The sequence below is a fragment of the Xyrauchen texanus genome, chromosome 4 (genome assembly GCF_025860055.1).
Source record: "Xyrauchen texanus isolate HMW12.3.18 chromosome 4, RBS_HiC_50CHRs, whole genome shotgun sequence".
Classification (NCBI taxonomy): Eukaryota; Metazoa; Chordata; class Actinopteri; order Cypriniformes; family Catostomidae; genus Xyrauchen; species Xyrauchen texanus.
Window position 1 is genome coordinate 45,061,330 of NC_068279.1, and position 72,089 is coordinate 45,133,418.

The following is a 72,089-nucleotide window of genomic DNA, read 5'->3' on the forward strand; positions in this document are numbered from 1 at the left end:
CATTTTTTCAGAGTACATTGAAAAAAGCACATACACTATAAACTATTTCCAACCATATCCACCAACTATATCCATATCCATTTACATATTTTTATTTAAATACTTTAATAATTAAATTATTATTATATATAATATTTTATTATAAAGATGTTGTCCCTTAAGGAGATTCAAAGTAGTTTGCTTCTTTTGATAGACTATCTCACAACGTTTGGTACAGGATATATTGAAGAGATACAAGTAGCTTTCCCAACGCTGTTTGTGCAGGTTGTTTTTGAGTGGGAATGTGAGTGTTTGTAAGATGAAGATGTACTGTATTTGTGCACATAAATCTCCATGTCATTCTGACACAACATCTGTAATACCCTTTTTTTGTAGTGTTGTTGTAAGAGTGGACATAAATTAATACTTAAAAAGAGGTTATGTGTGCAGGTCATTAGGCTAGAGTTGAGAGAGAGAAAGGTTGCAGACCGGGAAAGGGTCCTCTGATTACTGTTAATGAGCCGCAAGTCTATTATAACACACACACACACACACACACACACACAACACACACACACACACACACACACACACACACACACACACAGAGAATATGCAGCAAGTCTGCATACGTTGCCAGGCCACCCCTGAACTTCCTTTGGGTCCACCCTCATTTCCTCATCCAGACCATGAGTGATGAGAGTTATATTGAGATCATGTTAAGTGTGTGTGTGTGTGTGTGTGTGTGTGTGTGTGTGTGTGTGTGTGTGTGTGTGTGTGTGTGTGTGTGTGTGTGTGTGTTGGGGGGGCTTGCTCTCTTCTGGTAATCATGTTTATGCTTCGTCGATCCTTTGATTTTGATCTGCATTTCGTTTTGGCATTCTGTGAGAAATGGTTTGAAAGTAGACTTTCTTTCTGTTTTTTTTGTTTTTTATTGCTTTTAATTTATAGGTGGGAGAGAAGAGGTGAAAATGTTCTTGAATTATTTCAAACCAGATTTGAAATCTCATTGCCCATAGTTGAATCTGTCAAGGCTTGGTCAAAGCTATGACAAGTAGATTTTTTAAAAACTCTATACTTTAAATAATAGGGTGGCACAGTGGTTAGCACAGTGCTTCACTGCGAGAAGGTCCCTAGTTTGAGTCCTGGCTCAACTTTCTCTATGGAGTTTGCATGTTTCCCCTGTATTTTTGTGGGTTTCCTCCAGGTGCTCCAGTTTCCCCCACAAGTCCAAAAACTCTAATTTGCCCCGTAGGTGTGAGTGAGAGTCCAGCCACTGGAGGTTGTGTCAGCACGGGCATCTGGCATAAAACCAGTGCCAAGTCAACTATACGGATCACGGATGGTCTGCTGCCAGAAGAAGAAGACTCTAATTTTAATAATAGGTACTTCTGATGGAATTAGGGTGAGAAAATAATTCTCTCAAAGTGGCAAGCTCCAATCTGATGTGTCAGGTGTCAGGGTGCACTTTTTCTTTTCTTTTTTCATGTGAGGCACTATCCACTGCCATTGTATTGAAAAGATGGCCCATAATATTAATTAAAACATCTTTTGTATTCTGGATAAGAAAGAAAGTCATACGGGTTTGGAACGTGGGCGAGGGTGAGTAAATGATGACATAATTTTCATTAATGGGTGAATTGTTCCTTTAACTCCATAGCAAAAGGGAAGGATTTATCATGCTGCAATGCTAACCCTGACAAAAACAAATGATCAAGATGGTGGATGTAGTAAATATGGAGGCTTCTATGGAGAAAAGAATGCCTTACAAATGTGAGTTGAATGCTTTACCATCACCCCACATTGTGTGGTTCACTGAAATATGTAAAAGCCATTTTTGGGCATTCATATCGAACTTGGACTCAAGTTTGCTAACATGCTAAAGTTAGCATCAACGCCAAACAAAAGATGTGTGTTTTAAGAATAATTTCTCTCAACTGAAAAACTGTGATTGCTTGTGTAGTACAAAAAAAATTCAGTGTTCCATTTTGAGAAAACACTATACTTTCACATTTCATACACTAGATCTATTACATCTAGGGTATAAAAGTAAACAATGTATAGTGCATCATTGAGACACAACATTAGTCTAAGTATAGCTAAAACAAAGACACCAGACATCCAGCCGTGGCACACAAACAGGCCCACATCAAGATCCCACATCATACAATTCTCAATGTACTCTCTGATGACAGGAATGTCTTGGATCTTAAGCAGTGACCCAGATATTTGCAGGCCTTTCATTGAGGCCTCACCCCTAACTAAGCAGCTGGGCCAACAGGCATCATTTCCCCTAACCCTTGTTCGACAGCCTGGCCAGAGAGCCGGGGCGTGTGGCAGGAGAGCCGGCCAGTGTTTTCGTACTGTAAGCTGTGGTCTCTAGGGTAGCAAGGCTCATTTGCTAGCTCAATGGAGGCTGTCTCCTGCCCTGTGCCTCACTACACTCTCATTGGATTGCAAAATGTTCATTTTCTTTGCGTAGTATCCCTCATAAGTAATAGAGAGATGGAGAAAGAAAGAGAAACATAGAGAATCAGAGGGAGAGTGATGGATAGAGGGGCAAAGCTTTAGAGACCCAGACACAAACACAGTTTAGCTCATTATATGTCTCTTTAAAGGCATATTATGTTTTTGGATAGTACTAACTAAAAATACCATGGTTCTGCCATAGTCCTCCCGATGAAATGAAAAGCATAGACAAGCTAAAGATAAGATTGAATTTCCATGCTGAGTTATGCTGGTTAGTAATGGTTTGGTGCTGGTCTAGCTGGTGGACAAGCATAGCCATATTGTTCACCTGTTAAATAAAAACAAAAAGCTAGTCAACCAGCATGGCCTCTCTGATGAATCTGGTAAATAGGGTTGCTGACTTTTAGCAACACGAATACGGAACGCTTAAGCATATTGTTCACTTCAATAAGTGACGTGAATGTTCCTCAAGTGTGTCACTGTCCAACTGGGTGGGGGGGGGGTGGTCTCCTTACAGAGTTGTGTCCCTTAAATATGGGACAATACGTGCAATAGGTGTAACAGGACATCCCAGCTAATACGGGACAACCCTACTGGTAGACCAAGAGAGGCTTGCTGGTTAAGCTAGTTAAGAAGCATGGTATGGACATGAGCATACCAGTATCCCATGCAGGGCACAAGCATCCAAAATACAACATATTACATTCAGTAAGAGTAATGTCTGTGCTGCAAAGTTCTCCATCATGTAGCAATCTGAGTTGGTAGTTGTTCTTTTGCTGTGTTCTGTCCGAGAAAAATCATCAAAATCACACTAATTTTGTCTCAGTTAATCCACTGTCCCCAAAAATCAATGCTGCTCATGCTGACCCGCTACCCTTCACGCCATCTGCTGCTCCTCCATTATAATTCCCTCTGTTAGTGCGGAACACTGAATGTCAGACTCTCTACAAAAAAGTCCTTACAGAAATTATTGTGGTAGTACCATGGTACACTGATATAAAGTTTATAGTGCTGAATGATTACATATACTGTATATACCATGGTTTTCACATGTCACTGAAAGGTAGTTGAAACTCCAAGACCAATGGTGGGTAAGTCACTAAAAAAGTTTTTAAATGTAATTATTAACCACTAATTACATCTTCTACAGTGTAATTAGATTACTGTATTAATTAATCTGTCTGACAATTAATTGCATTACTTATGACTAATTACTTTCTAAAACCCTTATCAACGTCAACCAGATGAAAAATGCAAGGATAGGCATGAAAATTTTCTATTAATTATTTTAAACAAATCAATTAAATTAACTATTCATGAACAGGCCAAAGAATGTAAGGGGGGCAGCGTGAAATTAGAAAACATATATTTTAACATTAGACATAAAATTTCGATTTCAAATTCACTTTTGTTTTAAATTGAATTGTTCTATAGTCTATAAAGTATTTAACACAATTACATCAGAAGTATCTGTAACTAAATTACTGAAAATTTAAGAGTAATGACTTAATTTACTTTATCAATTAAAAAGTAATTTAATTACCATAATTAATTACATGGTAATGCATTACACCCTACACTGTCCAAGACACAAGAATGCTTGGTGGTAGCAGCATCAAGGTCATGGGTTTGGTTCCCATGGAAAACACATACTGAAAAAAGTGTGTGACCTTCAATGGACTGTAAATCACTTTCAAATAGAACCTGCCAAATGAGTAAATGTAAATGCTGTTTCAAGGATACCATGTCAAAAATAAACATTTGGTATTTTGTTTGTTAGTGAGGAAATGCAATGTTGTTTATCAAACCATTTAGTGGGAAATGCTGCTTATGTCAACACATCCAGTTGTCTAGAATAACTAGACATTCTACAGTGACATGGTTAATTGAAAATCTTCACAGATACACTGTTATTCTTAGAAGAAGGACAGCAAACATTTTTAATGATAGTCTTGAAATCTTGCATGACCACGACATTTCTTTGTGGCCACCCATACTTTGGCTTTGGTGTGAGTAAGTAGCTGTGTTAGAGAAAAAGGGCAAGAGAGTTAAAAGAGATAGCCAGAGCAGGGGAAATAGCCTCCCCTCGATCCAATAGCCCCACTTTGAAACGCAAACTTCAAGCCGGGAGTGTTTACCTTGGCCAGGGCAGAGGCAGATCGATGATCTGCAAAGTGGGTTTGTTATTGCCTTGTTTGCCTTGGCAGCTCTTGAGAGCAGCCCACTGATTGCCACCCCAGATGTCTACAGTATGAACACACACACACATATAGATTAAAATACAGTATACACCCCACCCCACCACTTGTCTCAACAGCATCCCTTACTATTGTTCTAATACAACATCTTGGGCATCTTTTTTGAGTCTCTGAAGTTCTGCCTGCTGCGTGAAACAATGCTACCAGAGTCTACTAGTTCCCAATATTTATACGTCCTCTCATCCCTGTCTTCCAACCCTTGATCCTGTCGTTTGTCACAGAGCAAGGTTTATCCGTCACATTCCCAGACATTTACTTTCCTGTGGAATACATTTCCAGTAGTAATGAAACTCACCTGAACCAGCCAATCAAAGTCTTTGGGTTCTCTTGAAAAATTATAGGTTGGTGATGGAACCAAGGGGTCATGGTTTGGCTGGTTACTTTGGCAGTTGGCCCCTGCTGGTAGATGCCATAACTACACCATTATGCAGGCAAAAATTATCTTTCTGAATTGATGACCCTTCAAAATTAGCCATGTATTCTGATAAAATACTTATTTTATGCAAGCAAATTGAAAATTGTGCATTTTTCATTACATTGCAGTAGATGCTTTACCAGTGACTTTTCAGAGGGTTCTAAAAGGCAGAAAATGGACTTTATTTGAAATGGAGTATATTTTGTCCCTGTCTGGTGCTTTTAATATCACATTTCAGGATAGTCGCTATAGTCGCAAAGACTTGGAATTGTGCATGTTTTTATAGTGCCATTACCCAATCAGAGCTGTCAGGACATTTTCCCATGGCTCCACAATGATTAGTCATATGGCATTTATGGCTCAGGTTGCCCAAAAAGAAAGTTTCTGGAACAGTTTTTTTTTTTTTACAGCCATGAACAAAGATGCCAAGTCACATACTTCCAGGGCTGCGTGCATCAGCCGATAGACTGCCATTGAGATTAATGAGATTGTTAATGGATAGTTCTCTCAGGGTATTCTAGAACTCATTGTCTGAAACTAACCTCTACTGGAAGTAAGATTTCAAGGAGCAACCCATCCCAGTGCATGCAGTGGGAAAACTTCAGTAGGAAGCTCAGCTTTAACCTTGTAAAGACACAGAGAGAGCTTTTCTTTTAAGATCTTCATGACAACATCCTCATCTTGGGACTGGTATGAACTGTAATTTCCATTCCCTTAAAAAATTATGAGATATTGATTTAATGTTAAACTAGAATAGATATTAAAGAGAATAGACAGTAATGCTGGTGTTTGAAGATAAAACTGATCTGTGTGTATATATTGTTGTAATTTCTTCCCACTTATGGTGTCCTATCCTACTTTGCCAGACCTCCGGGGCTTTCAGACTTTGGTCTCCATAGAGTCCTGTGTTGGGGCCCTCTTTCTTTCTCGGTGTGTATGGCCAAATAAAAATAACCTCCTGACACTTTTATGGCAGGACACAGTTGTGTGGATTTATGCAGCTTGTTTTCGCACAGTTTAAAGTGAGATTGTCCAGAGCCAAAGGCTTATAGCCTCTGTCAGCACATATTAAATGTTTATGCTGTTTGTCTCACACACTTGTCTTTTTATTTGAAACCAATTGACTTTTAGCCTCTCTGCTAGTGTGTCCAATAAGCGCCCTATTGCAACATATGTTATAATGTAGCCTTCATGTTAAAATAAGACAGTTTCTTCCTCGTTTGTTAATTAATTAAGTTGAAGCTCTGTCATTAAATTTAGATGTGTTTCCCAGCATTACTGTACCAAAGCAAAGATTAAAGTCCTCTACACTCTGGCAGAATGGTGGTGACCAACATGTTGGTGCTGGAACAGCATGCCTTACAACAAATCAGATTTTAGGCATAGGGAATTGGGTCGGGTTGGTAATGCTTGGGGCTTGAGTTTGGGTCTTATATATAATCCTTTTCAACATTACATTTCTGTTTTCAGGGGCAGCTCATGGCCAGGGTTGATGTTTAGGATAGGGATAGGACTTTTCTTGTTGGCTTTTCTTTGAAAAGAATGTTCTTACAGAGCCAACAAAATAAGTGTGTGAGGAATTTCAGGTTTGGGTCAGGATCGGTCTGAAAAATGGATTGTTCCAGCCAGGCTGAGTCTTAAGGTCTAACTTACAGGCCAGGTTTAGGCCCAGGCTACTCTCTGTATGTATCGTCTATTAAATTAGTGGAGGCCAATAGCACTCTTTATTACTGTACATTCATTTTTGCTAGATTTTTTGCTGGCATAGCTTGAAGCATTTATTACAGTAATTGAGGTTAAGCAGTTTTATCAAAGGTTGCCATATGGCACGTGAACCTATAGCCTCACCTTTACAAGCACAGATCAAAAGCAGGATTGAGAGTTGAAAGAGCTGTGTGTTTGTATGCATTTAATGTTTATATCATACCGACTTTCAGAAGAGGTTGACCGCAAAGAGACAGATTTAAACCAGAGTCTTTAGAGCTCATAATAGACTTCATCAGAAGAATTTGGGTTTATTGTAGTTTTGGTAAACAGGAATAATTGGACAACTTTGATACCTTGAACAAGAAGCTGTCTATTTACCTAATGTCATTTTGTGTTATTTATTTAATCATTTTTTGGGGGGCCAAAAAAGGAAATATTAGTATTTAATTAGTTATTATTTAATTATTATTTAATCTGCTTTATATTTTTAATTTGAAAAATGCTGTGCTCCAGCCTGAAACACTGAAAAACACAGTGAGACTCTGTATAAATGAGAAAAAAAAGCAGCTCAGCCACATGCAAAAAAAGTATACTGTGTGAACGGCCTTTGAGAATGTGTCCTTTCCTAAAGAGAACCTAACAAGTGACTGATTTGGTATGTTCTTCCTAGGCCTTTGCGGAACAACTAGTGCTTTTCATCCATACTGCATGGGAGACTCAGCTCACAATCGATCTCAGTAGAGTCTGATGTTAGCATATTGCTAAGCTAATGGCTCAATAAGCATAAGTATACATTTAGATTACATTCACAAACATTTGGTAAAGTAATCAATATTTAATTCAATTAAAAACAATTATTGTATGTATGTAATAATTTTCTGTATTAAATGAAACATAGGTATATTTATAATCAAGATTTCTCCACCTTGGATTAAGGTTTTTCACTTAGCTCTACTCAAGGCATTCAGAAATTGCCTTCCCCGCTAAGTATCTCCGCAAAGTATCTATGAAATGCTGCCAAAATTTTGTATTTTAGGAGGCAACATAAAATGTATGCCTACTTTTTGGACTAGCCTTCACGAGCCATATGTTGCCTTAAATGTGATCTAGGTTAGAACTGTGGCATTGACGGTTGTGCATATGCTGAGGACATAAGAGCTCTTGGCTCATGCTGGCACATGTTCATGTCCAATCTGGGTCATGTTCTAATCGTGCTCCTTGTCGCTTACTCCTACTTTCCTTTCTACAGTGTACTTTCCTATAAATAAAGTCAAAATGCTGTCTAGATTAGCATCTCACCAGTTTAATTACAGTTTGAATTGACTTATAAAATGTGTCTTTTCTTTTTATTTGCGGATATTAGATATGAGATCCCAAGCAAGCCTGTTGGCCACCCTAAAATAAAGAACTAAGATTTTCCCTTACTCTCTTATTCACATTCACAGAGAAGCACTCACAGAGAAGCTGTTGACTCATCTGTGCCTGATGTGGATGTGTCTCATAAGGGGTTGTTCTGGATCTCTGCTGTGCTTTTTCTTTTCTGTTTGGATTAAGGTGAGAAGGCAGACTGCCCAGCCAAACAGAGTGCAAATTGATACCCAGGAGGCATATGACACCTCTTTTGTCACTTGAAGTATGCGTCCCAGTAGTGCACATACACACACTTTTTTCTCTGCTACATAAAATCTTCTTCGAGCCAAACCTCCTCTGCTACACTTTGACAGAGCATTTATTGGCATGTCAGGCAATAGTCTAGAGCAGATTTGACTATAGGCAGACTGGGGGCTTAATAGGGTGTGTAAGGAGGCATGCTGATGTTGAATGTCATGTTGCCATCAGGTGGTTCTGCAACCCCTATTAATCGTATCACTTTCTCCTGCAGAGCACATGCCATGACAACCGTCAACATGCTGATAACTAATGTGCTCTGACAAGGTCAGTGCGTGTCTGTGTAAACATGTAGAGAGTGGCAATGCAACTAGAAGGATTCATTTAGCTTCTACATATCTACATTCTTTCTCAGGGAACATACATAGGCTACTGATCAAATATATTCCCCTAAATGCACTGAGAGTTGCTTTCCAGCTGCCAAATAAATACAATGTAAAGGTATATACTATTGTGATCTGGTAGGGAGGTGAAGAGTATTATGAGATAACAAATAGTAAACAGTACATCTAAAATGGGCAATTGAATCATGATTGCCATCACTCGATGCTGTACCCTCTCTTTTGCCCTAACCTTGGTAATTCTTTGGCAATTGCTGTGTGACTGAATTGGTGTCAAGATTTTGAATGAAGAAAATTGCTCTCTTCCAAATGGCAGAGAAGTGCCTGGCTGTCTACTGTCCACATTGGCAGCTACCTTCTAAGGCAGTATCCAAACCAATATGGATCCTCAAAAATGACTAAGATAAAATGCCATACATAGGTTGCACCTCTGTCTGTGGTCACTCACGCATGCCATGCCAGTAGCACTACTCAAGTCAGGCGCGCAAAAGACTCAGCTAATGCTCACTTGTTATTCCATGCATCTGACATTAGCATGACGTTAAGCTAATGACTCAATACTCTAATAAGCACAACAAAAAAACGGAACATTTTTAGTTTTGGGTGAAATAGTCAATTTGATCTTGAAACTATATTTATTAATACTTTTCAGTAAATGCACTATGCTTGATTGGATCGTCAACATTCACTAAATAGCATAGCACAGACAACAAAACCTGTGAGATCCATAAAAACTAAACAGACAATTTTCTACTTTGAAGCACTGTGGATAATGTCAAACATCTCATAAGGCCAGACTGACCTGACATACTAAATAAACCAATGTGTGCCATTACTGTAGCAACACAAACTACTGATATAGTATATATTGACAGAAATGTTATAGATTCATATTAAAACTACTGTATATAAGAACAAGGAGAAACGAATCGGTTACTAACGTAACCTTGGTTCTCTCTAGATGAGGGAACGATTATTGCGTAAGCTAGCTTACGCTATGGGAAAGATTAATCTTTTCTGAGATATTGAAGCCAAAAAATTATCCTTAATTTTGTATCCATTGTCAACGCAGTGCGGCAGCTGCAGACCTTGAGCGGGCTAGCTAGCGAGCTCATAGGTTGCTCTGCGGCAACTGCTGCAGCCTATAGACGAGCTTGGGCGAACTCGCATCCAATGAGAGGCGTCCGCGCACTCACTGCATCAAAGCCCGCCAAAATGGGCGTGACTAGAGTGCATATAAGCGTAGTTCGTGAGGCTGGAACCCTGGTTTTCATTGAATGAAGCGAAAAATCGCTGCGTGGCGCGAAGCACGGCCGGTTACGCAATACTCGTTCCCTCATCTAGAGAGAACCGAGGTTACGTTAGTAACCGATTCGTTCTCTTCACGAGAGGTTCTCTCGTATTGCGTAAGCTAGCTTACGCTCACGGGAACCCTTTGTCAACGCCATGCGCGCCAAGCATCCACTGCATGAGCCCCAGGGAATTAAGGGGACCCGGGGAGCCCTTGTGAGTGGGGAATTAATATTTGGCCGGCAAGAGTGCGGGCCAGTGTGTGTGTAGTACATAAGCACATAGACAGAGCGGCGGTGCCGGTCTGTGTGGAATGTGTCCCATTAATGCAGCTCACCAGGGAGCTGTAGCGTGATTAAACCGCTAGCAGTTTAGCCTGCAGAGCGGGTACTTCCAGATTGTAAAATCTGACAAAGGTGGAGGGGAAGCCCAGCCCGCTGCCACACATATGTCGTGAATGGAAATCCCGCTGGACCATGCCCACGAGGAGGCCATGCCTCTAGTGGAGTGAGCCCTAATGCCTAGCGGGCATGGTAGGTCTTTGACGCATACGCGGCAGCAATAGCGTCCACTATACATCTGGACAGTGTCTGTTTGAGGCGCGACACCTTTGGTGCGCCCTCCAAACGAAACGAAAAGCTGCTCAGAGCGTCTGAAAGATCGCGGAGCACGCAGTATACAATCTCAGTGCTCTGACTGGGCAAAGGAGATTGGCGTTATGTTCGCTATCAGATGCTGGTAGCACCGACAAGGAAATGATCTGTGCTCTGAAAGGAGTACCGATCACCTTGGGGACATAGCCGTGTCTAGGCTTTAAAATGACCTTGGAGTCACTTGGTCCAAACTCAAGACATGCAGCGCTAACAGACAGCGCGTGAAGATCTCCCACCCGTTTAACTGATGATAGGGCAGTTAGAAAACGGTTTTAAGTGAGAGGTGTTTCACATCCACGGATTGAAGCGGTTCGAAGGGAGGGGCTTTCATAGCTTCGAGAACTATAGAAAGATCCCAGATAGGAACCGATGGAGGCGCGGAGGGTTCATCCTTCTAGCTCCCCTGAGGAAGCGGATGACCAGCTCGTTTTTACCCTGTGACTGGCCGTGCAGGGGTTCAGCGAACGCCGCGACGGCCGCCACGTACATTTTGAGCGTGGATGGGGATCTGCCCTTATCCAGCAGCTCTTGTAAAAACACGAGCAGCGGCGATACCCCACATGTCCGTGAGTCCAGGTCTCTGTCGGTGCACCATTTTGAAAACACAGACCATTTTGACGCATAGAGTCTTCTCGTGGAATGGGCTCTAGCGTGTATGATGGTGTTTATTTCTCTTTCTGGCAAAGCGACGGGTAGTCATTGATCACCCACGCGTGTAGGGCCCAGCGCTCTGGGTGGGGATGCCAGATCGTGCCTCGAGCTTGCGAGAGGAGATCTGCTCTCACTGGGATGGGCCACGGGGCTGTCAGTGACAGCTGCGTAAGCTCCGGGAACCATGTTTGATTCTCCCAGCGCGGGGCTATGAGGAGCACCGAGTGGCGCGTTTCCCTGATCCTCTGCATTACCTGTGGCAATAGCGAGATGGGAGGGAAGGCGTAAAGCGGGCGGTTGGGCCAGTCCTGGGCCAGTGCGTCCTCGCTTTTCGAGAAAAATATTGGGCAGTGAGAGTTCTCTTCTGACACAAAGAGGTCTATCTCTGCTCTGCCGAATATGCGCCATAACGTCTGGACTGTTTGAGCGTGCAGGGACCATTCCCCTGGGGGAATATTGTCTCTGGACAGTCTGTCTGGGCCGTCGTTCAGGTGGCCTGGCACGTGCGTCGCCCTCAGCGAGCGCAGGTGGCACTGGGACCAACTCAGAATGCGTTTCGTCAGATGGAAGAGGTTCCTGGATCTGACACCGCCCTGACGGTTTAGATAGGATACCACAGATCTGTTGTCCGAACGGACCAGTACGTGGTGACCCTGAATGACCGGGAGGAAGCGCACGATCACGTACTCGACCGCTATCATTTCCAGACAATTTATGTGAAGGAGCTTTTCCTGAACTGACCATAGGCCAAAAACCGGAGAGCCCTCGCAGACCGCGTCCCAACCCGTGTTGGACGCGTCTGTCGAAATGACTTTTCGGCGAGATACAGCTCCCATCGTCACTCCCCGCTGGTACCATTCAGCCCCTGTCCAGGGCTGCAGAGCTGAGATACAGGTCTGAGTCACTCTGATCGGCTGGCGGCCTGTGGCCCAAGCCTGGCGAGACGCGCGGGTGTTTAGCCAATGCTGAAGCAGGTGCATGTGCAGTAAACCCAGCTGAAGTACTGCTGCGGCTGAGGCCATGTAACCTAGCACTCTCTGAAATTTTTTCAGAGGCGTGAGGCTGTTCATCTGAAAGGACGCGGCTAGTCGCTGAACATGGCACGCGTGCTGTGTAGATAAGCGAGCCGTCATTGCCACTGAGTATAGTTCTATTCCAAGGAAGGAAATTGCCTGACTGGGCTGTAGTGAGCTCTTGGTCCAATTGACTGCAAGGCCCAAACTGTTCATATTATTGAGGAGAACTGTCCTTTGAAACAGGAGCTCCGTATGTGATTGTGCCAAAATCAGCCAATCGTCCAAATAGTTCAGAATTCGCAAACCCTGACTCCGCAGGGGTGCGAGCGCCACGTCCATGCACTTCGTGAAAGTACGGGGTGCTAAGGACAGGCCGAACGGAAGGACGGTGTATTGATAAACCTGGCCGTCGAAGGCGAATCTCAAGAATGGCCTGTGACGGGGATTTATCTGAATCTGAAGGTATGCATCTTTCAGATCGAGAGAAATAAACCAGTCCCCCTGGCGCACATGCGCGAGGAGTTTGCTGGTTCTAAGCATTTTGAACGGTCTTTTTGCAAGCGCTTTGTTCAAAACCCTGAGATCTAATATTGGTCTGAGGCCGCCGTCTTTCTTGGGGACAAGAAAATAACGGCTGTAAAACCCCGACTCGCTCAGAGGTGGCGGCACTCTCTCTATGGCCCTTTTGCACAGAAGGTTTGCTATTTCTGAACGAAGCATGCATGCTGCTTCCGTGTTCACAGTAGTTTCGAGCCGCGCTCTGAAGCGATTAGGACGGCGATCGAACTGTAGCAAATAGCCCTGTTTTATTGTGCTTAACACCCATTCGGATATCCCTGGAATATCTTCCCACGCTTTGAAGCGTAATGTTAGAGGGTGAATGGCCAAATCGCCCTGATTGCCGCACACAGCACGCTGAACAGAATGTGTGAGCGCGCTTAGTGTGTTTATGCATGACTGCTCGCAGACAGCAGAGAGAGGCTGTTCTGTGAGTGACTTCCCGATTGGGGTAAATGGGGAAAGAGTCACATCTGATAAGTGATGTGCGAGCATAGTCATGGGCACGGGACTTACATGCGGAGAGGTGTTTGCTGGCCGTGTGACAGAGCGGGCAGAGGAGGGGCGCGCGCACGGGCTCGTGGGCGCGTTTATTAACTCTAACACTCGAGCGGTTCGTAACCGCTTTATGTGAGTGTGCTCTGATAGGGACACGGGATGTGTAATGCTTGTGTGTAGGGGTGAACACTGGGTTGTGGGCACATTTTCTACACATAGGGCATGTTTGCTCTTTACAAGATTGAAAACGGCGTTTGAGCGCAGGCGGGTGTTAACACCGGCTTGTTGGCTGCTGAATCTACCACTGTAGTAGCCTGAGAGAAGGGGACTGACAGGGGGCGAAGCTTTGACGGTGGTCCGGCCGCGGCGTTTTGTCAACAAAGCTAGGAGGACTTCGGTTGTTCAGGTTTCAGCGCGATTGTAGGCCGAGGCCCGTGGGGCTGCGGTCTGCGGTGGCTGTCTGAGCGCGATCGAGGGCGGCCGCCCTGTCGACGCTGAGAAGTCTGGTTTTGCTGAGCTGGGCGCTGTGAAGAGGCTCGTGCAGGAGGCTCACGTGGGCGGCCTGCAGAGGAGTTAGCGCGACGAGGCAGAAAGAGATTCATGGCTTGTGTGGCTTTTTGGACCTCTGAAAACCGGTCAATGATACCACTCACCGCGGAGCCGAAGAGACCGGATGGAGAGAGCGGTGCGTTGAGGAACGTAGAGCGCTCTGCTTCTCCCATGTCGGATAGCGTTAGCCACAGATGTCTCTCGGTCACAGTCAGCGCGGCCATGCACTTCCCTATAGCTTGGGCTGCAGCTTTGGTAGCGCGGAGGGCGAGGTCCGTCGCATTTCTTATGTCTGCAACCGCCTCTGGATGCCTGCTTTCCTCATCCCACTCCCGTAGAAGGTCCGCTTGGAGGATCTGTAAAACGGCCATAGAGTGCAGAGCAGATGCAGCTTGGCCGGCGGCGGAATAGGCGCGGCCAACACAGGCGGAAGTTGTTCTGCAGGCCTTAGACGGGAGCACTGGTTTAGACCGCCATCTCGCGGAGGGCGGGCAAAAGTGTGCTGCTACCGCATCCTCGACTGGAGGGATGGAAGCGTAGCCCTTCTCGGTGGCGCCGTCCACCGAAGCAAGAGAGGTGGAGACGTGGGATCGGACCCTGGCCGAGAAAGGCGCGTTCCAAGATTTGGAAAGCTCGGCGTGGAGTTCCGGCAGGAAGGGAGCGGCACGGGTAGCGGGTGCTGCGCGGCGGCGGCTCTGAAGAAAGCAGCCGTCGAGTCTGTTGGGTGCCTGCTCAGGGGGCGGTGACCACTTGAGGCGGTCGACGGCCTGTGTGAGGAGGCGTGTTAGTTCCCCTTCGACTCCGGCGCGGGTCCTGCTGGATTCCTGGGCCGAGGAGGCGGCGTGTGAGCCTGACTACTCCTCGTTGTCCGAAGCCATGATGGAACACGCTTCTTCGTCCGAGATGGCAGCAGAGCAGCCGCTCGGCGGCAACTGCGCGTCCCGGGTGGGCGGGGAGGGTGAAGGCGATGCTCGAGGGATGGGCTCCGGCGAGGCAATCGCTTCTACCACTGGTTCCGGCAGCCTTTGAGAGCGGCGCTTTTTTCTGCGCGGCTGAATAGAAGGCGGCGCGGCGGCTTCGGTCCTGAGCGCTTCGAGTCGAGCCCGCAGGGTCGACATCGGCAGCTCCTCGCAGAGATCGCATCCGCCTTCAGCGAGGGCGAGCTCTGCATGCCCCAGTCCCAGGCAGAGAGCGCAGATGATCTGGCGGTCTCCGGTGCTGAGAGGGGCGCGGCATGAGGCACAAGTGGAGCGAGGCATCTTTAAAAAGACGCTCGTACTCTTTTGTGAAGTTCTTAAGAACTAGCTTGCTTTAAAAAGGATACGTCGCCGGATGGCGTAGCTCGCAGGACGGCTGAAGGTGGCGAAGACGGCCGGTTTCTTCGAGCGCTGTCCACGCTTGCTTGATGCCCCTCGAACGGCGACGTGGCTTCTGGTTCAGAGATGCGAAGAGCTTCGCTGAAGAGATGAAAATCAGGGTTCCAGCCTACGAACTACGCTTATATGCACTCTAGTCACGCCCATTTTGGCGGGCTTTGATGCAGTGAGCGCGCGGACGCCTCTCATTGGATGCGAGTTCGCCCAAGCTCGTCTATAGGCTGCAGCAGTTGCCGCAGAGCAACCTATGAGCTCGCTAGCTAGCCCGCTCAAGGTCTGCAGCTGCCGCACTGCGTTGACAATGGATACAAAATTAAGGATAATTTTTTGGCTTCAATATCTCAGAAAAGATGAATCTTTCCCGTAGCGTAAGCTAGCTTACGCAATACGAGAGAACCTCTCGTAAGAGAACCTCTGTTTTAGTATAGATTTAGGCTACACTTTTCTTCAATAACAAAATGCTACAATTTGTTTTATGGAATAGTTACACTGACCTACTTAATGAGAAGCCATTCATGTTATAACCTGTGGTAATTTTTATGAACAAAGTAAAACCAATGGGTTTAAAGCCTGGACCACGATGAAATATGGGCTGAACTATCGGTTTTCCTCCTGTGTTAAATTTGTTGTGTTTAATGATCTCTGATTGTAGCCGAAAAATCTGGTTTGCTTGTCATCATATACCTTATAATATAAGACTTAAATTAACATTTAAAACATAAAAGCCAATATTTTAATTAGAGGCACATTTTCAACTAGCTAAACTGATTTCAAACATTTTAATATGCATGTGTTAATGTATTATTTATAGTAATATATATTAAATGCATTATTGAAGTTATTTAATAAAATATTCAATATATATGTATACATATACTCTGTATATATAAAGTATATAATAGGGCTGTGAATCGATTAAAAAAATGTAACTAATTAATAGGCATATCTTCAATGGATATGTTGTAATTAAAATTCTGGTGTTTTACATTGGACTTTTTCAATAATAGGATAGAATGTTGGCAAATAAACTTAAGGACACATTGTCAATGCATTTTTGGACACTATACATACAGATATAAAACATACTGAAGGTGGAGTTTAATTTGCTGCAGTTTAAAATCTCAAAACTATCTTTTTCTCAGGCTGCTGTTAAGTCTCTACTAGTATACCTGCCTGCTGAGCGCTGAATGTCCAGGTCCATCTGTCAGGACAGTGAGAGCGAGATAAGAGACCCAAGAGCAGAAGAACAGTTCAAAGGATTTATTAACAATAAATATGTACTTCAACTCTGCTGGCGAATAATGATGATCCCGTCACTGACTGCAGTAGTGGGAAAAGGTTTGTGGATGCACAATGGGTAAATCCGTGAATAGTGTGATTGTAGGCGAGTGTGTACGTTGTGGAAGTCAGGAACAGATTTTTATTAATCCTCCGTTGAAGCATAGAGAGGAGCAGAGAACAGCGCACAACAGACTGCAAGGCAATCGTACTCCCGACACTTGGGCAGAGACGAGGAATCCTCTGTTGAAGATTTGTGAGTGCAGAGAACAAGCGTACAACAAACTGGAAGGTAACCACACTCCCGAAATGAGGGCAGAGACAGGCAACCAAACAGATAAACAAGACAGGACCAACTAGGCAGAGAGACTGAGGTAAGTTACTTCACACCAAACAACAATCTAGCAAAGATGCTGAGAACACGAAGGGATTAAGTAGGGAGTGAATCAGTGGAGAACCAGGTGCTGCTAGCATGCTAATTAATGGCATGATCAGCATTCCCCTAAGAACAATCAATGTTCGCATGGAAACACTGATCATGCATGCCAGCGGCACCTGCAAAACATGAAGGAGATAAATTGACAAAACACACAGAACAAACCAACAAACTCATTAGAGCCGTAACACCTTCAGTCTCTATTGCACACACGCTGGGTCTCACTTGGGTGGTTCTGCTTTTGACACTGGTGCAGATGAAAGTTATTGAGTGTTTTTTAGCCATGCAAATATATTCGGCAGCTTGCCCATATTTCTTGCACGCCTGGTTCATCGCTTGTGCTCAGTCTTCATTCTCTCTACAGTATATCCGCTCCCACGTTTATTAGGCCACGCTTCGCATGCAATGAATAATCATACACTGTTCCACACAATAAGTTTCCTTTCTGTGTTAGGATGTGCAGTCCAGCTGAGCGTGCACCTCCTGAAAATGTATATTGGAATTTTAGATCCAGAAAGTGGAGGAAAACAATTTTCAGCCATTGCACAAGGGTGCTGGGTTTGTTGCAGATGCTGTAACCCCGACCCCACCCTAATCGGAGCCAGTAAGGCCGAAGAGCCTGCCAGAAAACACTCTGGACACCTTTCTCCTATCGCATGAAATTTCAGGAAGTACAAAATATGGACACTGCATTAATTGCATAAATTATTTTTTACACGTTAAACAAAAAATATTGATCACAGATATTATCACGTTAAATTTCCCAGCTCTAATATATATATATATATATATATATATATATATATATATATATATACACACCGGCCCGCTCGGTTCTCCCAAAGGCCAGTCCGCCCCTGATCGCCTCAAAGTGCATCGGCCCGCCGGGAAAATGCCCAGTATGCCATATTACCAGTCCAGCCCTGGATGTGTATGTGTGTGTGTGTGTGTGTGTGTGTGAGTGAGAGAGAGAGAGAGAGAGAGAGAGAGAGAGAGAGAGAGAGAGAGAGAGAGAGATATGGAGAATGTGTGATCACCTATTGCCACTCCTAAGCAGAGATGCTGTCAGCTTTCTCAGTGGAAAAATAGCAGTCTAAGCAGGGGTATTTCACAAATTGTATTGTTTTTACAATATATATATATATATATATATATATATATATATATATATATATATATATATATTGTAAAAACAATACAATTTGTGAAATACCCTGCTTAGACTGCTATATATATGTGTGTGTTAGAGCTGTCAATCAAGTACAATTTTTAATTGCATTAATTACGTAACATTACTTAACATTAATTAATTACATTTATCACATTAATCGCTTATATCAGTATTAGCTGAGAAAAGCCCCCAAATAAAGATAATTAAATTTAAATAATACTCAATTTAAATGATTATAAATATAATATATATATAAATACATAATATATTCAGATTGAAATATCTTATTATTATGAATTGTCATATTATTATGAAATATCTATTATTGTAGCAGACTAGAAAAGCATTGATTAGACAATAAAAAAGTGGCTTTAGAAGTCAATATATTTTGGTTTTATTCCTATATCATTGAACATAAGCGTAAAGTTGACATCAATTCATTTTGCAATTAGGTTTGTAAGAGGACGTGTTATTTATTTGATTCACTAATCAACACCTTAAAATGACCGCCCTAAAAATAACCATATTTATTTCCAAAATGATAACTGAGGTCTACTTTCTGAATTAAATATGCTACGTGAAGTCATTTGAAGACAACATGGTTTAATACTATTTAAAGCATTTGCATTCATTACATAATATGTATTTTCACACCCACACACACAGTATATATATATATATATATATATATATATATATATATATATATATATATATATATATATATATATATATATAAAATTGGTAGTGTACAGTGTATACGGCATAGTGTCTAGTAAGTAGCACACAGTAGGCTAGAATTCAATTCTGAGCAAAGCCTATGACTGAGTATGCCTAAACTGACTGACTAAAACTGACTGATCTCTCATGTGTATGCACACTCTATGAGTATAAAGTGAAAAACCCAACCCCCACACTCCAGAGATTATTCTCAATAAACATGCACAAAACACTATAGGCTTATGAGCCATGGTGAAGACCATATTGATACAAGCAGTGTCAGGAGTCTGCTGGCTAGCTGCTCTGCCACTAAAATAAATGGTTTGTTAAATTTTGTTGTGTTGACGGAATATAAACACCCAACGTCAGGGCCGGTGAAGCAGAGATAAACTAAAGTGCTCATTAATCGTGAAAGAGGAGTGCAGCTGAGGTGCCTTAGTAATTAATGTAGCAAAGAATGATGGCTAGAATGAAATGAGTGTCACTTATTTTTCTTCTAGCACCATTAACATTTCTCTACACATTCTATAATTGATGTGTTTAGATGTAGAAAAATGTACACAGACAAAAACTCTCTCCATAATACACACGTACATACACAAAATCCATATGTTTTTTGTGTCGCTCTGCCATTTTCCCTCCTTAACTGCGAACAACAATGCTATTGTTTATAATGCTGTTAAATAAATCATTTTCATTTGTTGGTGGATTGAGTGTGATGGATCTGTTCGCAATAAATCTCTGTTAGCGAGTTCAGATGTGTGGTGCTAGTATTGCCATCCACCAAAGAGTCTGTGGAGTACATTAGCAGTTCAACATAAACACAAGTTGCTCCATCAGCATTCTGTGTACTCCACATTCACCAAGAGCAATTGTTGCCAGTGAGGGTAAGGACTATCAAGTGCTTTTGCTAACTATTTATTATTGATGGTGCTGTGTAATATTTGTACACCCCAGTCAACCCTTTCATTCATAACAGTGGTGAAATGAGGAGGAAAGGGATGGGAGAAAGTGTATTGTGTGCCTTGTAGTGTTGGGTTCGAGTCCACCTAAGTCAAGTATGAGTCTTTAAACAAGCAAGTCCGAGTCTCTTCCGAGTCCAAAACGCTCAGAGACGGACTCAAGACCGAGTCCATAACTGGCAGAGTCTGAGTCCGTAAACTCAACATCAATATTTGAAGCTTATTTTAACTTTCACAACTAAGAAAACACAATTGTAACAAAAACACCTCTATATTTATGATTAGTTTCCTGCTGAACAAACTTCAAAGTGGTTTCAGAATGAAAGCATATGCTTTAGGTTTATGAAGACAAAACTATCCTTCAACACACTTATTGCGTTCTGTTGACATTTGAGGTGTTTTCTGCTTTTCACCACAACTCAAACATAGACTAAAGAAAGTGAAATCTGCTTGGGTTATTATTGTTTCGAATTTTGTTTTTTTATTTCTACTTAATTTTTAATTTGTCCTTTCAATTTAGTTTACTTTGACCTAAAACGATCCCTATATATAGAAATAATATATACTGAGATTTATTTTTTGTCTCTATCAGCATACTGGTTTGGGAAAATAATGAGTCAAACACAGTAGTATTTAGCACTCGCTGAGAAGCTACATCTCACGACTTGACTGCAAATGTTACATCCGAAACACTGGAAAAGCCCACTGATATTATTAGGGCCATTTAACATGGACATGATTGTTAATTTCAATTAACAATCCCTGTTGTTCACAAGTGTTCTGCACACTGCATGTGCACCTAAAACCCTGATGCGTTTGTGTTTTATTGTTTTAAAAAGTGGTATCATGTATTTAGTACCACCTTGAAGAAGACAACAGATACTCTCAAATACTCTAATATATTCCACAAGACAAAATGGCAACTGAATTTAAACAAATGATCCGGTACAAAAGTTTACATTCCCTTGGTTCTAAAAGGATTAGTTCACACAAAAATGCAAATTCAGTCATTATTTTTCTTAACACAAAGGGAGAAATTGGGAAAAAAATAAATTGTGCTCAGTGATGTAACACAATCCCTTTAATATGGAGTGTTGCTTTCTCTATGATTAATGACTGTTTGTGTAATAATTGTTCATGAGTCCCTGCTTTCTCCTGAGCTGTGAAGCTGCCCACATTTCTTAAGAAAAATACTGTACATTCTTTGGTTTCCCAGCATCTTCTGCACATTTGAGTTCTTCCCAACAGTGGCTAAATGATATAGACTGTGGTATTGGCTGTGCGCAAACTTTTGACACTTAAGACAATTGATGGACACATACACAACTATTTCAAAGGGTGCAAACATTCATTGATGCTCAAGAAGGCAACACAAGAACCAAGGGGATGCAAACAGGATGATTTGTGTAAATGACAATACATTTTGTGTAATGTAGCTAAAGGCCAGTACTACTTAAAATATATAATCTTTTATCTCTTATATTTGCATACATTCTGAAAGGGGAATTACACAAAAGGGGAATGCAAATTTCTGCAATATATAATTTGTGAAAATGTATATTTTATTTAATATTTCGTTTTTCACCATTTAATCACATTTGAGCTTTTTTTCATTTATAAATTCCACATAGCCTATTCTACCCATATAATTTCATATTCAATGTGTAATTATGAGTAGACTTGTCATGTCAAGTCATGTCAGGTCATGTCATGTCAATTCACAACACTGGAACTGGAACATTTCAGTTGATTTGCTGAAGACTTGAATGAATGTGTAATGAATTTTCTTCTCTGCAAACCATAACAGAGACAATAGTGAGAAGGACAATGAGGAGATTTAATTTAAGAAAGAAATCTGTGATCCTACCAAAAACCAGGACTGTCCTGTGTAATAAACCAGGATGTCTGATTACCCAATCTATAATTAAATTACAAAACAAAACATTTTGCTGCCCAAAAAAGAAATAAATTATGTAAAATAACATATTTTAAGCAGCTCGTCAATGCTTTTAAAATAGAAAAACAATAAATAGGTGCTGTTTAAGGGTCCTGGGTAGCTCAGCAAGTAAAGACGTCGACTCCAGGGTGTGCTGACTGACTCCACTCAGGCTTCCTAAACAACCAATTGGCCCAGTTGCTAGGGTGGGTAGAGTCATGCTGGGTTCCCTATCAGTCACTCACTCAACGTTGTGTCGATGACGTGAAACTAGGGGTCACTCTTAGGAGCCCAAGACACCTCTGATCTTTGATAAAAGGCCAGTGTTGATTAGTGGTATTTGCATGCCACTCCCCCAAACATACGTGTATAAAGAAGCTGGCGTGCAAACCGCTCATTCAGATTTTCTCTTCGGAGCCGAGCGGTTGATGTTCGTTGAGCTGAATTCCCACGGCTTCCCATTCACCTCTGCTGGATTCCTGACAGCGCATTACAGCGGCTTTCTACCTCCTCTGCACTAGTGCACTGCAGAGATCACCCCTGGGCTCTTCGGAATAACTGAAAGATTATATTCTAAAAGAGTGGCACACATGGAAACGTCTTTTTAAAGATGCTTTTCCGCTTGTGTGTTATTCCTGGTTGCGGCCGTTATCTCTCGCCTTCCGACGGCCACGATCACTGTCTTTCGTGTCTGGGCGCTGCTCATGTGGAGACATCTTTCGTGGATGCTTCATGTCCTCACTGCGAGGACATGGCCTTCGTAAGAAAGCAAGCCACCCCAGACATTCTAGCTAGCACTGGGGGCGATATGGGACCTCAAGCTGACAAGGAGCTGACAAGGTCGTGGGAGGCACCTTTTACTGCCCTGTCTCGATCTTTCAGCTCCCCCGCCATCACTACCCTCGATGGTGGGGCAACCAAGGGCTACTCGAAGATGCCCCCAGTGGATAAGGCGCTCGCGGTGCACCTATGCCCGCAGAGCTCCGCCACCTGCCGCGGGTGGCCGAAGCTCCCATCCAAGGCCTGTAGGTTTACATCATCTCTGACAGCCAAAGCCTACCATGCCACTGGACAAGCCGCCTCCACCCTGCACGCCATGGCTCCATGCAAGTCAACGGTTCCTTAATGCCCCCATTTCCCAGGCTGGCCTATTTGGTGACACCGTCGAGGGCTTTGTCCAGCAGTTCTCGGCAGTGAAGCAGCAGATGGAGGCCATCCAACACATGTCTGCTCGTCGCCAAGAGCGTCCTCCTGCACCCTGCGTCGAGCCCCCCGCAGGAAGCAGATGCCAAGGAAGCACTGTCTCCAAGCAGAGGATCACCCACTGGATCATTGATGCCATAGCTATGGCATATCAGACCCAGCACGTGCCACCTCCCGCAAGGCTACGGACACATATATACCCATATATCTACCAGGAGTGTGGCGGCTTCCTAGGCCCGGACCAGTGGTGCCTCTGTAACAGACATTTTCAGAGCAGTGGGCAGGACAACACCCAACACCTTTGCAAGGTTCTACAATCTCCGGATTGAGCCGGTTTCGTCCCGTGTCTTGGCAGGAACGAACAGGTAAGTCCGGGACAGTTGACCGGGTGTATCGCTTGCGCATAGCGCCTTTCGCCTCCACTGAGCTGAAGACATGTGCTGTTGACTCCCAATAATGTGTTCCCTTGATGACTTCCTCCGAGCCCTGTGGCAGACGAGTTTGTGGAGAAACTCACTGCCGGCTCAGTACACATGCTAACTAAGCCCTGTACTGGGGTAGGTGCTCTGCATGTGCTGGTTCCCCGTAGGTAACCCCATGCAACGTATTTCTTCCACTAAAACGTTTCCCTGTTGGTAAACTGTGTCTTCCTTGGGCATATTCCCCTCTGCCCCAGTCACCATGTTTGTAGAAACTCCTCCCCCGTTGGGTAGGACCTACCATTGGGACTTTTCCCCATGACATACTTCTGAAGAAAAAGACTCGGCAAGACCATGTGACATATTTGCACTCAAAATACCCCCTCCGGGTGGGGTTTGGTATCTGCGGTAACTTCACCTTGGGAGTGACACCCCCCGACGTACACTGGTTTTCCCAGTCGGCTGACAATTTTTCACTTTTTTGGGGAGAAAAATAAAAAAAAGAGGGAAAAATGCATGACTGTGCTACCCTGCCCCTATTTTTTGGGCAGTCGACTTGTCCCAGAATGGTTGTTCGACACTAATAACAGCGTTGGGGGAGGTTACATGTCAGTCTGTTGCAACACGTAATAGCTCGTTACTGATCCTTTGTTTCAATTTTAAATGTTCATTGCATTGAGAAACCACGGCGAAGTTTCAAATTTGGTGTGCAAAGGCCTTTAGTGGGGGAGTCAGGAAAGCTTTTGTTTGTGCAGTGACTTGAGGTGATGAGTATGACATTAAACACGAGATGTCCATGGGGAAAACTAGGAGGTTCTCCAGGGTCACAGAAGTGGAAGCGAAGATAAGATAAGATAATATAAGATAAGATAAGATACGATGTCTCTAGAATGATGTATAAGTGATTGAAATTGTCCTTAAACTTTTATGTTATTTAGTTCTGTGTATAATAGATGGCAGATGTTTAGGCCTTGACCTTGTCTGAGTACTTGATAACTAAATCAGCTTAACTTCATTAATGTTTTTTGTGCTTCTGTTAGTTTAGTGAACTGTTGATGGCCCTCCAAGGTCAAGTCTAATATATGTAAAATTCTTCTTTTTTTTTTGTTGAACTCAAGAAGAACTTTTTGTTCTTGCAGTCTTTCATGATGTGTTATACATGCATATACCACATCTTAAAATTTTCAAAAGCACAATGCAATCACTATAAGCGAACAGCTATTAAAACCTGGATAAGACTCATATACATGCTTGTCATTGGCTGCACTCCCCACCATTAATGCTGTGAGTTCATAGTTACCTCATACCCAAAATACATCTTTTAAGATGAATTGTTTGTGTGTGTGTGTGTGTGTGTGTGTGTGTGTGTGTGTGTGTGTGTGTGTGTGTGTGTGTGTGTGTGTGTGTGTGCGTGTGTGTTAAAGTGAGAGAGCTGAAAGGCAGATGCATTGTGTGAATGGGAGCGTAAGTAAAAAGTCTTTGCACAGATGTCCGTTGATGGGATTACTCACACTCTCTCAGCCTGAGGACAGGATTGAGAGATAGCGAGACTGGGGAAGGGAGAGAGAGAGTGTGTGTAAATAATTTAACAGTTAGCGCTCTGAAAATGATGAAGTTCAGAGAAGGTGTTGTGAGCTTCCCATCATTCCATTAATCCAAAGGGCTCACATCTGCATTAACACCCCAACATCACACCAAACAGCAGCTGGCAGAATTTTTGGGAGAAAACTGGTAAAACCGAAGTTTGACTGAAGGACTTGCAGATAGTATTGGGCCAGCAAAACAAGATGATGCAGATGTTGATGATGGGGCATTTTAGGGACTGGGAAAAATAAGAAATTCCAAAATCATTATTTTCTTTTTTACATTTAGGAGTAAAACAGCTTGTAACTGGGGCTGTACTCTCAAAGGTACAACCACTGTATTCTCTAACATGTCTGTCAAGTCTGATGTCATAAAAATGATGTGACTGTGGCAAAAACGCATTGCGGCAGTTCTATGGTATAATGCCCACTGTGTGGCACTAAAACAGAGTACAATTTTCTCCCAAACAGATGAGGTTTTTAAGTTTATTGCTTTATCGAGTTTTAAATCAACAAAACCTGCCTCCTGACCCTAAACCTTAAATCTAAACCTAATCTAATCTGAATTTTTGCGGAGGTACACAAATGGTATGCACACTGCAGCCTCAGTTTTCTGCTCTTGCGTGACAGAAGTGGAACACAACATGATCTTCTGCTGTTGTAGCCCATCCGCTTCAAGGTTCAACATGTTGTGCATTCTGAAAAGTTATTCTGCTCACTACAATTGTACAGAGGGGTTCTCTGATTTACCGTAGCCTTTCTGTCAGCTCGAACCAGTCTGGCCATTCTCTGTTGACCTTTCTCATCAACAAGGCATTTTCGTCCACAGAACTGCTGCTCACTGGTTGTTTTTAGCACCATTCTCTATACACTCAAGAGACTGTTGTGCATGAAAATCCCAGGATATCAGCAGTTACAGATATACTGAAACCAGCCCATCTGGCAACAACAATCATGCTACAGTCGAAATAATTTAGATCACATTTTTCCCTATTCTGGTGGTTGATGAGAATATTAACTGAAGCTCCTGACCCTTATCTGCTTGATTTCATACATTACACTGCTGCCACATGATTGGCTGGTTAGATAATCACATGAATAAGTTGATGTACAATGAATAAGTTGATGTACAGGTGTACCTAATAAAGTGGATAGTGAGTGTATATATACTGAAAAACACTATACTGTAACTAAACTAAAATACTTTTTTATAACTCCAAAATTAACTTAAATAACATAAAAATTACCTTCAATTAATTTTCTTTTTTTTTAAACACGGTATGTGTAAGGGTGGAAAAGTGGTCTATCGAAATTTAAGAATTGATAATCATATATTATTACCCATTGTGTCCGTCTCATAATACACAAACTTTTTTGCAGCAGACACAGAGCAGAGCACACATGATTAAAGGGAAAGAAATCACACTTTGATATTTTTATGCAGCCTAGTTCACCCTGTGAACCTACATAGGATAAAATGGATGGATAGATGGTTGGAGTGATAGATGGATGGATGGATGGATGGACTGATTGATACTGCAGAGAATGCATGCAACGTAAGTTGTTAGCTTCTACCCCGATTACGCTATATTATGTTAATATTGCTTAAGTATCTCCATAAAATAGTTTAACCATGAATAGAACTTGGCTTAAATAAATGTGACTGGCAGGCAGACATTGGCTGTGAATGAAAACAATCACTCATTAATTCATTCTCTTTATAGTGAATGCTACAGAATAGGTAGTGATTGCATACTGTTCTGAAGGGAATTACCAGTTGATTACAGTCACCTGTGATTGGTCAATGACATGTGGAAGCAGCGAAAAGATCAAACATTTTAATCTTTCGCAGAGTGTGCTGCAAACAGACCTGTATGATTGAATGCGACTGAATTTTCTTAAATGGGCTTGAAAAGCAGAGATGTCTCCATTTAGACACCTGGTGCCTTTTTCGTTATGCCAAAATGAATAGGGAAATCACAGTTACCAGCTACCCCATGTGTGGTGATGTGGCCGTGGCCGAGCAATATCTGTGGAGAGTGAGTCCGAGAGATTGAGCGCAATAAGGTTTGGCAACTGTGTGTCTCCCGCTTCGTCCTTGAGAGAGAGAATGAACCTTGTCACATTGGTGCCAAAATCTGGGAAGGAGGAAGGATACGCTGCCATGACATCTCTTTACAAGTCTTTAATTCCCTAGCCAGCATCCACCAAGCACAAAGCCAGGACCTCATGGAGCTGCGGATGGAGCAGGAGATGCGCTTTGAGGTGCACAACACTTCCTCGATGCCTGCTGGTGGTGGTTGCTGGCTGAGGAGGAGGGGGACGCCATCAACATCGTGGTGCTGGAACAGTTCGTCTCCTGGCTGCCAAAGAGGATGGCAGAGTGGTTCCAGTGCCACTGTCCGGCATCACTGGAGGAGATGCTCCAGTTGGCTGAGGACCATTTAGCAGTGTATCTATTGAGCAATTTTCTCTCTCTCTCTCTCCCTCGTCCTCCCTTCCCCACATCCTGTTCCAGTCCTGTGGGCCGTTTATACCTCAGGCATACTCTAACCCTCTCCACTCTCCCCACATGGTGGTGAATTCACTGCCACGGTTGTGGGTGTGAAGTCTGTGCTGGTCTGCTGGAGCAGCGGGTGTCCTGGGCAATTCCAGGACTGATGACACACGAAGGAGAGTGCCTGTGAGTATAAAGGGGGTACATATTAGCATTGGTGGATTCAGGTTATAATCAAACCTCCATTCACAAAAAGCTTGATTCATTCCAAAGCTTTGGATACAAGCCGGCAGATGTAGGTAAGGTGTGTGCATGGGGATATTCACAATTACCTGTTAGTCATTATTCAGTTTCGGAGACCAAAGAATATTGTAGAGGCTGCGGTTAGTCTCCACCTCAACCATCCACTAATCTAGGGTACGAATTGTGCACATTTACTGCTTTATTGAAAGAAATCTGTGTGGACGGGTCCTGTAACAGAGTGTCTCAGTGTGTGCTTTGAGATACACTGGCTGGGGAGGCGGAGCCGGGGCCATATATGTCAGCTCCTCATCAGTATAACATCAGGGAGAGGGAAGGACAGGTTTCCCCAGCCCTTAGAGGATCCATAGGCACGCCTTTGATCAAGTGAAAGTGATTGATGTTCAATGTCTTCAGATAGACATCTGGGGGGGGGGCTTGGCCTGGGTGTGATAGGCTAGGGAAATAGCGTCAACAACCCAATGAGCTAACCTCTGTTTGGAGACGGTGCTCCCTTTCCGCTGTCCAACAAAGCAGACAAACAGCTGCTCAGAGCATCTAAAGCCCTGGATGCGGTCCATGTAGATACGCAATGCACGTTCCAGACACAGCAACAAAGAGGCTGCGTCTGCCTCCTCCTGGGGCAGCGCTTGAATGTTCACGACCTGGTCCCTGAAGGGGGTTGTAGGAACCTTGGGCACGTGCCCGGTCGTGGTCTTAGAATGACATGACCATCAGCCGGACTGAACTCAAGGCAAGTGTCGCTGACCGAGAACGCTTGCAGGTCCCCATCCCTCTTGATGGAAATGAACGCGATCAGGAGGGCCGTCTTCAAGGATAGGGCTTTGAGCTCGACTTACTCAATCGGCTCGAAGGAGGGTCTCTGAAGGCCTGAGAGTACCACTGAGAGATCCAAGGAGGGGAACAGGCTTGGCCGGGAAGAGTTTAACCTCCGGGCGCCTCTAAGGAACCTGATAATAAAGTTGTGCTTACCTAGGGACTTGCCGTCTACTGCATTGTGGTGGGCTGCGATAGCAGTGACATATACCATCAAGGTGGAGGGGGACAGCCTCCCCTCCAGCCTCTCCTGCAGGAATGAAAGCACTGACTGAACTGCGCATCTCCGTCTTCAGATCTGGAAGAACACCAATTTGCGATCAAATGCCACTTGAGGGCGTAAAGTTGCCTGGTAGAGGGAGCTCTGGTTTGGTTGATCATGTCTACAACTTCAGGTGGTAGACCGTTTAAGTCTTCCAAGTCCCGTCCAGGGGCCAGATGTGGAGATTCCAAAGGTCTGGACACAGGTGCCAAAGGGTGCCCCGTCCCTGAGAAAGAAGGTCCTTCCTCAGGGAAATTTGCCAGAGAGGTGCTGTCGCGATCCGAGAACCAGGTCCGGGTGGGCCAGTAAGGAGACACCAAGGTGACCTATTCCTCGTCTTCCCTGACCTTGCACAGCACCAGTGCAAGAAGGCTCACTGGGGAAAATGCATATTTGCGCAGCCCCCGGGGCCAGCTGTGTGCCAGCGCATGTGTCGAGAGGGGCCTCTGTTATGGAGTACCAGATTGGGAGTTGTCTTGGGAGGCAAAGAGGTCATCTGTGCCCTGCCGAAGCGGCCCCAAATCAACTGGACCACCTGGGGGTGGAGCCCCCACTCTCCGCTGAGCGAGACCTGTCACGACAGCACATCCACCATTGTGTTGCGGTTGCCAGGGATGTGAGTGGCGAGCAGCGACCTGAGTCACGGCTGACTCCAGAAGAGGAGATGGCAGGCGAGTTGTGACGTGACGTGAATGTACGCCACCTTGGTGATTTATGTATGCTATGCATGCAGGCGGTGCTGTCTGAACAGATCAAGACGTGCTTGCCCCGAATCAGCAGAAGAAACCTCCGCAGGGCAAGGAGTACAGCCAAAAACTCAAGGCAGTTGATATGCCAACGCAGGGGGGGCCCCGCCAGGAGCCAGCGGCTGCGTGCCCATAGCACACGGCACACCAACCCAGTTGAGAGATGTCTGTGGTGACCACGACACATCTCATCTCTCCGCAGAAAACAGAGGTTTGTCCAAGGGTTGAGAGTCTGATGGCAGGTGGGGGTGATAAACACACGGTATATACCGCAGCGCTATGTCCATCTTGGGATTAAAGCCTCTGGAACTGTTTGAGAGGAACCACTGTGCCTGACTTGAAGCGAGCAAGGCACGCAAGCACTGACTGTGCACGCTCTGTCCTGAGGCGCACTGACATTGAGACTGAGTCTAACTCCAAACCGAGAAAGGAGATGCTCTGAAGCTTGCTCTTTTTCCAGTTGACCTGAAGCCCTAAACGGTAGAGGTGCACGAGCACTTGGTTCCTGTGGGTGCAAAGTAACTCTCAAGAGGTAATTGAGTATGCAGATGTCCCTTTCCCGCAGCGGAGCAAGGGCTGCCTCTGCGACCTTGGTGAAGACGCTAGGGGACAGGGTCAGGCCGAAGGGGAGGACCTTTTAATGATATGCATGGCCGTCGAAAGCGAACCGTTGTCGAATCGGTGTCGAGGCAGAATGGAGACATGGAAGTATGCGTCCTTCAGGTCTACCAGTGTGGAGTGTTGGTGGTCTAGTGGTCTAAACCACATAACTGGTAATCAGAAGTTCGCTGGTTCGATCCCCACAGCCACCACCATTGAATTGATCCAAGATGGCGGCGCGGTAGCACGCAGCGGCCACTCCGGATCCACAATGGTGCTATTTTTGTTAAAAAAGCCTGACTTTTGCAACACATGGACATCGGAGCAACCGGTGTTCGTGTCTACCATCGCCAGACACTACTGAAATATAAGACTCATGCAAAAACCAAGCTGCACGATGACCTGCAGGAGGCGCTACGCGTACTCGGCTTGCTGCGGAGACCAGGCCTCCAGCCCTCGGTGTTGCCTGATGCCGGTGGCCGGGGGAGAGGACGTCATAAGCGGTGTGCGAGAAAGCGGAAGCGCGGAAAGAGGGCGGGGGTCCATGCTAGGCTAAAAACAAACCCTAGCCGGCCTGCTCTCCCATCTATCCTGCTCTCAAATGTTTGCTCCCTGGACAATAAACTGGACTATATCCGACTCCAGCAGGCTACGCAGCGTGAGTTTAGAGACTGCTGCGTCTTTGTTTTCACGGAGACGTGGCTCAGCGACAGAGTTCCGGATGCCGCCATTCAGCTAGACGGGCTCGCCTCATTTCGTGCCGACAGAAATACAGCTCTCTGCGGTAAGACTCGCGGTGGTGGCTTGTGTGTTTACATAAACACGGAATGGTGCAAGAACTCTATGCTAGTCTCTAGTTACTGTTCATCACTGTTGGAGCTTGTGACTGTTAGATGCAGACTTTTTTATCTACCACGGGAATTCACCACTGTTTGCATAACCGGAGTTTACATTCCCCCCAGCACTAACGCTAAGGAAGCGCTCTGTGAACTGTATGGGGCTATGAGCGAACTGCAGGACGCTCACCCCGACGGACTGTTTATTGTCGCCGGAGATTTCAACCATGCAAATCTCAAGACAGTGCTCCCTAAATTCCATCAGTATGTGGACTTTGCAACGAGAGGGGTGAACGCGCTTGATCTTGTTTACACAAACATCCCAGGCGCGTACCGGGCGGAGCCCCGCCCCCACCTCGGCTACTCAGACCACATCTCTGTTATGTTAATTCCAGCATACAGACCGCTCGTCAGATGCACAAAACCGCTTCAGAAGCAGGTGACAACCTGGCCAGCAGGAGCCATCTCTGCTCTTCACTCTTCACTCTTTGCGCTGAACGACTTCTACGCTCGGTTTGAAGTGCAGAACGACGTGATGGCGAGGAAGTCCACCCCTCCTCCCAACGACCAGGTGCTCTGTCTTACCACGGCAGATGTGAGGAAAACTCTACGTAGAGTCAACCCACGGAAGGCTGCTGGACAAGACAACATTCCTGGCAGAGTGCTCAGAGGATGTGCAGACCAGCTAGCAGATGTTCTTACCGACATCTTCAACATCTCTCTGAGCAGCGCCGTCGTTCCAACGTGCTTCAAGGCCACCACCATCATCCTCATGCCAAAGAATTCTTCAGTGTCCTGCCTCAACAACTACCGTCCCGTCGTACTTACACCCATCATCACGAAGTGCTTCGAGAGGCTCGTCATGAGGCAGATTAAGACCCAGCTGCCCCCCTCACTAGACCCACTGCAGTTTGCGTATCGTTCAAACCGTTCAACGGACGATGCCATCACCACAACCCTCCATCTGGCCCTCACCCACCTAGACAATAAGGACTCATACGTTCGAATGCTGTTCATAGATTTCAGCTCAGCATTCAACACAATCATTCCCCAGCACCTGATTGGAAAGCTGAACCTGCTGGGCCTGGACACCTCCCTCTGCAACTGGATCCTGGACTTCCTGTCTGGGAGACCTCAGTCAGTCCGGATCGGGAACAGCATCTCCACCACCACCACACTGAGCACTGGGGCCCCCCAGGGCTGCGTGCTCAGTCCACTGCTGTTCACTCTGCTGACTCACGACTGTGCAGCAATGCACAGCTCGAATCACATCATCAAGTTCGCCGATGACACGACCGTGGTGGGTCTCATCAGCAAGAACGACGAGTCAGCATACAGAGAGGAGGTGCAGCGGCTGATGAACTGGTGTAGAGCCAACAACCTGTCTCTGAATGTCGACAAAACAAAAGAGATGGTTGTTGACTTTAGGAGAGCACAAGGTGAACACACTCCGCTGAACATCGACGGCTCCTCTCTGGAGATCGTCAAAAGCACCAAATTCCTTGGTGTTCACTTGGCGGAGAACCTCACCTGGTCCCTCAACACCAGCTCTATCACCAAGAAAGCCCAGCAGCGTCTCTACTTTCTTCGAAGGCTGAGGAAAGCACATCTCCCAACCCCCATCCTCACTACATTCTATAGAGGGACTATTGAGAGCATCCTGAGCAGCTGCATCACTGCCTGGTTTGGGACTTGCACCGTTTCGGACCGCAAAGCCCTGCAGAGGATAGTGAGGACAGCTGAGAAGATCATTGGGGTCTCTCTTCCCTCCATCAAAGACATTTACAAAAAACACTGTATCCACAAAGCAACCAGCATTGTGGACGACCCCACACACCCCTCACACAAACTCTTTACCCTCCTCCCGTCTGGCAAGAGGTACCGAAGCATTCGGGCCCTCACGGCCAGACTGTGTAACAGCTTCTTCCCCAAGCCATCAGACTCCTCAATACTCAGAGACTGGTTTGACACACATGTGTCCTGAGTTACACTTTAATTACTGTCACTTTATAACTGTCTGCTACCTCAATAACTGCTATGTGCATAGAACATTATCTCATAGTATGTTATGTTTACATTTTTAGAAACTGTCATCTTTTTGCACTACTGAGTACTGGTCGGCGCTGCACTGTCTATTGTCCTGTTCATTGTCAGAAATTTGTTGTACTGTCCTGTACTTTTTGCACATGTTTGCACGTGCACTTTATATAGGTATATGTAGGTTTTTTTATATAGGTATTTTATTTCGTTGTGTTGTCTCATGTGGTCCTGTGTTGGTCCTTTGTTTTTTTTATGTAGCACCATGGTCCTGGAGGAACGTTGTCTCTTTTTCTGTGTACTGTACTAACTGTATATGGTTGAAACGACAATAAAAACCACTTGACTTGACTTGACTTGACATTGTGTCCTTGAGCAAGGCACTTAACTCCAGGTTGCTCTGGGGGGGATTGTCCCTGTAATAAGAGCTCTGTAAGTCGCTTTGGATGAAAGCGTCTGCCAAATGCATAAATGTAAAATGTAAATGTACCACCGCGAACCAATCTTGATGCCGAAAGTAGATAAACATTTGCCTCAGTGTGAGCATTTTGAACAGGAGTCTGTGCAAGGTCCAGATGAGAACTCGCAGGTCCAAGATTGGCCGCAACCCCCCGCCTTTTTTGGGTATGATGAAGGGCTGTAGAAACCCTTCTTCATCTCGGCTGGAGGGACAGGCTCTGTCGTGTTCTTGAGTAGCAGAGTGACAATCTCTGCTCATAAGGTGCTGGCTTTTCGCCGCACATTGCTGTGGAGCGAATACCGCTGAAACGAGGCAGAACCTGACAAATTGAATCGCGTAGCCGAGTCGGATGGTCCTGGCCAGCCAACGCGACGGGCTGGGAAGTGGAAGCCATGCATCTAAGCTGTGTGCGAGGGGCACTAACGGGATGATCGTTTTGGACATACCGGGTGGGGCCGCATCCGGGGAGCTGGGACTGCAAGGTTTTGGTGCTGGGGTGCCGTGAGAACGGCGCGCTGGTCTGATGACCCAGGAAGTGAGGAAATTGCTCTTTTTTTGAAAATTTGGGTACCGCAGCTCAGAGGGGGTACGCCGAAGAGACCAAACTGGGAGACAGGAGCATTGAGAAAGTGGGCTTTGTCAACGTCGTGCATTTCAACCAAGTTCTGCCATAGGTGGATTTCCTGGACCACGAGGGTGGCCATCGCCCGCCCATGTACTTGCGCTGTGACCTTCGTAGCCCTGAGTCGGTGGCAGAGCGCAGTTCCTGCAGCACGTTGGTACCGCCAGGTGGCGGCGTTCTCAGGACACAGGTGGATCGCAACCGCCCTGTCCACCTGAGGGACCTCCGTGTACCCGTCGACTGCCCCGCCGTGAGAGCGGAGCCCGTTGCCGAGGTACCAGTCATCAAGCCGCGAGGGTTGGGGGGAGGATGGAGGGTTCCAGTCCAACCCCATGCTCACAGCGGCCCGGGAAAGCATGTCGGCCATCTGCGCGTCAGACTCTGACTGGGCAGGCTGGCCCGAGGATGGGATTCCGGTCAGGTCTTCAGTGTCAGAAGCAGCGGCGATGTCATCATCCAGACCTGGCTCCAGGGATGAGGCAAACTGGCCGTGAAGTGAGCCGCCATTGTCTCGAGCGCGGACAGAAGCAAACGAGCGTGCCAGGGGCCGGGTGGTTCGTGGGTCTGTGCCCAGTGAAACCGAGCACGCTGCCATCCCCAAATCGCCTCCACCTCAATCCCGTTGGAAGAAGCAGCGAAGTGGGGGGTGGCTGGAGTGGCGTTCGTTTTGAGAAATGAAAGCCGCGACTGCAACCTTGCCATGGTCATGTCCCCCTTTTTTTTCTTTATGCTGTAAGAACATGAACCATCCACAAAAGATGAGATTACTGATAGAACAACAATCGTTAGACCTGACAGGAAGGTAAAATTGTGTGTCATCAGCATAACAATGATAAGCTATCTGTATTTCTGAAAGATGGAGCCTAAAGGAAGCATATAAAGAGAAAAAAGAATAGTACCCAATATGGAGCCTTGTGGAACGCCACATGTGAGCAGTGTTGGGGAAGAGAAGTGATTATCAATGTTGTAAACAAACACTTTTAGAGGAAAATTAAACTCTTTTAGGAGATAAGTGCTGTCGAAGCGTCCAGGGGCAGAGTCTGCACAGCGTGCAGAGAGGAAAAAGCCGCTGGAGTGCGCCGTCAGATCCAAAAGAAAGCTCTCTTGCAGAGGTGGGTGAAGCACTTGTGACACACAGCTTGCTGATCACACAACCGTTCGGCTCCAAAGAAAAAATCTGTCTGGCATTCGCTCCCTTTATAACCGTATGTCCGGGGGTGGGGAATGCAAATTCTGTCTGCTAACTTGACATTGGCCTTTTCTCAAGTTCAAGTTCAGAGGTACGCGAGGGTCTCAGAAGAGATCCCTTGTGTCACTACAATCGACACAACGTCAAGTGAGTGACAGAAGGGGAACATAACTATTTCTTGGCTAAAAAGATACAAGCACTAAATCAATGTTGAACATTGTATCTCAGAAGGAGGACAATGTGGCCCCCCATGTGCTACATGAAAATGAAAATGATCTTATCATTTACTCACACTCATGCCATCTGTCTATGTCTTTCTTTCTTTTCAGAAGAACACAAATTAAGATTTTTAGAAGACTATTTCAGCTCTGTAGGTCCATTCGATGTAAGTGAAGGGGTGCCACATAAAAGTAATACATACTCCAGTGGTTATTCCATGATTTCATAATTTATTATTTCATCTCTCTGCCCAGTAGGTGGCGATATGCATGAAGAATGTTACTCGCCAAAAACACAAGAAGAAAGTGAAAGTTATAGTGGAGACTGACTGAACAGAGAGGAGAATTAATTGTAAAAAAGGAATTAAATATTGATCTGTTACTCACCACATCAATCATATCGCTTCTGAAGACATGGATTAAACCACTGGAGGCACATGGATTAAACTACTTTTATGCTGCTTTATGTGATTTGTGGAGCTTCGATATTTTAGCACTGATTCACTTTCATTGTATGGACCAAAAGAGCGGAAATATTCTTCTAAAAAATCTTAATTTCTGTTCTGCATACGAAAGTCATACACATCCAGGATGGCATGAGGGTGAGAAAATTATGAAGGAATTTCTATTTTTGGGTGAATTATTCTTTTTTAAGCATGATGTAGCCACTGTACCAAACAACTTTTCCCATTCTTCTCTACCTCCTCTATTGTGCAGAACATGACGTGCCCAGTGATCCTGCTTATTTAGCATTTTTTGCATTCCTTACATTGTTTGAACATGTTTTATGCACAACAGTAACGCTCTGTAGGGAAATTTAGACCCTACATATAAACTGATTTTAATGTAATTGTTTCATACATTACGGTTTAAAATGGTGATCAGTGTATTGAAAATAAATGTTTAATCTTTTAATTTCTGTTATCATTTTTCCCTTTTATTTTTTGGAATCAGATACATGTAGTGTTTATCATTGGCCTTGTTCAGACTCCCACTAAAAATCAGATTTTTTGCATATCAAGATTGTATCCAGATGAATTTTTGAAAAAAATACAAACAAATTAAACTGAAACTGGAAAACATGAAGAAAACTAAAACTAAACTAACAGACAAAGAGTGAAAACTAACGAAAACTAAACTAAAATGAAATGACAAATTTAATATATATAATCTAGAAATAAAATCTAAATTACAAAACTATAATAACCCTGAAATACTGTATATTAAACTTGTCATTTCTTAAAAAATTCAAATTAAATTTTAAGGGAAGCTGTCCTTCCTTAAAGCAATCGCCACTGAAATGTAGGAAGCTCACTAGAGCCTATATCTTTCTGTCTCTCTAATTCACTCTGCACTTTTTCTGCCTTCTCGTCCTGGTCTAGATCAAGGCTTGATTAGCTCTCTATGATCTATTCCTGGCTTCTACATGTGATTAAGTGTGTAATGTCTCGTTTAGAGCTTCATCATTCCAATAATGCAGACATCCAGCTGGACAATTTACTCCTGTTAATGTAAGTTGATAAATATTATTTGAAAATAGCCGAACACTCCCTTTCCTTGTTTGATATATACGATGGAACTAGAAGGAGGTGCTGATTTAGACTGTTTCAAATTAATGTTATTTCTCTTTTTTACTCCTGGGTGTCTCAAACTGATGCCCTCTGAAGTCAAGTGTAGGTGACTGTGCAGCTTTATCAAAAGAAAATAACCATCCCCCATTTTAAAAGTTGATAGAATGGAGTAGGAGTTATTCTGAAACACCTAATATGGAAGGCATATGTGTTACGCGTGCAGACAGCGAAGGCAGACGAGGAGAGCGGGTCTAAATGCAAGCTTACTTTATTATAAACAGATAAACAAATAAACACAAAGAAAAAACCCACAATGGGGAAATAAACACAAGACAGTGGAAACGGGCAGGAAACACATACCAGGCTAACAACACTCAATGAACGTCAAGGAGTGAACAAAAAGCAGGGCTTAAATACACCGTGAGTGATGACAGAATGAGACACAGGTGAAATCAATGAACAAAATGGCAGTGATGATGGCAGGCGGATTCTGGGAAGTGTAGTTCTAAACAATGACAAGTGAGACAGTGGAGCTAAACAAGGGACAAAAGTGAAAACTATGGAATGCAAAGGTGACAAAAATGGCAGACAGAGGGCAACAGTGAAACAAGACAAGGAATTCCTAACATAGCCCCCCCTCAAGGATCGGATTCCAGACGATCACAGTGACATAAAACAAAACAAAAAATGTCCATGACTGGGGGGAGCTTGAGGTGGGCAGACAGACCAAGGGGGCAACGAGGGGCAGACAGACAGTCCAAGGGGCAACGAGGGGCAGACAGACAGTCCAGGGGGCACAGAAGGCAGGCAGGAAGTCCAAGGGGGCACAAAGGGCAGGCAGGAAGTCCAAGGGGGAACAGATGGCAGGCAGGAAGTCCAAGGGGGCACAAAGGGCAAGGACAAGTTCAGGTGGTCAGGGAGCTGGCCACCGGGCAAGGACAGGTTTGGGGAACCTGGGAGGAGGCCACTGGACAGGGACTGGGTCAGGGGGCCTGGGCAGAGGCCACAGGACAGGGACCAGATCAGGAGGCCTGGGGGGAGGCCACAGGATGGGAACAGGGTCAGGAGGCCTGGGAGGAGGCCACAGGACAGGGACGGGGTCAGGAGGCCTGGGAGGAGGCCACAGGAAAGGGACTGGGTCCGGAGGCCTGGGAGGAGGCCACAGGACAGGGACTGGGTCAGGAGGCCTGGGAGGAGGCCACAGGACAGGGACCGGGTCAGGAGGCCTGGGGGAAGGCCACAGGACGGGAACAGGGTCAGGAGGCCTGGGAGGAGGCCACAGGACAGGGTCAGGAGGCCTGGGAGGAGGCCACAGGACAAGGACTGGGTCAGGAGGCCTGGGAAGAGGCCACAGGACTGGAACAGGGTCAGGAGGCCTGGGAGAAGGCCACAGGACAGGGACCAGGTCAGGAGGCCTGGGAGAAGGCCACAGGACAGGGACTAGGTCAGGAGGCCTGGGAGAAGGCCACAGGACAGGGGCCGGGTCAGGAGGCGGAGCTGAGGGAGACTCACGAGATGGAGCTGAGGGCGGTGGTGCCGTAGGCAGCTCTAGAGGCGGAGGCCTGGAAGGCTCTGGAGGTGAAGCTGAGGGAGGCTCTGGAGGCTCAGGAGGCGGAGCTGAGGGAGGCTCTGGAAGCTCAGGAGGCGGAGCTGAGGGAGGCTCTTGAGGCTCAGGTGGCAGAACAGAGGAAGGCTTAGGAGGCGGAGCCGAGGAAGGCTCAGGAGGCGGAGCCGAGGAAGGTTGCGCCATAGGAGGCTCTAGAGGCGAAGCCCTGGAAGGCTCTGGAGGTGGAGCCGAGGGAGGTGGCGCCATAGGATTCTTTAGAGGCGGAGCCCTGGAAGGCTCAGGAGGCGGAGCAGAGGAATTCGGCACCATAGGAGGCTTTAGAGTCTCTGGGAGTAGAGCCGTAGGAGGCTCAGGAGGCGGAGCCATATGAGGCTCTGGAATCTCTGGGTGAAGAGCCGTAGGAGGCTCGGGAGGCGGAGCCGTAGGAGGCTCGGGAGTCTCTGGGGGCGGAGCCGTAGGAGGCTCTGGAGGCGGAGGCCTGGAAGGTCCTGGAGGTGGAGCCGTAGGAGGCTCGGGAGGCGGAGCAATAGGAGGCTCGAGGAGAAGAGCCGTAGGAGGCTCGGGGAGAAGAGCCGTAGGAGGCTCGGGGAGAAGAGCCGTAGGAGGCTCAGGAGGCGGAGCCCTGGAAGGCTCAAGAGGCTTGAGAGGCGGAGCCCTGGAAGGCCCGAGAGGATTGAGAGGCCTGAGGGGCGGAGCCCTAGAAGACTCGAGTGACTTGAGAGGCGGAGCCCAGGGATGCTCGAGAGGTGGAGCCCTGGAAGGCTCAAGAGGCTTGAGAGCCAGAGCCCTGGGAGGCTCGAGTGACTTGAGAGGTGGAGCCCTGGCTGAGCGGCGGAGTCCTGGAAGGCTCGAGAGGCCCGAGAGGTGGAGCTCTGGGAAGCTCAGAGGGAAGAGCTCTGGAAAGCTCGGGAGGCGGAGCTCTGGGAAGCTCAGGAGGCGGAGCTCTGGGAAGCTCGGGAGGCGGAGCTCTGGGAAGCTCGGGAGGCGGAGCTCTGGGAAGCTCGGAAGGCGGAGCTCTGGAAAGCTCGGAAGGCGGAGCTCTGGAAAGCTCGGAAGGCAGAGCTCTGGGAAGCTCGAGGGGCACAGGCTCTAGGACGGGCATGACCATTGGCGCTGGCTTTTGGTCAGTCCTGGCTATTGGCGTTGGCCCGGGAACGGTCGAGGCTACAGGCGCTGGCTCAGGGACGGTCGAGGCTACAGGCGCTGGCTCAGGGACAGTCGAGGCTACAGGCGCTGGCTCAGGGACGGTCGAGGCTACAGGCGCTGGCTCAGGGACGGTCGAGGCTACAGGCACTGGCTCAGGGACGGTCGAGGCTACAGGCACTGGCTCAGGGACGGTCGAGGCTACAGGCGCTGGCTCAGGGACGGTCGAGGCTACAGGCGCTGGCTCAAGGACGACCAAGGCTACAGGCGCTGGCTCAAGGACGACCAAGGTGACAGGTACTGGCTCACTGTCCTCTGAGGCGACAGGCTCTGGCTGGGTGACCGTGGTATGCGCTGGCTTGGGTTCGCTGACCGTGGCTGACGAGGGCTCTGGCTGGCAGACCGGGGCAGGCGAGGGCTCTGGCTCGCTGACCGTAGCTGACGAGGGCTCTGGCTCGCAGACCGGGGCAGGCGAGGGCTCTGGCTCGCTGACCGTAGCTGACGAGGGCTCTGGCTCGCAGACCGGGGCAGGCGAGGGCTCTGGCTCACTGACCGTAGCTGACGAGGGCTCTGGCTTGCAGACCGGGGCAGGCGAGGGCTCTGGCTCGCAGACCGGGGCAGGCGAGGGCTCTGGCTCGCAGACTGGGGCAGGCGAGGGCTCTGGCTCGCAGACCGGGGCAGGCGAGGGCTCTGGCTCGCAGACCGTGGCTGACGAGGGCTCTGGCTCGCAGACCGGGGCAGGCGAGGGCTCTGGCTCGCTGACCGTAGCTGACGAGGGCTCTGGCTCGCAGAACGGGGCAGGCAAGGGCTCTGGCTCGCTGGCCGTGGCAGGCGGAGACCGGGGAGCAGAAGCCTTTCCTCTTCTCCTCCTCCGCCGGGTGGACGAAGCTGGCAACGCTGGCTCGTTGGCCGTGGCAGGCACAGAAAGCCCAGTGGCGGAAACCGGGATTGAGAGAGGTGGTTCCCCGGCAGCGAGTTCTCCCAAGACTAGATCCACATATTCCCTCCATGTGAGGTCTCTGGAGTTCAGCAATCCCCTCAGCTGGTATGTTGGTAGCCCGAGCTGGTAGATGGTTTTCAGGGATGTGTCGTCGAAGCCGGTGTGGATGGCAACAGCGGAAAAGAAGTGGGAGTACTCGCGGATGGTCAACTCCGCCTGGGTCAGTTCCACCAGGTAAGCTGCTAGATCCATATTGGTCGTTCGTTCTGTTACGCATGCAGACAGCGAAGGCAGACGAGGAGAGCGGGTCTAAATGCAAGCTTACTTTATTATAAAGAGATAAACAAATAAACACAAAGAAAAAACCCACAATGGGGAAATAAACACAAGACAGAGGAAATGGGCAGGAAACACATACCAGGCTAACAACACTCAACGAACGTCAAGGAGTGAACAAAAAGCAGGGCTTAAATACACCGTGAGTGATGACAGAATGAGACACAGGTGAAAACAATGAACAAAATGGCAGTGATGATGGCAGGCGGATTCTGGGAAGTGTAGTTCTAAACAATGACAAGTGAGACAGTGGAGCTAAACAAGGGACAAAAGTGAAAACTATGGAATGCAAAGGTGACAAAAATGGCAGACAGAGGGCAACAGTGAAACAAGACAAGGAATTCCTAACAATATGAAAGGTTTTGTCATAGTTTGTTAATGTGGTTGAGTGTAAAGTATATTTTCCTTCTGCTGGGAACTGAAATTTTGTGACCAAAGACAGGGCATTGCTTGCTTCTTCATGCAGATTTTTTCTCTGAATCTGCATGGAAATCTCACCAATGTACGCAGAATCCAAGGTGGTGGCACGGTAGCACTCAGCGGCCGCTCCGGATTCAAAATGATGCTCTTTTTGTTACTTAGCCCGAAACTTACGGCACATGGACATCGTAGCAACCGGTGTTCGTGTTTACCATCGCCAGACACTACTCAAATATAAGATTCATGCAACAACCAAGCTGCATGATGATCTGCAGGAGAAGCTATGCAACCTCGGCTTGCTGCGGAGACCAGGCCTCCAGTCCTCGGTGTCGCCTGATGCCGGTGGCCGGGGAAAGGGGACATTGTAAGCGGTGTGCAAGGAAGCGGAAGCGCGGGGGTCCATGCTAGTCTAAAAACAAACCCTAGACGGCCGGCTCTCCCGTCTATCCTGCTCTGAAATGTTTGCTCCCTGGACAATATATTGGACTACATCCAACTCCAGCAGACTTAGAGACTGCTGCATCTTTGCTTTCGCGTCTTTGACAGACTTCCGGACGCTACCATTCAGCTAGACGGGCTCGCCTCGTTTCGTGCCGACAGAAATGCAGCTCTGTGCAGTAAGACGGTGGTGGTTTGTGTGTTTACATCAGCATGAAATGGTGCAAGAACTCTATGCTAGTCTCTAGCTACTCCTCATCGCTGGTGGAGCTTGTGACTGTTAAATGCAGACCTTTTAATTTACCATGGGAATTCACCACAGTCATAATAACCAGAGTTTACATTTCCCCCAGCGTTAATGCTAAGGAAGAGCTCGGTGAACTGTATGGGGCTATTAGCAAATTGCAGAACACTCACCATGACAGACTGTTTATTGTCGCCAGAGATTTAAACCATACGAATCTCAAGACAGTGCTCCCTAAATTCCATCAGTATGTGGACTTTGCAACGAGAGGGGCTAACAAGCTTGATCTTGTTTACACAAACATCCCAGGCGCGAACCCGGCCAGAGCCCCGCCCCCAACTTGGCTACTCAGACCACATCTCTGTTATGCTAATTCCAACATACAGATCGCTAGTCAGCCTGGCCAGCAGGAGCCATCTCTGCTCTTCAGGACTGTTTTGAGTATCCTGACTGGCACATGTTCAGGGAGGCTGCAACATATGGTGACTCTACCAACTTGGAGGAATACACAGCATCAGTGATCAGCAAGTGCATTGATGATATCACTTTCTCCAAGACCATCACCACACACTCCAACCAGAAGCCATGGATGACTGCAGAGGTGCATGTGTTACTGAGGACCCGAGACTCCGCCTTCAGAGCAGGTGACAAGGCAGCCCTAAGAACATTGAGGACCAAACTGTCCCGGGCCATCAGAGAGGCAAAACGCGCACATAAACAGAGAATCCACAGTCACTTCCAGGACAGGCAGGGCATCCAGGCCATCACCAACTACAGGACATCATCAGTTGCCTGTGAAAAAGATGCCTCAATTCCAGATGCGCTGAACAACTTCTATGCTCAATTTGAAGCGCAGAATGACGCGGTGGCGAGGAAGAACATCCCTCCTCCCAAAGACCAGGTGCTCTGTCTTACCACGCCAGATGGGAGGAAAACTCTACATAGAGTCAACCCACGGAAGGCTGCTGGACCAGACAACATTCCTGGCAGAGTGCCCAGAGGATGTGCAGATCTTACAGACATCTTCAACATCTCTCTGAGCAGCGCTGCCGTTCCAACGTGCTTCAAGTCCATCACCAAGTCTTCAGTGTCCTGCCTCAATGACTACTGTCCCGTCGCACTCACACCCATCATCATGAAGTGCTTCGAGAGGCTCGTCATGAGGCACATTAAGACCCAGATTCCCCCCTCACTAGACCCACTGCACATTGCGTATCATCCCAACCATTCAACAGAAGACACAATCGCCACAGCCCTCCATCTGCTCAGTCCACTGCTGTTCCCTCTGCTGACTCACGACTGTGCAGCAATGCACAGCTCGAACCACATCATCAAGTTCGCCGATGACACAAGCGTGGTGGGTCTCATCAGCAAGAACAACGCGTCAGCATACAGGCAGGATGAACAGCGGCTAACAGACTGGTGTAGAGTCAACAACCTGTCCCTGAATGTGGACAAAACAAAAGAGATGGACCAAAGAGAGAACCTCACCTGGTCTCTCAACACCAGCTCTATTACCAAGAAAGCCCAGCAGCATCTCTACTTTCTTCGAAGGCTGGGAAAAGCACATCTCCCAACCCCATCCTCACTACATTCTATAGAGGGACTATTGAGAGCGTTCTGAGCAGATGCATCACTGCCTGGTTTGGGACTTACACTGTTTCGGACCGCAAAGCCCTGCAGAGGATAGTGAGGACAGCTGAGAAGATAATCTGGGTCTTTCTTCCCTCCATCAAAGACATTTACACAAAACGCTGCATCCGCAAAGCAACCAGCATTGTGGATGACACCACACACCCCTCACACAAACTCTTCACCCTCCTGCCATCTGGCAAGAGGTACCGAAGCATTCAGGCCCTCACGGCCAGACTGTGTAACAGCTTCTTCCCCCAAGCCATCAGACTCCTCAATACTCAGAGACTGGACTGACAGACATACACACCTGTTCACCATCCAAGTTTTGCACTTTAATTAATTGTCAAGAACACTATTTCATAATATGTTATGTTTACATTTAGCATTTTAGAAAGTGTCATCTTTTTGCACTACTCGATTACATAAAAACCACTTGACTTGAATGAAGAAGAAATTCTACAGAAGTATGTCGAGGACATTACTGTACCAATTAATGCTCAATCTTTCACTTTAGTCTGTCAATATCCGTTGAATGACGTGATCATCAAAACAGATCTAAGTGTGTGTATGTACGCTGTTTTGCTTTTGACAACATCACTTATCCACTGTATAGGGAATATTCCTGTTTTAATACAAGTTAAGCTTGATTAACAAGCCCAAAATCTCTTTTAAGTTCAAAAAACAAACAGATCAGACATTATTTTACCCAGAAGATTCTACTAAACTAAGGTTTAACCAATGAAGGTTTTTAATACTATATCAATGGCCAGTATTAAATTACTTCAAATTATCATTATACAATTTGAATGCAATATGAATTAAATGAACAGAAATAAATTTATTTTTTTAACATTTTATTCCATTAAAATGTGCAAAGAAGAAAATAAACATGCAATATAAAACAGCAATGTTTGGTTATAATTGACCTCTCTATACTTAGATATGGTTTTATGTCACCATTGCTTTCAGAGGCCAACCTTGGTCTGTTTCACTTGCTTATTAAATCCCCAAAAGCATGCCTGTGTTAGTTGTTAAACTACCATTAGCTTGTGTGTAACCAGCCATGTAGATTTAATAAAGTTTGACCACCCATTAACAAATAATGAAACAAAACGTGTGATTATCAAAGATATTAATTAAGGGATCCAGCCAACTTTGAATGAGATACAATAATTTTTTCCCCATTAAAAATGTTTTACTCCTTAATAAATTAATTAACATTTTAAACAGATGTATAAAATCATGACCACTCACATGAGATGAGGACTCTAGTCATATCAGTAACAAGGGGGCTGCCATTTTAAAATCGCATGACCATCTGAATACTACCCGCTTAATCTCAGTAATCATCTTCTCATTGGAAACTTTCACTCTTGGATTAAATTAATCATGGCTGACTGTGAATAGTTAATTTCTACAATCTGTAATTGAATACTATTGATTTTGAATGATGCTGCATCCACACCACTAGGTGTCAATGTAAGTCCAAGATGATAAGAGCAAAAAGTTACCTTTTAGTGCACCTTGAAATGATAATCAAATAATCCAAAGATATTCAGCAAACTTTGTTAGCTACAAAAATACATTTAGACACTGTGGAGCGGAGGGGGGCCGGGCCGGGTCGGAATATCGCGCGCCCAGTCCCCAATCGGCCTGATGAGGCACGCGAGGGATAAAGGCGGCCGGTGACGATGGTTCGAGAGAGAGAGAATTACGGGCATGTCCGTCTTATGTGTGTTTATGTTTGTGCTTTTGGTTTGAGTTTCATTAAATTGTGATTTATATTGACAAGCCGGTTCTCTCCTCCTTGTCCATCCTTTAACAGTGTTACAGACACTTTGTTTTCATGAAATTTTAAAAGACTGAAATAACCAGGTTTTGTTTATTTAAAGAGATACAACATTTTATATCTACCTATTAGCATATAGCTTAGCTACTGCAGCACAGTGGTTAAGGGACTGGGTTTGTAACTCGGATCACTCCAAGCTGAATTCAAACCTTGCCCCTCTAAGAAAGGGATCAATCAATTTCAAGCATTGATTTCTATTTTCCAGTTTATGTTTACAGAAATGTAAAAAAATATATATATTATAGTAATCTAAAGCCTAATTTACAATGGAAGAAGCCAATTTTTTCCCCTCCAAATAAACTAAACAGCCTGATCTCTTGAAATCTACATGAACATATGTGCTGTATAACACATTTTGCTGCAGGTTTGCAGTGAACTGTCCAGCTGGGGGTGCCAAAAGTGAGTAAAATGCTGTCTTCTTAAGACGAAGTTTTAATGGGAATTTTAAATGGATGTTTTTAAAACATACCTCCCTAGCCTAAAACCTTTGCCTGAACCTAATCCACAGTGTTTTAAAATATAAAGAAGATTTTTAAAAAAAGACCAAATCAATGCTTAAACCTAACCAATGGTGTTTTAAAATGCAGAAGCAAAATGAAAAAGCACATTTTCCGAACCACAAAGTTTTGTGCCACTTCTATGATGTCATGTGTCTGCTTGAGTTCATGGTTGGACTTGAACCATGGTCCTTCGATTCTATAAATTGGCCTTTACTTATATAATTCCAAAATAAAAATCCATTAGCATTTCAGATGATTTATCCAGTAGTCCAACAATAATTGAACTGCTTTCTTTAGGTGCTTTGATGACAGAACCACAAGTCTGCAAACAGTCCTGCCCCTATCTAGATACAATGGCACATATGATCAGGCAAATTTATAGTTGTCTGCTATCTGCTGTCCTGCAGTCTGCTTGCTTGAGTGTTTTCTAGGAGATAGCAGTGTCTTCTCAGCCTCCAGACCATCCATACCGCAATCCTGCTGCCCCCCTCCCCTCTGTCATTTGTCAGTGTGTGGAGTGTGTGCAGAGGCTCCTGGTTCAAGGCTTTCCCTCTGTGTAACACCAGCTGTCTGAGGATATTCTGTGTGGCTGAAGGACTCCAGGCCCCAGGCACAGGTGTAGATAGCCACTGGGCCCCACATCAAAGTTCATCCAGATAACCCAGCAGTGTTTCATGTGTGAGGTATCTTTCCACAGAACTAAATGTCACCCCTCTGAAATCCTCCTGCTTTTCTCGATCCTGTACTATCTTTACTGGCTGTCTGTGGGTCTGTGATCCACCAGACCAGACAACTTCCTCTTGTCTTCCCCCTCATTTTTCCATTTTTCCCTCCCTACATTCACCACAGTGAGTAGGATTACTCTGTGATTAGGTCTACTACAATATGAGCCTGACAAACCCAACAAGCTTCTTCATGTGCAAAATGTATGTACTTTATTGATCATGTGTGGGCTTGTAATTAATGAGTCTGAGCCTGTAAAAATTCAATCATTCTGTGTTTAAACATCTATTAGAAATGAAGAGAGAGAGAGAGAGTGATTTTGGTCCTTCTGATCACATTCAGTCTTAAAACTTTGACTGTAACAGTCAGATTGGTTTGGGTCCTGTCACACATGGGTTTACCAAGGAGTTCTAATATTGACCTGTTTCATGTGACGTTACTGTATGATTGTGCCACCATATTTTTGACCAGAATTCCATATTCCTTCAGTGTGCTGCAAAACCTTGCCTGTATAAATGTATGTCATAATTGTAACACATTGAAATGAATAAAAACCACTGTAATGTCAATATGCATTCCTATGTATTAAATGTGTATAAACAAATGTTAATCAATAAATAACAAATCATAAGATAATAAAGCACACACTTTATTCTCACCACCAGACTACAATGTAAACATATAAATCATATGCACTAAAATGCATTGGTTGCTTTCTGTGTATTTTTCATGAGTTAAAAGCAGCTTTTACGTTCATACAAATGGGATCATCAAAGACGTTTTGTAATAATGTGGACCAAATCAGACCAGAAAAAAAACCTTATCAAAAAAACTCTTTTGTAACTTCTGAATGACAGATGTTTGCAATGATGTCCCCTAGTCATGTGTACTCGCCAGATACACATCAGACTCGCTGGCGTACAGGGGTGAAATGCAGATAAAATTGATTATAAACAGGGCCAGGTTTAAGCGAAATCCATTCATTACATTTTCCCTTCCCTCTCAGAACACAAGGGGGCGCCTTTACCTGTCTAATCAAGCCATAACAGATGCCTGAGTCTTACTTGCTGCTTTTAGCATATAAAAGCATTTATTTTATGCTATCATAATAGTGGAAATCGGTGCATTAGTTCCATGTTTTTGTCAACCCAAATTTGGACATAATGTGCGGAATTCTGAACAAGCACCACAATGCAGCAAACGTTAATGCCCAGAAAATCAGCCATGCTTTATTTTTGCCTTCATCTCTTCTCTATCTCTTTTGATATCCAGCTAGCGAGATATTACATTTGCAAAGACGTAAGAGAAAGAATGCAGTTTTGGTCTCAGTTCGTTTATGGTCAGGGTTTTGGGTAAGGAATAGGAGTACATTAGGGTCATTGACACATAAGGTTGTCCCAAATGATAAAAATTTGAAATCTTTTAAAAATCTAGTTTAAAACACATGTATCAAGTACATGTCTATTCTTTTAAACATTCATTGCATTTTTGACAAAATAATTATTTAATGACAAAAAATATATGGTGTACCTGTCAAGTAAAATATATTAAAATACTTACCTTGCAACTTGCGTACATGAGAATGAACACAACTTAACAATAAAAGTTTTCAAATATATTATTTATTTATTTATTATAAATATCCTGAATTATTGAGTCAACAATATGAAGAAGTTTTTTTTTAGGGTTACTCCATATGACTTGAACAAAATGTTCCCAGTAAAAATATCAAAAGATCCAATATTTGTCTAAAGGGGTCTTCTCTTTATTGTATTGCATTGTATTGTATTGTATTGTAATGTATTGTATTGTATTGTATTGTTTTGTTTTGTTTGTCGCATGACAACAAAATGGCAAACTGCATGTTAGTTATACCACCTGACTTTCATTTGGTGGGCAAAATTGTTTCACTACTTTATTTATTTATTCAAAGTATTGTTTCATTACTGTTGCTCCTGCTTTGGAATTTCTGAAAGCAGAGACTGATTTCAGCAGACAAAAAATGTCCTATTTTTATTATTTTTATTATTATTATTAAAAAAAAATTTGTGTGATCAGTCCGGCTATTTTCTAGACAGGTTTGGATTTTAATTTAAGTGCCTGTGCACACATCTAGGCAGAGGGAGTCTTTTGTTCAGGATTTGTACCAATAGCCACGGTGAACATTTTACTTTGTTCACATGCAATTCAAGTCTAATTTTGAACTTTTTTAATGAGAGAACTTCAGAGATTAGTTAAGCTTTTTTTTGCTGTAATAGCATAACTGACAGTTGGACACTGTGAAGGTTTATAGGACCCAAATACAGCTCCTGTCCTTTCAAAGGGGTTCTGTGTTATCTTCTTCTTTCACTGTGAACAATGGAGCCTTTTTATTTGGGCCTGCTTTAAATTTTGTGGGCAGTGGTGGTGGGAGTGGGGAGGTCACAAGGCTTTAATATGCTTAGCACTGACTGTCTCTCCCTCTTTCTCTGCAGCGCATCTATTAGGGCTCTGATTTGATTTTGCTCTATTCATTTGCAGTCCCAGCAGTAGCCTGTGGTGGCCCACTCTCCACCCCTCTAATTGGTTGTGTCTCTGCCTGGCCGTCATTAGATTAAGCCGAACTCCTGGACACTTGTAGTCTCCGATTGTCCTTCCATTTATTCAGCCCTAATGCAGAACAAAATTCATTACTGATCACATTAAGGGTGCAATCGCAGATGTGGGGTTAGCTCTGATGAACAAGGGGCTAACCTGAGACTGATGGAGGGAGCAGGGAATTAAAGGAGAAAAGTCAATGAAAATGTAGAGAAATAGCTATATGTGGATGTACTTGCTTTGGGTTCTCATCAATGGATGAGAGATAATGCATATGGCAAGAAGAGGAGAATAGTGAACATTTTATTTAATTTAAAAAATTTATTTTAAAAGAATAGTTTCAACCAAAAATAAACATTTAGTTGTAATTCACTCACTCTCATGTCACCAAACCCGTTAGGCTTTCTTATGTATAACACAAAAGGAGATGTTTCAATGAATACTGAATAAGTCTTTTCAATACATTGGCAGTTAATAGAAAGTCACTTTAAATCTTAAAAAAGGACCCAAAAGTGCCATAAAACAGTCCATGCCATTCTTATGTTCCAAGTCTTCTGACGGCATACGGCAGGTTTGGTGAGAAACTACCCAAGACAGACCAAATTAATTTGTCTAAAATAATGCCTGACAGTTATGATGGGATGCTCAAACAGAGCTGTTCATGTTGAAAGCATCATTGAGCCATTGAGTGCACACTTGTCTGGAAAATCTCAAGTGACTGGCTTAGTCAAAATTCACCCAAAAGTCTCCAAAAAGCACATAAAGGCTGCATAAATGTAGTCCCTAAGACTCCAGTGTTTTAATCAATACCTTCAAAAATATCAATATTTAAAGGGTAACTAAACCCCTGCTCAGAGTCTGACTCCACCCACTAGCAATATTTGAAAAATGCTCGAAAAGTGGGCAGACCCCAACGTGGATAGAGGGGACGAACCAAGGGCGGTGCACCTGAGACCCGTAGTGACAGATTAATTGACAGCTGCTGTCAGACTCTAAAATGGAGAGTGACTGGAGTGACGCAAGTAGCTTTGCCACGGAGCGGTCTTTTGAAGTCGAGGACCTTTCTCCCCCACCTTCACCTGAAGTGGAGGAGGGTGAATTGTCTGTGGACACAGGGCCGGAGCCATATCAATTCGAGCCGCTAGCTCAAACTGCGGTTTTAACTCCCTGTTGAGCATCCGAGTGCGCATTCACCTTCACTCGCGTGCAGGAGAAACAAACGAAACGCTGTTCAGTGATGTTTATCCTTTTAGCAGGATTTTTATTTAGCAAGCTTCACTTGAACATAACATCAGTTAGCTGTTCTCTCTTACTTAGAAGAATGTGACGTAAAGCGTAACGTCATCATGTAAAAACCGTATACCTCCAAATAAAACTATACAGGTAGTCAATACCATAATACAATGTATAAGGGTGCAATACGTTTAACACTCCCGCATCGCGAACGCGCGTTTGTCGACCCCAGAGGATTAACTTTAGCCTAACCATAAATTGTGATTCAAATATATATGATCACTCACCTCAAGACGCCGCTGAGGTGGTGGAGTCCATGCAGGAGGAGCAGCGTTTGGCACTGCGTCGCTTTTCAGCGCGAGCTGTTTGGAGAAGCCCATTTCCACCTCCATTGCGTTGGAGAAGCAATCCCGCGTAAAATGCAGTTTGCACACTCCTCCAGCTCTAGGCGGGAACTCGCGGTCTTCCAGAACAAGGACGTGCAACCCCTGGCGCCTAATTTCCAAGTCTGCTGGAAAGCTATACAGTCCAGCAGTGCTGTTGCAACCAGCAACACTACACCTACGTACCATCCTGACCACTGAACTAAATACAGATAATCTACGCTAACTTGAAGCTATCCTAACTGACGCAATACTATGCTACTAACTAACTATGCTTCTAACAATACTACACTAACAAATATTCTAATTAACTACCTAGGCTACACAAAATAATCTAAATAACTATATAAATGCTATGCTAAATAGATGCTAAAATACTCTATCCTGATCGTTTTCAATACTCGCAATTCCAACTCCTGACTCGCTACAGTGGTTTTGACGAAACAAGATGGTTTTTATACTGCCATGGGCGTGGTAGCTCGTACCAAGGGCGTGGTGAGCTGGAACCTGCTTACGTCAGCTGTCACCGGTTACATCATGAAGTACCGCAAACAGCCAATAGGAAAATTCAACTGCAGTAGCCACCGTTCAACCTGAAGAGGGCAGCACTCAGACGTTTTTACACCATATATTGTAGAATTAAAACACTTTATACACAAATGTCAAAAAAATTACTTGAATCAATGACCAGTACTAATAAAGCCCCATTCTTACAGATCGTTAACTAAAAAAAGTTGGTTTAGGGTTTAGTTACCCTTTAAGTCTTTTTTTATTATTATTATAAATCTCCACCTTGGATCAGCCTGAACCAGTAGGTGGCTAAATGTGAAAGTTTACATTTATAGTAGTGAGCAATATTTTCATTGGACAAACATAACCTTCATTGAGTATTTAATAGTGTATTAAAATAAATCAAATCAAATAAAATCCCTTTATTGTCACTCAACCATATACAAAAGTGCAACAGTGGATGAAAGTCTTGGGTGCGGTTCCAAGAAACATAGCAGTATGACAATTACAATTAACATCTGATTAAACACATAACACAGTTTACAAATCTGTTACACAACACAATATACACCTAATAATATACAATATACAGTATACACAAAATAAGAAGACTGTATACAATACAAATACACTGTAATCAGTGGAAATACATATGAAGTGTTGTGTTGACATTCAGCTGTCCCTTGATAGTCAGTTGCCTGTGTGTTATTTAGAGAAGTATAAAATATGAGTCCAGTCTGAGGCTTATAAAGTGCGGTGCTGATATATTCATTGTGAGCGATCAAGAGTTCAAAAGTCTGATTGCTTGGGGAAAGAAGCTGTCATGAAGTCTGGTGCGGGTCCTGATGCTGCGATACTGCCTGCCTGATGCCCACCGAAGCTCCCCTCCGATGATGTGTCTGGCAGTTCTCACCACCCTTTGCAGGGCTTTGCGGTTGAGGGTGGTACTGTTGCCATACCAGGTGGTGATACAGCCAGTCAGGATGTGCCTCTACAGTGCTGGTGTAGAACCGTATGAGGATGTGGTGGTTCATTCCAAAATTCCCCAGCCATCACATGAAGAAGAGGCGCTGGTGAGCCTTTTTCACAAAGGCCTCAGTGTGGATGGGCCATGTGAGTTCCTCAGTGATGTGGACACCAAGGAACTTGAAGCTGCTGACTCTCTCGCCCGGTGCTTCGTTGATGGTGATGGGGCTGTGTTCTCTGTCTTTTCTCCTGAAGTCCAGCATAAGCTCTTGGTCTCATTGACGTTGAGGGAGAGGTTGTGCTCCTGGCACCAGCATGTCAGAGTGTGCACCTCCTCTGTGTAGGCTGTTTCATCATTGTCAATGATCCGACCTACCACCATCGTATCATCAGCAAACTTAATGATGGCATTGGAGCTATGTGTTGCCACACAGTCATATGTGTACGGGGAATATAGGAGTGGGCTGAGAACACAGCCCTGCGGGTCTCCAGTGTTGATTGTCAGTGATGAGGAGATGTTGCTGCCGATTCTAACCACCTGGCGTCTGCTTGGCAGGGAGTCCATGATGAGTTTCTCATCAAGCTTGGAGGGCACTATGGTGTTGAATGCTGAGCTGTATACTACAAACAGCATTCTCACACATGTGTTCCTTTTTTCCAGATGGGAGAGAGCAGTGTGTAGGGTAAGTGCAATGGCATCATCAGTGGAGTGATTTTTGCAGTATGCAAACTGCAGTGATTTCAGTGAGGCAGGCAGCACAGAGCAGATATAATCTCTGATTAGTCTCTCAAAGCATTTGCTGATGATGGGGGTCAGAGCAACAGGACGCCAGTAATTTAAGCAAGTGATTTTGGATTGCTTTGGTACAGGTAAAATGGTGGAAGTTTTAAAGCATGTGGGGACCACAGACAAGGAGAGGGAAAGGCTGAAAATGTCCATAAAAACACCAGCCAGTTGATTCGTTCATGCTCTGATGATGCGGCCCGGAATGCCATCTGGATGGGTAACATATATGTTTGAGTACAGAAATAGGAAATACATTCCCAGAACAGCTGCAGCTGCATTTTATGATGACACAGCAAGCTACATCAGCAAGAGAAGTTTAAAAAAGGCCTTTATTATTCCACACCCATCGTCACTGCCAGCATCATATGGGTTCCCTTCAGACACGCAAACACATCGTAGTTATGCGACAATTCCGCAGTCATCACTATAATCAATAAAGGGTGGTCCTCCTCGAACCATCATGTCACCTATGAGACGTCTGAAATGCAACTGCATTTTCCCAGCCAGACACATTCCTTGGTTTTTCAATGTAATCTCTGACTCCCTCCCTCGTTTTGCAGGAGTTCCACAGACCAGCTTCTACTGGCTCCCTTCATGGTATACTGGAATTCAAAATGAAGATGCTCAGCCACTGGTCTCCCCAATCTGAACAATTTCCAGCCAATCACATGTAAGCAATTGCTTTATAAGTCTGCTCACAATCTATCACATTGCAGTTTCAGTGCGCTAACACGGCAACCTCCTCCACCCCACCATCACCAGTTGAGGCCCGTCCTGCACGGGGTTAGGTTCCTTGCCCCTGCCTACTATCTTCGACAGGATATGATGGTACCAAGTACTACAACTTCGGACCGCCAGACGGGGCCTACGTCAAAGAGAGAGACATTACTTTTCTGTTTTATATTCATCAAATAAATGTAATCTTCAATTTCCCTCAAGTCTGCGAGTCTTCCTGATAGAACAATACTTCAGCAGAAACTTCAGAAAATTGGGCATCATGCATTAGAATGAGAACACAAATATTTATTGGCTTCAAAGATACAAGAACTAAATCAATGTTGAACATTGTATATTACAAGGAGGACAATGTGGCCCCCCATGCTACACTGCCATCATTGGTGTGTGAATGGGAATGTGTGTGTGAAAGGGTGAATGGGACACAGTGTAAAGAGCTTTGGTAACCTCTAAGGTTAAAAAGGCGCTATATAAGTGCAGACCATTTACCATTAACTTATAGAAATAATTCACACAAAAAAGAAAATTATTTTATCATTTACTCACCCTCATGACTTTCTTTCTTCAGAAGAACACAAATTAAGATTTTTTAGAGGAATATTTTTGCTCTATAGGTCCATTCAATGTAAGTGAAGAGGTGCCAAAATTTGTATGCACCAAAAAGCCCATAAAAGCAGCATAAAAGTAATACATACAACTCCAGTGGTTTAATCCATGACTTCATAATTTTTAGACAGGTGTGGGTGAGAAACAGATCAATATTTAAGTCAAATTCTGATAGAAATTATTCTCTCTGCCTAGTAGGTAGAGGCACTGGAGGCACATGAATTAGACTTTTATGCTGCTTTATGTGATTTGTGGAGCTCCGATATATATATATATATATGTTTTAAAATATATATGATAAGTTCAATTAGACATCCTTACCTAATCAATAGCTAAATCTAACCATTAGTGTTTTAAAATGCAGTAGTGAAATGAAAAAGCGTATTTTCTGATGCATCCACCTCATTTTGTGCCACTTCTATGACTGTTATTCCAAGTGCCAGCATGAGTTCATGGCTGGACTTGAACAGCAGTCCTCCGACTGTGAGTCCAATGCCCAGTCAGGTGAGCTACCATGCAAGAGATTAATATTGGGATAAGTGTATGTATGTAGGTGAGTCTGTAATACATACATTAAGATATATTGTTTTTCAAAATATATGTTTGTGTAAAATAGCAGCAGCTGAGTAAAAGTTTTTATAAAGTCATAATCAGCCTTTAAAGTCATGATTTGAGTGAAAGAGAATAAAACACACAGATGTTCTAGTGCCTCTAGTGTTCATTTCACCTGGAAACTGCATAGAATTGGACCAGGAGGCACAAGTTTTGCAAAAATGTCTATAGAGTCACATTTTCACGATGAGACCAGGTTGCGAAAGTTGATAAACTTCATATTTGAATGGCATTTATTTCAAACCATAGTCTTGTTGACAGGCTTTGTATTGTGTCCAAACCAAACAGACAAACAGCACCAGTGAAGGACGAAACAAGGAAGCATGGTTTCCAACAGGCCTAAGACCACCAGCCCCTAGTAGTTTGGTTGCATAACAGAGGGAAAATAAAGGCCAAAATGTTTATTAATGTTGATTAAAAAGCAGTCAAACTGTGGGTAAGTTATTTATTTAAATCAATGCAGTGATCCATTACAGGGTTTCAAAATCACAACGTTACTTAGTCTAGATTTCAACTCCTTTTCCTTTTTTAACCAAGTGTCACAGCATAGCTAAATATCACTGAAGTTTATAATTTTTAAAATCTTTATAAATTATATTTTTCTGAAGGACATGCAACCTGGTCTCATAGAATAACATTACAATAACTACATTTTCGCAAAATTATTTTATGTTCCTATTTCTACGATTGGCAGGGTATCTTAAAGACCTACAAAATGAATGAAACATATTCAAGTCTACATACAGAGAAATTGCATAACAAACATCACTGTTTCTAATTGTTCAGTTTGCACAGTTATACACCAGTTCCATACAGTAACCTGCAAACTCATCAATGTAATTTTGTTCATGCTTGAGGAGGTACAAAGACCTTCATAACCTTTCTGTGTATAATGACAAGATTCTCAACTTTGGATTGCCTGCACCGCATTTGTTTTTGTATGTTGCTAACAAGTTGCTATATAGGTAAAACTTTGATTTTCAGTTTTTTCAGGCACCAACTTTCAAATGCTTGTGGTAGCTGTAGTCTTTTTTTTTTTTAAACACAGTGGCTTAAAAATGCACATTTCATGTATGACTGTGTGTAATTTATGTTGTAGAACAAAACATCCAAGTATCTTAAAGTAATGTTTAACACAGACCTTATGTTACTAATAAATTGACAAACCCCATTATGAAAATCTACAGGAAATTTGAGTGGGAACCCACGGCGAACTAACCCTCCAGGTTTGCCTACAAATTGAAGTCATGGCTTAACAGCTCTATAGTGCATGATTTGAAAGAAGATACATTTTGATTTGATACAAGGTACATTTGCATTACATTACCAACTATATTTACAAGCATGTTTACACATGAACTTGCAACATAAAAAACTGGAATATAAGTCTACCAAAGCATGCTTGTCGACACATGAACCAAAAGTTTCATAGAAGTACCACAAAATTATGTGGTTGCTTTAGCAATTGTGTTTTTCAGCTCACATTTGCTTTTTTGATATATTATATGTTTTTGAAACGTGGAAATGCTTGCGTACCAGAAAAAATAGTTTGTCTAAACATTTAGAAAAGTAATAGCATACTTGTTCTTTTTGAGCTTCACATTTTGAGGTATCATTCATGTCTGTATCACAAAATGGTTTAAGGTGGGTTACTTCACCTTTAAGGCTCAGATTAAAGCCTTGAAATTCAATGAAATTAGTTAATGTTATTCAGCTACCATTGAAATCTTTACTCATCTAAAATCATAACAGTGGACAGGGACATTTATCATACAGATGTTACCAGACCATAGACAGCAGATAATATAGGATTCATGTCTGTCTCATTAAACTTCAATATCTTGAGTCAGACTAACTTTATCTCCTCCACACCACTCTTCATACATTCTGTGAATGTATCTGTTTTCTCCTGAGGTGGAATAAATAGTGGCAGATGGTTAAATGCTTACTGTCTGTGTTGGGAGTGGGGCTGGAGGTCTAGATTCAGAAGAGAGCTGCAAATATGAGGTCATTTCTGTTTAGGGAGAAAAGGAGGCCTCTAAAGGGGTGTGAGATACTTCTTGATTTAAAGATGCCATGATAACATCTGCAAAGCCATGTAGCACATAGCCTGCGGTGTATGACTACCATAGGATTTGTGCATTCCAACCCAAAAACCATCAAAGCAGTAACTGGCCAGGAACATAATTGTTAGCTAGGATGTTTACCTCATGACAGAATATGCAGACATGCCTATGGGCCAGTAGCGTGGCCCTCATTTGTTTTTCTTTTGAATATTGTTTGTTTAATGTTATTAAAAAAAAAGACATAAAAAATGTAATTCACACAAAACAAGTACCTGAATACACTTCTACTAAGATAAACACATTTTAATGTCTGAGTTTAAAGTCATTTTTGGTTTAACCATAATAATAATAATTTTAGAATTTATATACATATATATATATATTCATGTGACAAGAAAACCATAAAACCTGGACACTTTGACCCTCATGACTGTATATGAAGTTTTAAAAAAAATTACCAAATTTTCATGAAAAGGCATTTCATGTTGAGGTCAAATGGATTAACGCTAAGAAAACTTCTAGATATTCTTGACCCAAAAATTTATATTTGTGAAAAAAGAACAAAACATAATAATAATAAAATCAATTGGACATAAATATCAAATTTCTTCTAATTTAATCCATGTTTTATACAATTTTTTAAATATTTCAAATTTTTCTCATCTCGGACAACCTGTTTTTGTCCATAACCCCTATACTGATAAACTTATTTCATTAATATTTACAGATGTTTTGAAATCAGAAAACAGAAAAGGCTGAGAAAGTGAGAGATTAAGAGAATCCCTTTCCAGACACCGCCACATTGTTGCCCTTCTGTAATCAGATTCCCAAAGCTGAGAAATGTTACTCATTCGTGCAAATCCAAGGTAAATCTGATTTCAGAAATGAACAAATGTGCAGAGCTGCTTCTAGTCTATAACCACATTCCCACACTCAAACTGACAAAGTTACACATTCTGTCAGACTACAATGCTTATCATTTCATTACAATAGAGCTTTTAGTTTTTTTATTGGTGGTCAAGCCTCAAAAACAACATGTATACATTGTAAAACAAATCTTATTTTAATGGTAAAAAAAATTGTTGTTTTTTACAGGGCCAGCATGGTGATGGACAACAGTTTTAAACTGTAAAATTTACAGGTTTTTCTGTAAAGTTGTTTACATTTTTACAGTATTTCTTTTACATAATTATTACTGTAACCATAGCTGCCTGATTGTTTTTTTTTTTTTTTGCAAAACAATTTTTTTACAGTGTACTTACTCTCACAGCCAGTTGGACATTGACAATCATATCAACAGAGTCACATTTGACACATTTGACATTTTATACAAACATACACTCAAACTCACACAAGCACACACATATTTGTATTGGTCATACAGTAGCCTAGAACAGTTAGATTGGACCTAGAAAACAGGTTTAATGGATTTGACTGTAAAAAACAACAAGCTCATCACACCCGTTCCAGATGGGTGGTTGGGAATGGCATTCAGAAAAAGGCCAGAGTCAGATAACATTATGTTAGTGTGACATGGCACTCAAGTGCAGAGCCGAACCGAATCAGGATTTGATTAAGCGAGTGGGCGCAGAAAGCCCAGAGCACAGGGCCGGATACTTAGCCATGGCATGGCCGCAACCGAGATGCATATCTATGTCGGGACATGGCAATGCAGAGCCGCATGCACTGCTATAATCATCCCAACCTTGTGCCGGGGCAATGTGAACAGATATGTTTCCAATGCAAACAGCCTGTGCTGCAAAAAGTTTACTTCATCGTTAATAGACGTTGTGCAAAACAAAGAAGGGTTTCATTGCGTGTTCTGCCAACCCAATTATATTTCCAAACCAACTCATAATTTTGTTCTAGCGTTCTGCTTCACAGAATAAAACTTCTGAATTTGTGCATTCAGGAGAAATAAAAGGGTCTTTTATCCTCAGAAATGTTGCTAGGACAAATCCAACAGGTTTTGAAATGAAGAAACTTAACAAGTGAAGGATTTTTCATTCAATTGATAAAATATTGTTAGATATTATTAAATAACTTTTAAAAACAGTAGACTACACATTTATGTATGCAATTTATCAATAAACGTGAATGTAATTAAGTATGAATCAATGTTAAAATATTTGGTTCAATGAAATTCGAATGTTTTGATGCGTGATAAGGATCTTGAAAAGTGGGGTATACTAAAAAATCTACAGAAAGTGCCTCACAGATTAGTTTACAAAACTATGGTTGAAGAGCAAACCATATTTGGAGTAATTTACTCAATCATAAAGCAAAATCACAAATGTAATTTGTATAACCTCACAAAAAAATAGCAATAATAGGCCTGTTTTGTCTGCATGCGTGTGTGTCTGTGTGTGTAGTAAAACTTGAACTATCCTAGATCGCGAAGACCTGCCAATGGTCCCTACAAGGAGAATGGCTTAATAAACATATAATAATGTCTTAATAAAAATCTAAAAATGCAAAAAGGTTTCTGTGAGGGTAATGTGTAGGAGAGATTGGGAAAGTACATATAATTTGCTCGGTATACAAACAATAGAGGTCAATGGCAATTCCATACAAGAACAGAAAACCAACTATGTCTTTGATGTCCACTGCAAAAATAATTTTTGGTTTTGTTCCACTTAAATTCAAATTGTAATCAAAATATGCATTTTATTAAATTTGCAAAAAAATTTTCTGTTTTCATCATAAATCTGACGCTTGCATATGGCGCCCTTTCCCTCGGTTGAGGTAAAATTGTGCGTCTTTTTATCCCAGGAGATTCCACATCTCGAATCACTGGTCGATTCCTCCCTAGCCCTCATGGGTCCGCAGTTCAGCGGAGGAACTTGCCGACCCAATCCACTGCGGGTACTCAGTCTACTCTGTACTGGAATAGGTGCTCCGCAGGGTGAGGATGCCTACTCGGACTCCACCTGTGTGTATTTTCCGCGATACGGTCCCCTTATGAGCAGACCCGCGTTTTCCTTGGGTAAGTTTCGGCTGCCCCCCGGTCACCGTGTTGTAGCAACTCCCCCTTGCTGAGGCTGGATCTACCACCGCACCACTTCCACGTGTCGCCTAAAAACACATGTGATGTATTCGCCACTTTACCTCCCCGCCTGGTAGGTGTGGTCTCCGCAGGGTCTTTTCCCCCTGAAAGAATAGGAAATTGGGTAAGACCCCCTTCCCTCAATGCATGTAATGGCCCCGGCTGTCTATTGATCTATGCGAGAAACATAGAGAGAAAAGAGGTCCGGCCAGGCTGTCTAGGGTAACCAGAAGGATTCCGACGACTTTTTTGGGGCATTGGGGAAGGGTACATGCAGTCTGACACAGCCGGTCGTTTAGCACGTAAGAAATACCTGCCCGCTCCTGTGTCAGCAGAACACATACACGGCTCAGCGCATGGCAGATTTAAATTGGACCCCTAGTGTCGCTTCTCCGACACAACGTCGAAGAGAGCAATAGACGGGGAACGTCTAGGTTACGAATGTAACCTCAGTTCCCTGATGGAGGGAACGAGACATTGTGTGTTCCTGGCCACGTCGCTGAGCCGAACCGCTGTAGTGGCCAAAACCATTTCCGGCTCCTCAGAAAAATCCTGAATGAACTCTAGTTTTTGCCTCGCCTTTGTACCCGTATGTCCGGGGGCGGGGTATGCAAATACTGACTGCCAACTTCTCATTGGCCTTTTTTCATAGATCAGAGGTATATAGACCCCTAGTGTCACTTCTCAGACACAACGTCTCGTTCCCTCCATCAGGGAACGGAGGTTACATTCATAACCTAGACGTTTTATGCAATTTTGCTTCTCAAGCTAATGTATCTTTTTTTTTTTAGATGGTAAATGGTCTGCACTTATAAAGCATCTTTTTAAACTTAGTTGTATTCAAAGGGCTTTACACTGCATCTCATTCACCCATTGACACACCAATGATGGCAGAGATGCCATACAAGGTGCTAGCCTGCCATTGGGAGCAACTTGGGTTTCAGTGTCTTGCCCAAGGACACTTAGGCATGTGGAGTCATGTGGGCCGAGAATTGAACCACCAACTCTGCGATTAGTGGACAACCCGCTCTAAAACCTGAGCCACAGCCGCCCCAGAATGATTAGTGTCATGTCTTTGGGTGCTTCTCATTTCCTAAATTGTGCATCTTGGTTTCCTCACTCCTCTGTCCTCGAGCCCATGACCTGGAAATCGATTGAAGTACGACCTAATTCCTCTGTCCTTGTTTTCTATTCTTCCATGCTTTCCTTGTTTCCTAAGAGGGTGCAGTTAGGAAGCGAGGAAAGGAAGCGAGGAAAGGAAGTGAGGAAAGGAAGCAAGGAAAGGAAACGAGGATGCACAATTTCAGAAATGAAAAGAACCCTTTGTGTTTTTATGTCTCTGATTTTGAAGTTTAATTTTCACCTCCTGTTCCGGTTCCTGTCTCTGTCATGTTTTATTCTGATTGGTCTTTGGTTTCAGTAGTCTTGTCTTTCCATTGGTTCATGTTTATTGTCTTATTCAATTAGGATGGAGCTCCTAAGAGGACAGGGAGGGAATTTAAAAAAAAAAAAATAGTTTTACATTCCCTTACAAAATGTTTTCAATCCCCATGCAATTATTTTTGGTTTCCTTATGTAGCCAAGTCAATAGGGGGTGCTGCTGAGGGTATCTGTAGAGGGTGTGATTTCCCTTTAAAAATGTCACTTCCTGTGAGAGGAATGGTTGCAGTACCTGAATTGTTTGGCATGGTCACTGGAGGCATTCACTAAAGTACAGGGGTTTCAGTACAGCGACCTACAAGGGGCGTGGCCATGACATAAAACAAATTTCAGGTCAGCGCACATGCGCATTATAGTGCCTTCTTTCCGCGGGCGTTTCATATTTTCATCGCGGGCTTTTCATAACAGCGACAGCAAACTGATGGAACAGCCATGGAGAATCTAAGACAAAATAGGGAAATCGGTAAATGTTTTTGTTGTTTTACTATGATACAGAGGCAGATGATTTTGTAAAAGATGCGGTAGCATTTTAATGTAAAGAACGAGTAACGATAAATAATTTTTGTTACCGTTTGCAATATAAGTGCATATGAACTATGCAAATTTTGAATTAGGAGAACGCCTACACAACCACGTCACATTTTTACGCTGTACTGAAACCCCTGGAAATAAGTGACTGCCGGTCACTGGAAGAACAAGTTCTGTTATTTGTTTTAGACGTGAGGTCTAAATGCCCTAATGCTGATAAAGTTTGGCTGGATGAGTGATTGATATTAACTGCTGCTGTACTTGCTGTGGCTTCTGAAGTTAGCCAAAAGGCAACTAAGGTATTTATTTTTATTGATATAATGTTGTAATAGCTAGCATGTTTTAACCATGTTGATTGAAATAAATATATGGACAGTGGTTTCTAGTTGGAACTAATGTTATGTTTAGATATAGTTGTTTTAATGAGAATGTGGGTTTTTTTGTATGGGTTGATTTGTGTATTTTTGCTTTATTTATTATTGTCTTTTCTTTTGTAGAATTCGATTTGTCCTGTGCAACTGATCACTGTTTTCCCTACCATATTTTTGTTATTCATGGTTTTGTGATTTTATTTTATTTTTATTTTTTTTATTTTTTTCTCATTAATATTGTTTTGTTTAGTTGGCCCACGACTAATCAGTTGTACTTTTTATATGGTTTATTCTGTGAACTATAACCAGGTCATTTATCTGTAGCTTTGAGTATAGTAACTGAGGAGGGGGGATATTCACTCTGATTCATATAAGGTTGGTGTGGAAAGAGTTTTTGTGTGTATTTAGTGTGGCATGTAGAAACTTTGTAATTTCTTTTGGGGTTAATTGTATTTATTCATTTCTGGTGTGCATTTTCTTTTGAAGTGTTATGTTACCTCCCATAGTTAATTAATTGTATTACCATCTCTCATGCTTACATTTGGCCAGCTTTGTGTGAAAGCAGATGGGACCAGGATCCTTGTATTTAATAAAAAGTGGTGTTTTGATTTTATGGTAATGTTGCCTTAAGTTTATTCATTTAATTGGATAGCCGAGCAGGGAACCCTCTAGTGACTTGGGATCTCCTATCCAAACAAAATTGGAGTGGCGTAGTCAAGTACAGTTAAAGAGCGCCTTTATGTGCCTCACCACACTTACAATAAATTAACTATGGTTTTATTACAGTAACCGTGGTTAAACTATGCTATTTGTAGTAAAAGCAGAGTAACCACCAAATTGACCAAGGCTTAAGTATGGTGACCATAGTGAAATCATAGTTATATAATAAAGGAAAAAATTATCTATAATAAAATCCAAATTTTGTGGTTACTATGATTTTACTACAAATGCCATCGTTAAACTTTGGTTAACCCTTTTGAAAATTAACCATGGTATTTGTAGTATAACCATAGTAACCACAAGATTAACCATTATTACTATGGTTATGGTTACTACAGTTTTACTGTATTAAATATATGGTTAAATGTATCCAAACCATGGTTACTACAGTTATGGTACCTACAAAAAGACTATAATAAAACCATGGTTTCCAACAAAACACAATGGTTACTGCAATATTATTACACATTTCTGGATACACATGTGTAACCTTGGTTCCCTGAGATGAAGGGAATGAGACATTGCTATGGGGAAAGTACTTTACTCAACTACCTTATTTGAAACACTTGTACAATTATACCAATCTTCTGATTGGAATACTGTTTAAGCCCTGTCATTTTGGGCATGCATCAACCATATATAAGTGGGCGCTTAAGCATCATTACTTCAAATTTTCTGACTGAGAGTCAAAGGGAATTACTCTTTCCTCAAATCACTGAAGTAGTAGTGCTGCCAGCTTTTGCAATGTCTCGTTCACTTCATCTCAGCGAACCGAGGTTACATGGGTAAGCGGAGATGTTCCCTTCCAAATCAGTCCACTCAACAATGCTATAGGGAACAACATTCCATTCTGACATACTTCATGACATCACACCCACAGTGGTAAAACACTTAAACATGGATATGTATAAAGAGTCACAGGCCTGCAGGCCGATAACTTGTAGATATGCCTTAAGTGTATATACAATGAATATCCCCACATGGGTAATACGAGATGGTGGATAATATATTTGGGAATCTATATAGATCACACAGTGTGATTTTAACACTTTCGCAACCCTGGCTGAAAAAGTAGGTTTTATTTTTATAGGGAGTGCTTGAGACTTCAGAGGGGGTATTATATCCACAGCTTACATATTTGTGGCTGTTTTAATTATAACTGGTAGCCTACACTTAACTGAGGGTTTTGGCATGCCCATTGTATAAAAATCACTCTAAAAACATATGAAGAGATAGATGCCACATCCTGGTTGCCACATCCTGGGAAAATCACACCCTGTGATTCATAAGTGATTGCATCATTAGACCAGTGAGAAATCCTCTGTTTGGAGATGGACATGCCTTTCGTGCGACCTCCATAACAAATAAAGGGCTGATCCGACAGTTGAAACTGGCAGGTGCACTAGACATATGTGTGTAATGCCTATACAGGGCATAAGAAATGCATAGACAGCTCTTCATCTGAACTAAATGGTGGGGGACAGAAGGCTTGCAGACGGACCACCTGATGGACCAGACTTTTCTAGGTTTAATTGTGGCCTTTGTAAGATCTGGTCCAAACTCCAGACATGAGCTGTCAGTTGACAGTGCCTGTATGTCACCCACCCGTTTAAATGAGGCCAAAGCTGACACGAGTGCGGTCTTTAATGAAAGCACAACCAACTCAACAAATTCCATTGGTTCTAACAGGGGGCTTGTGAATGCCTTCAGCACTAGATTTAGGTCCCATATGAGCACCGTTGAAGGGCCTCGCTCCTCTAAGGAATTTTATGATCTGATCATGTCTGCCTATAGAAGAATCCGCCTCGTGGGCATGAAACGTGAAAATAGTTGCAACATAAACCTTAAGCATTGACGGGGTAAGACCAGTGTCTAAGCACTCTTGAAGGAATGTAATTATCTCAGCTATGGAGCAATTCACTGAGTCTTAACTACGTGAAGAGCACCAGTTTGCAAACATCTGCCATTTTAGTGCATAAATACATCTAGTGGACAGTGCTCTAGCCAGTAAAATGGTGTTTATCACCGACTGAGCTAATTCCGGCTGGTTCGATGTGCTCCATTCATAGGATGTCAAATCGTGCCTTGTGCTTGCGAGTGGAGGTCCCTCCCCAGTGATATTTCCCATTTAGGGCCGTCCAGTACCTCTAACATCTCTGGAATCCAGGACTGATTGGGCCATTTCATCACAATCAACAGAACCGTTTCCTCATCCTCTCAGACTTTGCAAATGACAGAATGAAGGAGGCATTCCGGGGAAACGCACAATTGTGATTCGCAGACCATTAGTCATGCGTAGGGAGAGGAGATGATTGGAGGAGGTCTTCTCATCCATTGTGGTGATCGGATTCTACCCTGGCTATTTATGTAGGCCAATACTGTTGTGTTGCTGAACTAATTAAAATGTGGTGATTCATAATGTTGGAATGGAAAGCCTTCAAGGCTAGAAAGACAGCCAGTAGTTCTAGGTGGTTGATGTGCCATGCCCTCTTTGCACCTGTCCAGGTGTCAAAACCTGGGTATCCATCGCACACAGCACTTCAGCCCATGATGGACACATCCGTGGTCACCACTTTCCATCTAAAAACTTGACCCGGCATAACACTTTGCTCTTTTTGTGAAAGCCCAGAAGCTTATAAAAACATATATCTTTATAAAAACGTATACTTATGTGAAAAGATACAGTATCTCCAGCCGGAGCGCTGTGGGAATTGGGTCGTATCTTGCCGAAGCACCACTTTGTTCAACGACGAGCATCTGAAGCGAACAGCCTGTTCACCAAGAGTATCTTCAATGGCGAGGTGGAAAAAACTTCACCAGAACACACATTTCAGGAGAAAGCCTTCTCACTGCAGGCACTAGAAGCACTGGCGACAAGTCATCCTGTTCATATCTCGAAGAGAAGAATGGTCCGCTTAATTGTGTTTCTCGATGGCGAAGCAGTCAAGGGTTTTTTAAACGAAGTCGAATGTTCGTTGTCATGAAGGAAGAAATTATGAAGAAATTATGCTTGAGCACCCACTTATATATGACTCAAACATCATTGCCAATCAGAAGATTGACATAATTTTTAAAGCGTTTCAATTAGGTCATCGAGGAATACTTTCACCATAGCAATGTTAAGTGGACTGAATGGAAAGGGAACCACGATTACAACCGTCTGCAATATCACTATAGTAGAAACATGGTTTCTGTAAAAAAAAGTCTTGGTTATGACTGTAACCTTGGTTCCCAAATAAACAGAAACAAGACGCTGCATTGACCTCCTCCATGATAGAAGCTGGTCAGGGTAGCTGAATTGTAAACATAATGCTGTGCTACTGATTCACATACACCAATCAATACAAACTAGCTATTGAAGGTAGTGAAAACATTTCAATTAATTCTACTTTGCCGTTTGAACGTGGAAAGGGAGGGACAACATTTACAATACCCCTTTCTCCCAAGCACAGGACGAAGCCATGCTCCTGATTGAATGAGCCTTCACACCAACCAGACATGGTTTACCTTGCAAGTCATAAGAGAGCAAAATGGCATCAACCACCTTGTGGGAAAAAGTGCTTGGAGACAGGGAAACCTAATCCACTGCCTCCGCAGCAGACAAAGAGCCAAACAGACAGTCTGAATTGAATTGTGCTGTCAATACATATATATGCAATGTCCTCACTGGGCAAAGCATGTGCAGTCCCTTAGCCTTGTCCGACTCAAATGGTGAAGGAAATTAAGCCCAAACCAGTACACTTTACATTCTCTAAGCTTAAGGACAACCTTAGACAAGCCTGGTCCAAACGCCAAACAAGAGTCTTTAACTGACAGGGTCTGAAGGCCCCCTTCACATTTAACTGAGGCAAATTCTTCAGCGAAAGTATGCTTACATGCAAATTTAATGGCTCAAACAGTGGATCTGTAAGCGCTTGCAACACCAGTGTTATGTGAGAAAGCCTTAGCAATCTAGCTCCCTGCAAAAACTGATGAGGGGGTGTCTGCCCACCAAAACCCACATATAGGGTCATGTCCAGAATGTAGACTTTGAGCGTGGAATCCTGCATGCGAACTCTTTGCAAGAAGCAAAGAACTGCTTTCATGTGAGATTGAACTGGGTCCTCACCTTGGGAGCCACACAAAGCCACAAAGAGGCACAATTTCAGAGTGTAGAACTGCCTAATCACTGGGTCCCTAGCCTGCAATATGGTGTCAAGCACTGACTGAGAAAAGCTTGAGTGTCTAACCAGCCCCGTTCGTTGGCAAGTCATGGAGTCTCTACAGCTCTGGCTGAGGATGTCAGATTGTTCCTCAAGCCTGCAAGAGCAGATCTCTTAGCAAAGGAATCCTCCAGGGAATAGCATCTAGCAGCTCGACCAACCCTGAAAACCAATGGTGGTCGGGCTATTCCGGGACAACCAACAGCAGAGTTTCCTGGTCTTTCTGAACCTTGCAGAGAGCTTAGTGTAGCAAGCAAACAGGAGAGAATGAATGTTTGCGTTTTTCCATCCATTTCTGTACGCCTGCCCGAAAGGCAGCGAGAGCCAAGAAGCAGAAAGCAGCTTAAGGCAATTCACATGCCATGTAGTTTGTAGCCCAGTCCAGGTGCTGATCACCAGACCACCGTCGTACAGGACAGCCCAGTACAACACCCTTATGATAGACTCAGGGTGTCCTCCATATTGTGAGTGCAGCTTCACAGTGGCACATTACAAGGAGACTTGAGTGATTGCATTGCCACATGTGACAAGGCACCATTGAGTAACCCAGCACTAGAGAGGCCTAATGTGCAGCAATCTTAGAGGAGTGACATCAACATCTGCTGAGGCACTTGCCGCAGAAAAGCTACACCTGGCTTAAAACTTATCAAGCACTGAAGGGTAGACTGAATGCAGGCACCGGATAGGCAACCTGTCATAGTCACCAGGTTGAGTTCCATCCAAAAAAGGAAACCTGCAGACTGGGTGCTCTTTGACCAATTAACCTTAAGACCCAAACTCTCCAAGTGCGTAAGCAACAGATCCCTGTGCTCTATTGCCTACTTTTCCTATTGCGCTAAAATAGAGTTATTTTACGCCCCGGATGCCACTCAGCCTCCTCGGAACGAGTGCCGCATCAACACACTTGGTAAAAGTGGGAGGAGCTAGTGACAGGCCAAAGGGAAGGACTTTCAACTGAAACTGAAAGGGATACATGGTTATGACAATCATTGTCAAGGTTACTACAGTATTACTATGGAAAAATCATGGTTAATTGTGTCTAAACCGTGGTTTCCACCATAACCTCATGATTACTTCTGTCTACAATATTAGTATAACAAAACCATGATTTCGGACAGAAAAGACATGGCTACTACAGTTATACTATAGTAAAACCGTGGTCGATTTATTGTGAGGGAACAAAAAATAATTACGTGGTAATATAAACTATTGTGCTGAAACACAAAACTATTACAGAAATTAAATTATCTCCCTGTTCTATATGGGGTTCCACAGATTAGAAATATTACAGGGAAATGTTAAGACAAAATACTGATAAGGAAGTAATTTTTTGTAGCGTTGGATGACAGGCAGCCATCTCAGTCCCTTGCATTTGTGTGTGTGGGGGCGGGTGGGTTAAGTGGTTTATGTGGACTTTTTTTAGGTTACAAACTGGTAATTACAAGGGTGTTATGCTATAAATGTGGTTTATGAGGAAATTTCTAGTGTCCCCATAATTCAAATCGCTCAAAAAAAAACATACTAAACAATGTTTTATGGAAATTGTAAAAAAGCTGAACTTTTTTTGAGGGTTAGGTTAAGGGTTAGGGTTATGGTTAGGGGATGTAATCTATAGTTTGTACTGTATAAAAATCATTATGTCTATGGAGAGTCCTTACACCTCACACACCGAGTAGCTACACCAACGTGTGTGTGTGTGTGTGTGTGTGTGTGTGTGTGTGTGTGTGTGTGTGTGTGTGTGTGTGTGTGTGTAAGTTATTTTCAAATGTCACTTTTGGTATGTTGAAGCTATGGAATCAAATGAGGCAATGAAATGAGCGTGACTATGGAAGTTTGTGTTTCTTTGTGAATGTATTTCCTTCTGTCTGCCCATACTCTTATCCACTTTTGGGCCACTGAGAGACCAGCCTGGAATACTTGGATGAATCATGTTCAATTTAACAGCTTGATGCCCTCCCTTGCTTCCCTCACCTGAATATTATTACATTCCACGCATGTGAACTTTGACAGCCAGATATGTAACGTATCTGATCTGATCTCAATTCAGTGGTACTGAGCTCATGGACTGATTTGGAAACAAGATATTTAGCCAGGGTCTCTGGCTTAACTCATGGCTGAGCAGTGCAGGGCTCCCCTGCCCCAGGCTCCAGTAATGCTGTAGCAGGGTTTTCATTGAAGCGTAATTGAAAACTGCTCTATTCCCGTGCTCTTGACTTTTTTCTCTTCCACCTGCAATGTCTGTATGTGTAATTAATGATAACAAATGTGATTCTTCTAAAAATGTAGTTTGTGTTCAGCAGATGAAAGAAAGTCAAACACATCTGAAATAGCATGAGGGTGAGTAAATTATGTATTTAACTCCCATTTAGCACCACACATTTGGCATTTTGCCTTGGAAATGTCATGAGATATATAATGAACCACTATCATTTGGCAAAAAGTTCACCATAGTTACTCAATTTTCATGACATCAGGCTCCACAAAACATTGCTCTGTTTTGAGGGACAGGCCTATATATTTACATGACCAATGGTATACAGGGGGATTGTTTGAGCAACCTGTATGAAAACAATATTTTTTGACGCACCTTTTAGCCTTAAACCTATTTTAGAAAGACCAACGGCCTGGAATAATATCTAAAATCATCACACAGAAAATAGGCATGTTTCTTCCGAAAGCTCAAGTACCCAGATATCAACCTTCTTCAGCTGGATTAATGACAAGTGCTATACCCCATTAGACATTTTTGCATCAATTCAAGTGTAAAGAAATTTGCCTCTGGTGCTACAGATTGCGCGAGAAACCTCTGAGACACGGGTTGTAATCCCATGGGAACCAGAGGGTAATCACGTTCACAAAAACAATGGTGAATGCAATTCTGAGGTTACATTTTCATTCTAAAATAAAACATTTTATTAAAGTATGCATTCCTGCTGACTGTATTAAATAATTTACAACTAAAAGTACAACTCACATTTGGCGCCACTCTTTGGACATTTTATCCAGAAAACTGCAGCTCACACGTGTCCATTCCTTCAACAAAACTTCAAGCTTCAGCCACTGGTGGCAGTGGTTTGAATTTCAGCAAACACAGACTGATTTTGCCAGCAAAATTTTCATCCTCCAGTCACCTATTTCACAGTTAGATCAGTTTGAAAAATTGAGTAAAACTTGTTTTATTGTGCCAGCTACATGGACAAATACTGATGGGCCAGATGGAAATTTTGTACCATATATAGTGAGTGTGTAACACAACCCCATCCCACATGTCACTGATCTGGCTGTAGGGCATTGGAGGTGAGGATGTCTCATAGATTTCCTTTGTCTAATGGAGCCTGATTGGAAAATATGGAGATGGTGCATTTGTGCTCCATTCATCTTCCTGCAGCCTGATCCACAGAGGGGCATTTTGACGTGCAAGCGCTAACCAGAGGCAGCTGGGCACCATGGTGGGATTATTCTTTAAACAACATGACAAATCAGAGAGAGGAGGGGGTTTAGAGGAAGCACAGGGGCTTGTGGATGTGGGTTGCTGCTGAGGATGGCCAAATTGGGCTGGGGAAAGTCAAGAGTCGGCCCGGCGTTCCTCTCATTCACATTTGACACTGGCACAACTAGCTGATTAAGAGCCTCCTGTGTTTCCCTTTGATCTCAGGCTCAGTTTTTGAGCCTAATGCTGCCCGCCATGTATCTCTGTCACAGCGGCGCTTTCATTTGGGGCAATGTGTTCTGAATCAGAGAAGAGAGGGATCAGAGAGTGTGTGGATCTGATCTGAGACCAGATTTGTTTGGGTGTCTTAAAGCAATTAGGTTAAAAACTAGAGGAGGACTCTTTCCCTAGATCAGCAGTGCGCAGTGGCTCAGATAGCTGGATGGGATGTATGCTCTGGTCTGTGTTGCAAATATCTCAGATTACAAACAACAAAGTAATTTTGATATCACGTGAAAGCAGCAGGATTTATATCTCCCTGTACAGAAGTGAGAACAGAACATGTAAGAGGATTATAGCTATACACCGGAACACTCTGAAGCCAGATCTTATCTGTGCATTCTAGTGTGCCATTGTTCTTGATGTTCTCAACAACTATGTTTGAAAGCAATAATATTGTAAATTAACAAATTGTCTAATTTAGTTTCATCCTGAAATTTTAAAAATGCTGTGTCCTTTTAAGCTCTAACCCAGCAGACTGATGGGAATTCGGGGTTAGGAAAAAAGCAAATAGCTACAATCCAATGTCTAAAAAGTCTCAGTGTGGCTGTA